At 35.0% G+C, this 66476-nt stretch overlaps 9 protein-coding genes across 11 annotated transcripts; 7 read left to right on the plus strand and 2 right to left on the minus strand.

The window, feature by feature from the left end:
- Positions 1-198: 198 nt before the first annotated feature.
- LOC136785165 (putative nuclease HARBI1) lies at positions 199-1667 on the plus strand (the record flags this gene model as incomplete). Its single annotated transcript, XM_066746180.1, has 4 exons — positions 199-447; positions 659-945; positions 1023-1569; positions 1658-1667. Coding segments are annotated over 4 exons (1093 nt in total), but the record flags the coding sequence as incomplete, so codon positions are not given.
- Positions 1668-2642: 975 nt separating this feature from the next.
- LOC136785173 (uncharacterized) lies at positions 2643-3585 on the minus strand. The gene is made up of 4 exons (XM_066746192.1): positions 3488-3585; positions 3219-3403; positions 2780-3120; positions 2643-2706 (listed from the first exon to the last, which is right to left on the minus strand). The coding sequence occupies exons 1-4, from the start codon at positions 3543-3545 to the stop codon at positions 2691-2693; spliced, it is 600 nt and encodes a 199-aa protein (XP_066602289.1). The 5' UTR covers positions 3546-3585; the 3' UTR covers positions 2643-2690.
- Positions 3586-5502: 1917 nt separating this feature from the next.
- On the plus strand, positions 5503-10319 carry LOC136785166 (protein brambleberry-like). Its single transcript, XM_066746181.1, has 9 exons — positions 5503-5961; positions 6168-6555; positions 6846-7031; positions 7105-7327; positions 7410-7706; positions 7784-7996; positions 8058-8288; positions 8350-8641; positions 8701-10319. Exons 2-9 carry the CDS (start codon positions 6187-6189, stop codon positions 8837-8839), a joined length of 1950 nt encoding a protein of 649 aa, XP_066602278.1. The 5' UTR covers positions 5503-5961; positions 6168-6186; the 3' UTR covers positions 8840-10319.
- A 20681-nt stretch (positions 10320-31000) lies between these two features.
- Positions 31001-36925, plus strand: LOC136785167 (protein twist-like). Of its 3 annotated transcripts, XM_066746184.1 has the most exons (4): positions 31001-31038; positions 31214-31415; positions 33116-34038; positions 35649-36925. In XM_066746184.1, the coding sequence occupies exons 2-4, from the start codon at positions 31372-31374 to the stop codon at positions 35786-35788; spliced, it is 1107 nt and encodes a 368-aa protein (XP_066602281.1). In that variant the 5' UTR covers positions 31001-31038; positions 31214-31371; the 3' UTR covers positions 35789-36925. The 3 variants fall into 3 exon arrangements, with proteins under 3 accessions (XP_066602281.1, XP_066602282.1, XP_066602279.1); XM_066746185.1 differs by lacking the exons at positions 31001-31038; positions 31214-31415 and adding an exon at positions 32626-32842; XM_066746182.1 differs by lacking the exons at positions 31001-31038; positions 31214-31415 and having other exon boundaries at positions 32626-34038.
- A 6887-nt stretch (positions 36926-43812) lies between these two features.
- LOC136785169 (uncharacterized) lies at positions 43813-49091 on the plus strand. The gene is made up of 2 exons (XM_066746187.1): positions 43813-44169; positions 44267-49091. Exon 2 carries the CDS (start codon positions 44342-44344, stop codon positions 45302-45304), a length of 963 nt encoding a protein of 320 aa, XP_066602284.1. The 5' UTR covers positions 43813-44169; positions 44267-44341; the 3' UTR covers positions 45305-49091.
- A 617-nt stretch (positions 49092-49708) lies between these two features.
- LOC136785168 (E3 SUMO-protein ligase ZBED1-like) lies at positions 49709-52339 on the plus strand. Its single transcript, XM_066746186.1, has 4 exons — positions 49709-49808; positions 50047-50228; positions 50299-50491; positions 50741-52339. Exons 2-4 carry the CDS (start codon positions 50151-50153, stop codon positions 52258-52260), a joined length of 1791 nt encoding a protein of 596 aa, XP_066602283.1. The 5' UTR covers positions 49709-49808; positions 50047-50150; the 3' UTR covers positions 52261-52339.
- A 1303-nt stretch (positions 52340-53642) lies between these two features.
- LOC136785170 (ubiquitin-conjugating enzyme E2 J2-like) lies at positions 53643-56426 on the minus strand. The gene is made up of 4 exons (XM_066746188.1): positions 55692-56426; positions 55337-55571; positions 55129-55257; positions 53643-55046 (listed from the first exon to the last, which is right to left on the minus strand). The coding sequence occupies exons 1-4, from the start codon at positions 55814-55816 to the stop codon at positions 54834-54836; spliced, it is 702 nt and encodes a 233-aa protein (XP_066602285.1). The 5' UTR covers positions 55817-56426; the 3' UTR covers positions 53643-54833.
- Positions 56427-57351: 925 nt separating this feature from the next.
- Positions 57352-62032, plus strand: LOC136785171 (nonsense-mediated mRNA decay factor SMG8-like). Its single transcript, XM_066746189.1, has 13 exons — positions 57352-57500; positions 57620-57764; positions 57848-58122; positions 58201-58431; positions 58498-58691; positions 58757-58860; positions 58945-59138; positions 59200-59439; positions 59516-59829; positions 59909-60064; positions 60135-60345; positions 60411-60902; positions 60997-62032. Exons 1-13 carry the CDS (start codon positions 57460-57462, stop codon positions 61115-61117), a joined length of 2718 nt encoding a protein of 905 aa, XP_066602286.1. The 5' UTR covers positions 57352-57459; the 3' UTR covers positions 61118-62032.
- A 1398-nt stretch (positions 62033-63430) lies between these two features.
- LOC136785172 (splicing factor 3A subunit 1-like) lies at positions 63431-66238 on the plus strand (the record flags this gene model as incomplete). Its single annotated transcript, XM_066746190.1, has 8 exons — positions 63431-63678; positions 63836-64166; positions 64241-64400; positions 64477-64758; positions 64846-65125; positions 65212-65895; positions 65963-66024; positions 66131-66238. Coding segments are annotated over exons 1-8 (2025 nt in total), but the record flags the coding sequence as incomplete, so codon positions are not given.
- Between the last annotated feature and the right edge of the window lie 238 nt (positions 66239-66476).

Here is a 66476-nt window from a genome sequence, read left to right on the forward strand (position 1 = left end):
ACAAAAAAAGAGAAATAAAAGATTTAACAATGATTAACATCACCTTTATTTTAGGAATTCCTTTTCTTATTTTTGTATAAATAATCGATCATTTTATTCATTACTCAAAATACCTACGAAAAGTAAGATAGATGAGATAATTTGTCATCTGTTAAACTTTTAATTTTGAAATATAAAGTGTTTCTTATTTTTTTACAGCATGGAGAGCTTTGAAGAAAATGTACGCCAATGGTTGTATCAAGAAAACGATATTTTGCATGAAGTTTTGGAAAATGATGAACGACTTTGTCAAAATAATCATCGGCGACCAAGAGTAATCAGGGAGAGAATAAATTGGTTTGATGTGTACGATGAAGTAGATTTCAAAAAGCGATTTCGACTGACCATGGAACAGACTTCCTTTGTATTAAGAAAAATTGAACATAGATTAATACATGCCACAGAAAAGTAATTATATACGATAGTACTTGTAAAACTAAAAAGATTATTGATTAGTTTAGATATAATTTCTTGTACAGAAACATTAATTATTTTAATGTTAATTATATATAAGTTATTATAAATATTAATTAGGAAATACTAATTTAATATTAGTTATCTTTATTACATTAGTTGATTTCATATACATATTGTCAATCTATAAATATATTATTTTCAGAAATCATGGAATTCCACCTATTATTCAGCTTTTAGTAACACTAAGATTCATAGCAACAGGCTCATTTTTAATCGTTGTAGCTGACTTTTGTGGAATCTCTGAAAGTAGTGCGCATGGAATAATTCACAAAGTTATATTGGCTATTGCTGAACTAAGCGCTGAATTTATAAAGTTTCCATCTGAGCCTGAAGATGTTTTAAGGGTGAAGGCAGAAAACTTTAATCTTGGTGGATTTATTAATGTTATAGGAGCCATTGATGGTTTCCACGTAAGAATTAGATCTTTCGGTAATAAATTAAAATTTGTTCCTGCATATTATCTGATTTAAACATTTATGTAATTCAATATATTTACTTTCTTGAAGGTGGAGAAAATAGTGAAAATTATAGGAACAGAAAAGGATTCTTTTCTATTAATGTACAGGCAATTGTAAACTCTAGAATGCAAATAATGGACTTAGTAGCACGTTGGCCAGGTGCCACTCACGACTCTACTATTTTCGACAATTCTAGAATCAAAAGTCGCTTCGAAAATGGAGAATTCGGCAACAGTATATTATTGGGTGATACGGGCTATCCATGCTTACCTTATTTGCTGACACCTCTAGCTAATCCACAAACACCGGCTGAAGTTCTGTACAACGAATCTCATATACGGACCAGATCGATGATAGAAAGAAGTTTTGGAGTACTCGGAAAAATTTGTCCAGTATTGACAATTGGGTCGCGTTTCTGGACACCTCAAAAAACGTTACCTCTAATTGTTACGTGTGCAGTATTACATAATATAACAAGATTATGCGAGGAAGTAGAAAGTGTTAGTACAGAACAATATAATAATATGAATATGGTGTTGGATGATAACTTACACGAGAACCAACGATTATATTTAATTGACAATTACTTTGAAAAGTATGTTTTTGTTGGATTCCACATTTTATACGACACTGATGAAGTTTTTATACAATAATATACACTAATATTTATATTTTACATGCAGGCTTATATGAATTTATATTAACGCTTATTAATTAAAATGAGATGCGTTTTTCAAGTATACAAAATTTGTGTCATGACATATCTGACATTCAAGCGAATAAAAAAGATTCGTGGCGAAAAAAATAAGATATTTTTTTATCAAATCGTATCTTTACTGAAGATAATACAAAATATATATAAAAAAGTACTAATGAAATATATCTATGTATTTATTGTTTTACATTATGATGCTAGTCTGACAAGTAATACGAAATTCAAATGAAATATATTGAAAAAAGAATACAAGAATTACATGAGCAAGTCTATTCTGGACCGTCGGAATAATATATAATAAATAAGTACTAAATTTTACAAAAACTTAAAAAGACTGATGTTTTATCTCATTCTGCAAATCTTTGAGTTGCGATTTACTAACAGCTGATTTTGTAATTATTGTAAATCCTATAGTAATAAAACCATCTGAAAAATCATCTTCATTTTATTGCAACTTGCCATTTTCATTTTAAATTTGCTTTACAGAATCAGCTGAAGATTATACCCTGTATCAATTATATGCCTTGTTTGGAAAGAACACGAAAATGAGAAACAACAATATATAGTAATATGCGGTATACATTGTAATTTAATTTCTATGAAAATAAAATACATTACGATTTTAAAACGAAAATGACAACATCAAAAGAACATAACTAAAATGGTCTGCTTATAAGTATTATAATTGCAAATAAAGTAACAGAAACCTCATTTTTAGACTGTAACTTATATTACAGTATGACACGTTTCAACTTTTAATAGAATATTACGTAATAAAAAATTAATGACTCTTTAACATAAATTTATGTTATAATGAATATTATAGGAACTTTGATGCGTAAATTTCGTTTATCATTTAAAAATATTTCAAACATAACACATGCTAATCAAATATCACAGTTTAATGTAATAAGTAAATAAAATATCGCAAAGAAATACGTTCCTTTAACAAAGCAATTTCTACATGCTGGACCCTGCAAATATATCTTACGAGGTATCTTCTATGATGTATTCAGGCTAAAAGAATATCCAATTTCATTTGGTGTATAATATTAATTGATTGCAGGACGGAATTCAAAATAGCCCTTACCTGTAATGCTTTATTAGTGCTTCTGATTCTACTAAAATAACATTTAACTCCTCTTTACGTAATTGAGCTTCTAGTATCTTTTTTTCAAGTAGAGCTTTCTCAGACATGTGCTTTTGCATCAAATTTGTTAATTCAATTTTGCTTTGCAGCAAATTTTCTTCGAGTATTGTAGCACGTTTCTTCTTTTTTGCACCTGCAAATTTGTCTTTTGCATTACTGGATGAAGATGAGCTTTGTATCCCACCTCCAATGGCCCTGACTAAAGGTTCGCTTAAAGGTGATTTCAATTTTCGAGGATTCCACTTACTCCATGGTTCTATTTCCTCATTATCAACTAGGTACTATAATAAATTCAAAACGAAGCTATATATTTAATTATCACTACCAGCATTCATTAATTGTAAACTATACATTATTATACAGATTTTAAACTACTTACCTGAAATACCGGGTCATCTGGATCAACAATCTCTGGGTCTATATTCTCATCACACTCTTCTATTATATTTTCTCCCCTAATACAATCTGAATCTAATGGATTTTGAAGCCCATCAACAGATAATTCTATAATTTCATGTACTTTATCATATAGAATATTTGGCTTAACATTGCAAGTTCCACCACCTACAAAAATTGTCAATTTATTTGCATGAAATTGTTTATTATTCATAACAAATGAATAATAATTTGTGTATTATATGAAATTACCTGTTGCATAAGTTTCCTTCTTCAATTTTGCAAAATGCTTCCTTGTAGAACTTTTCATGTTGTTCCATAGATTCTTCAAACTGGTTTCGTTTCTATCGCTATGTGGAAAATATTTATTGAAATCTTTGGTAAGTTCACCCCAAGCTTTGCATTTTTCCTTCTGACTTATACCATCAGTCTTCTTCGACTCTATAATATTCGCATATTTTGTCAATGTTTCAACAAATAATATTTTTTCATTATTGGTAAAATTACCAAGCCTTCTAAATGAACTCATTTCTGAAAAGTAGTATATTCATTTTAATAATGTATGTTAAGAAACTTTGCAAAGCTTTCTATTTATTCACATCTAACCAACCTTAATTTTTCATATGTCTTTTGTAAGTAATGACAAGAAAAGGAATTCCTAATAAAGGTGATGTTAATCATTCTTAAATCTTTTATTTCTCTTTTTTTGTTGAAATATAACAACTTACCGGCTTAATTTTGTAAAATCTTTGTCCTCTTCCCGCTTTTAACTTCAATCCAATGGATTTATTTTATATTTCCTCTAGAGATATCTCCCACCAATCATTGTTACGCTGAGCTACATGAAGTTAAAGTCAAACCTTCTATCGTTGCCAACATTATATTGAGCTTATATGGATGGATGGTAGCACTACTTAATCATAATTAGTTTAATAGAGGTTGGTTAAAGTCACCCTAAGTCTTAATTATTATGTGATATATCTACTATTATCTACCTACAAGTACATACAACTATGGGCATTGGGCAGCAGTCAGCAGCTGTGCTGCCTGTGCTCAGTGCTGGTCAGTGCTGGTGCTGTTGGGTGCTGTGCTGAGTGTGCTGCACTGCTGCAGTGTGCTGCGGCTGTGGGCTCAAGCTCTTTTCTCCCACTTTACTTTGGCTGCGTTTCAAAACTTTAGCGCTACGATAGCGCTAGGTAAAATACGTGTCATGATCGGTCAAATTGATTCAACTGACCAATCATGATATAGCGCTACCTTAGCGCTTAAAATTTGAAACGCAACCTTCGACTTCGCTTTCTGTGCTTTGCATTCGTATGTAGCTTGAAAATTAAAGGTGCCTTCTCATGGTGACTATATTGGTGTTTGATTGGTGTTTGATTGGTGGCGGGTGCGTTCACGGAGACGCTATAACGCGCTACTTTTCAGCGTCAAAAATGTGACGTGACATTGGCCATGTTCCAGAATTCACTACCAGTAGTATACTGCGGAAATCGTTATATCTTTGGCCGTGTTCCGTTATTAAGACCGTTATTGACTGTGAGTACTGAAAATCTATAGTTTATGTCACGCAAACTATAGATTACTAGTACTCACAGTCAATAACGGAACACGGCCTTTGTCAAGAATGAAGCATTGAAAGAAGACAGAAGGATATTCCGCAGTACTGCGGTGCCGTCTGCCAGTGAATTTTGAAATACGATCATTATTGGATAGAAAAGGATATGAATTAAGGTGACTGATGGGTTGACTAAATACTAATATAAGAAAAAAGGAGATATCGCCAAATGAAATAACCATCGATCCGGCGTCAACGTTGAAAGTTGAAATAATCCAACTTTATATGCGAAACGCTAGCATCAAAAACGACCCAATGGTTGCATTCAGTAGAGACAACAGTTGCGGAACTGTTGAGTAATTCTTTTTAAACTTCTACTTCTATTGGAAAAAATTATAGGATCTAAGAGTAATAGCCAATAACATACAACGCTCCCTCAACATTTGTCTCTACTGAGTCTACTGAATGCAACCAATGCTACTTGAAATTGAACTTTGAAGCTTTTCAGAAATGTACAGTTTACGTGACATATATTGTTGTTTTCGCTTGTTTGTATACAAAGTGATGCGAGGCTTGAAATGGCGCTGTAAACACGCTTCTGCGATTGGCTGTGATTCATAATTTCAAATATAACGATATTGCGCTTCGAAATAGGTAATTTTGATTGGTGAATTTGAACGGGTAGCCAGTATGGCTGCTATTTTTCATATAAGCCGATTTCCTTGTATGATGAAATTTTTTTAATAATTCTAAATATTTATCACAATTTTGCTAATAAATTTTTTTGAAGAATCAAATTTCAATATATGCTTCATTTATTCATTTACAAAATTAGAGATTAAAACCTTATAAATCTATAAACTCATCGGCCATTGATAAGTTTGTCACGTGGGGACACCGTTGCGTAAAGCCAAATAATAAAAATACACATTTGTCATCGTATTTAAACTAGAAAACTTGTAAAGTACCACTAAAATGGTCTTACCATGAAAATTTTAAAGGTTTTTCTAGATTAGACCAAACTTGATGTAGCTTGTTATATTATTGGAGTACAAAAGTTTTAATAAGCAACATTTAAAGAGGAAATAGAATATTTTGTTGTATGGTAATATACTGAAATCGTTGTATAGTGGAGCAGAAAATACACTTAATATATTCTATTCTTAATGTAAGTTTCTTATTAACTTTATATATAGTAATGCTAACAACATAGAGCAACATGAAAATATTTGGCATCTTTGACTGTTTCTAATATACAGCTTATGAAAATTTTAATATCTTTTTGCTAAATGGTTTATTGACATATAAAATTTTGAATTAAATTTTAAGTGAAAACAATGCAGTAATAGGTTTTATTCTTTTTTATTATTTCAGTTTCATTTATCATATAAATATGGAACTGGCATTTGTTGTATTATTATTTACTATTAACATTAGCCAATCTCAATCAGCAACTGTATTAAATTGGATATGGGGAAAATCAGAGGATGATAACACTGCTGTGGTGGCTGATGGAGTTCCATTAATAAATATTCCTTACGAAACAATGACAGAAGATGAAAAGTTTTTACAAGAAGCAGCAAAATTTACAGATATCCAAGTGTCCTCGCCTTTGGAAACATGCCAACATAAGGTTGTTATGAAAATTAAAACCTCTTGCAGTGACATGACTGAAGAAGAGCTAGCAAAGCTAAGTGTTAATTTGTTAAATTGTCAATCAGCAGTAGAAGGGAGAAAAATGTTTCCATGTACAGAAGAAATGGTAAGTATTACATTGAACAGCACATATAAAATTGAAAAGGTGTTGAATATGTTTAGTTTTGGTAGGGGTAGTTTTGAGCATGTTCAGACTTGCATATCCCCTCCATAAGTCAGGCAGTAGTGGGGTAACTATTTTATACAGCGTCTCTAAAATCTGTGTAGTGTAAAATATCTATTTACTCTGAAATATTCCCTTACATTTCTATTATTATTTAAAAGATAGTATAAAAATTTTATGGTTTTAAAATGGATCTTTTAAAATTTTATTATATAAATGTAATGTTTTTTCAGTCACTTAAGCAATGTACCACAGACATGGATGCAGATATGTGGAATGCCTATCATTTGATGAGTAATAGGGCAAGAGCTGTGTGCTATGCAGCTAGAAGTACACAATTCAGAGCCTTAACAGAATTAACAGTTAATAAATTAATGCAAAGTGCTCATTCTCAAATAAAGACTCTTGACTCATTAAAGGTAATTTAAATTAAACTTCTGTCTCTAAATCATTCTTTGAAAGATTGTTTTTAAAAGAATATAATAAATACAGGAGGGACAGGAACGTCTTGAACTACAAACTATTGAGGCATTACATTCATTGTCCGAAGGAAACCAGGTTTTAATGCAACAACAAACATATTTGAAGGATGCTCAAATTTCAGCACACAATTTGGTAACAACAAATCTGAGAGAACTAAACAACGAAAAGGCCCTAATTCGAGCTGGGCATGCACAACTTGTAGTTATGACTGAAGATATTAAAAAGAAATTAGGTAGTAGATGAGTAAACGTTTATATAGTAGTATAAATTAATTGAACTGTAATTTGTATATACATTCATTTATTTAATTGTAGAAAAAGCAAATGAAGAACTTTTGGAGCAAGCACAAGAACGTGGTGCCAATCATAAAGAAGTATTGGAGGATTTAATGAGTATTCAAGAACAAGCTCTTACAATTTGGGATAAAATAGAGGCTAGTACTGACCGGATCCTTGAACAGCATGAAACAGCAGCTCAACAATACGAACAAACTTTAAAGAAATTGACCCAAATCAATGAAACAATACAATATATCTTGGATGCTACAACTAATATGCGTTCCGAAATCGACGAGAAATTAGGATGGATCACTGATTATATTGGAGATACAGGTTTAAATTATTTATTTTCTTTTTAATGTTATATTAGAGTATTGTATAAATTTAAAATATTTAAAAAATTTTTTTAGGAGAGCAACTACAAAGAGTTTATCGTATCTTCTTGCATGTCTTGTATCTGATGGTAGCTATGGTGGTTGCAGCTTTTTTAAATGCTCCAATTATAACAAGAATTACTCTGCTAGGATTGATACCATTAAATCTAGCAACCTATTTAAAACATGGATTGGATGGCTGTTTAGATTTTCCTTCTATCACAGTACTAATATTTTTAATTACTGGAAGTGAGTGTAACCAAATAAATTCTTCTTTATGATATTCATTTTTAAATACCTATATTTTCAGTGCACTTTGTAATGTCTGGAATTCAATATTTCTGTGGGCCAAAAACTTTGAAGACTTTAAGTAAAAATGAACAAAATGTAATGTCTCAAAATGGAACTTTAAGTGACAAAAATCATCAACATACATCTTCTTCTTACAATTATATTCCTAAGAAGAGCTTATATGTCCGAATAAAAAACACATTTAACAGTTTTTTTAATGGGATCGTCTATCAATTAAATCATGCAACAGGTAAACAAAAATAGCCAATAATTAATTAAAAATATTAATTTGTTCATGTTTTCATTTTTAGAAATAATTGGATCCTTTGTTGAAGCTGCAACTTTATGGAGTAAACGGAGTTTAACTTCCCATGAAGAGCTTTCTTGCTCGTATGTACCATCTAAGAAATCTCGAGCTGATTTATTATATGATTATGGGAAGGAATATTTATCAGACGACGCCACTGAAGCAGAAATCTCTGATAAACTAGAAAGCTATAATAGTTTCGATAACTTGGTGGATGCTAGTGAATTACGAAGACGTTTTTTAATGGATGCGGCTAAATATAATTCTCGCAAAATTCCTACACCAACAACAAGAAGGTACTAAAGTTTGCACATTTTTTTCATTTGTATATGATATACAGTCTTTTTATTCTCAGTCCTAGTCCATCTTATTCGTCACCACGTACACCCTGTGTTGCTTTTACAAGGAATGGAAAACGATGTAGATTATATGCCACAATTGGAAGTAATTATTGTTCAAGACATAATATTGGCTCTTCTGTTATGGGAGACTAAGGTTTTTTCAGTACTATCTTCTATAATAAATGTAAATATTAATAATTTATTGAATGTTTTACATTTTGAAGCATAATAATAACTGTATAGTATGACTATTAATTAGTAAATTTACGGATATGATGAATAGAAATATACATTTATTTAGGTTTAAAAAAACAATGTCTTTTAAAAGAAGCACAAAAGTATAATTATTCTAGAATACTAGACATGCGACAAAAGAAATATTCTACTAGATAAATAGTTTCATCATTTTTAGTACTATACCTAATATTAATTACTAGACTCTTAAGACCAACTTTTCACATTCCTTAGATTTATTTATAATAAAATATAGTGCTTGATGTGAAATTCACTTTAAATATTTTATCTTAATTTCTTCTGGTAGAATTAATATTTATTTTCATGCGTTATTGTGTATAATTAATTTGTATACTTTACTTATTTTTCTTAATAATTAATATTGTGTGACAAAAGATATGAAACAAACATTAAAGTTTATTCATATAAACAAACATTGTTTCTTAATAACGGTATTTCAAAATCTGCGTACCTATAAAGTATAATCTACAAGAAACCATTTCATATTGTGCACAATTTGTATTATTTGTTATTTTGTTATACTTTGCAATTATATTAAAACTTTATGTAGTTATTAATTTTTTTAAATTGTGCAAATATTCTATACATAATTGAAAACCATAGGCCAATCGATGGATTTGGAGATGGTCTAAAATTAACCTTTAGACTGCTTGAGCTCTTTCCAACAGAATTTTTAAATTGATCTACAGAGAACGTGCAGCAAATACAGGTAGTGAAGTGAGAATGTGTATTTGGTGTATGTACATACTATCAGTACAAACGATCGATCAATTTTCGCGCCTTTTAAAGTGTATTTTATATATGTGTGTAAAGAGTTGCAGAATGGCACTTCGCTATCACTGTATTTGCTGCATGTTCCCCTATTATGACCATTTTAACTATCAACAGTATATTTGTGGTAAAAAGTTCTGACAAATATCTTGTGCCACTTAAGTGGCGTCTGACTGAGTCCGGCAGTCTAAAATTTAGATTCTAAAGTATTCTAAACTGTCTAATGAAAGTTTAAGAAAAACAAATAAAAGCGTTTACTCAACTATTATAACAATCGATTTTTGTAATAAACTGTAAAGTACTGTAACCAAGCAGCTATCTTTAGTAGATTTTTAAAAAAGAATTTAAATTTAATCAACGGATCTTTATTGGTAAGAGATGCGTGTTACTTTAGTTATATTGTTTCCGTTGCGTTTCAACTCTTTTAACTTTGAATAATATATCAACATGATAAATAAGATCATATAAATTTTACCGAGTTAAAGAAAATTACTGTATAATGATCAATTTAATTTTTGAAATTATCATTTGAAGAACACTTCGAAATTTCACATTTTAGTCTTTGAATCACAAAAGTGCTTGACTTTTCAAAACTTTTAAGTATATAGTTAAAGAGAACAGTGGAGCAAGGGAGTGCGAGAGAGAGAGAGAGAGAGAGAGAGAGAGAGGGAGATAACACACTTATTTTTAATAATACATAAAATCATGTCTACAGATTTGGAAAAAGTATTTAAAAATAAAGAACACATATTTCTCTCGAATTTCAGTTTTTCCCCTAAGTGTGAAATGTATATTTTATCAGCGGCTCGGTTCACCCGAAGAAAAATATACGAGCTTCTATAAAGCGCAATATTAAGTTTATCTATTTACATATGTTATTTCTAGCGAATTGAAGAGATTCTAGTTAAAAAGCTATGCTGTAATAACTTTTATCTATTATTTAAAAATGATTGTTTTGATATTAACAAATAAAGAAAATTGGAGAGTATAAATATAATATACTATTATACAATACACACAGAATGCGTGTAATAGATAGGGAAATACCAATTTAATTATAGATTAATAAAATAGGATAATTATTAACAATCAGTTTCGAAAATAAGCACTGCATTTCCAGCTGAATGCGCTCTTAGAAATCTTTGCATTTCCCATCGAAACTAGAATCCCTATTGGAGACAATAAAATTTTTTCGAATTACAGATAAATTTGAGCATTGTTTAGTGTATTATAATATTTATAATAATTATAATTTGAAGATGAAAGCTAATTGAGTGAGAAATGTATTAAAAATTATGATATATCTTTTAGTGTGTCGCGTTGTGAAAATGCTGGCACTTATATAAACACGTGTATGAAAAATGCAACCATTTGGTCTTGTCAGCACAAAATATCTTTGTTATTTTAAAGATCTATCAGTATTCTGACGAAAATAGGATGGAAGATTCTCCAATATCTGGCTCGGCGTTTCATTATTCCCTCCGCTGTATAGCGTCGCGCGCGTGTCGCGTTTCTTGACAGTTCTGACACTTCTACGCGATTTGACCATCACCGACTGAACCGACTAAACATCATTCGCGCAAGAAACCAAGAAACAGAGAAAGAAAAACTGTAGCATAGCTTCAGCCTGCTTTATTTTGACGACGGAAAACACACGACTATTTAGCAACTCTACGATTCTCGCGCTTTAATTCACAAGAACTTTTATACTTTATGACACGCGTGTTAACATATATATATATATGAAACAAAAAATGCATGAAAGATATTGAGTACTAAAATACGAATAAGCAAATAATAAATATAATAGTGCTGCGTGACTGATGGAAAAGTATTATGAAATTTGTTAAAGTATAAAACTGACTGGTAATATCGATGAACAGTAGTATACTTTTTGTAATGATGAATGATGTTGAAGAGATAATGGTTGACCTATACGGAACGTCAAAGAACAAGTGTAACATCCGAAGTGTTTTAAATATAGCTCGTTCACAGTTTGTTTCTCGATGGGGACATCGTGCGACAGAAAGACGTGGCTTCTCACGGGTGTAAATTCAATCGTTTCTTCTAGTCGTTTTTCTTCTTTTTTATACAATATACTCGATGACGCGTCCCCGATGAATACTGTCCATCGAGATTCAAACGCGCTATCCCACTAGACTTTTTCTACCTCTCGACCCGATTTCATTTCTCGAATTTAAGAGCGTCTCCAAAGTGTCTTCTCGAGTATATACCCAGCAACCTGTGAACTAAAATCCATTTCCTCAGACCTACCTAAATATATGTGTAATACCATATATACGGATGAAATAATTCCTTCTCTCGCAAATACCATAATGCATGTAGATATCATAAATTTTAATTACGCGTAAATCTGGTTTTATTTTGAAAAATAGACAAAAGAGGAACGCAAATAGATCCAATCGATGAAGAATCTCTGCAACTGCGTCTTTTAAAAAATCGAGTTTGGTATATAAAAGAAGCTTCTTGGGAGTTCGGAGAGACCAGTCTGCAGCATGACTAATTATCTCAAAGGGAGAAAAAATCCTTTTGCGTCGTGAGCTCGAAGATCGCGTCACTGACTGTCAATCTCGCGAGAGTCGAGCATGCATTATGGGTTTCGAATGAGCCTGACTCTTCGGTTTAGAATTTCACAAATAGAAAAATATACGGTATAACCGTTAGAAAAAAAAACTCTTGGTTTAAAGTAATTTTGGGAAAAAGTCACTTTCAATTTTTGCATTGGATTGACCAGAGGCTGAAATATAATTTTTGCTAATTGAGATTCTTGTATCATTATCCTGCAGTTTTCTGAAATATTTTGGATCTTAAAACTAAATTCACTATATACACACACACATATATATATATATATATATATATATATATATATATATATGAAGCAAGTTTGCGTGGCTAATTATTCGAAGCGCGGAAAGTTTAGAGTGCAGATTGAAGAGGTCGAGGGGATTTTTTTTAGCCGGTCTGGGGGTGGTGGAGGGAGTGGTGGTGGTTGAGACTGTCAATCCAGTTAGGGAGTCATGGGTATCGGCACAAAGTGCCGTCTCCTCTCCTTCTCCTCGCCACCTCCAACGAAGAAGCAGATGTCAGCGTGGCTGTCAAGACGGGAGACCAAACGGGGAAGAGACGGAGAGCCACGTTCGCTCGAAGAAGAGGAACGAACAGCAAAGAGAACTAAGTTTACAGAGAGTAATGCAAACAGAGCCAAAACGAGTTGAAATTGGAGAGACGAAGAAAGACACGGGAGGAGTGAAGAAGATAAAGAAAACGAAAGAGAAATCTCCGAGGATTAATTAGGGAGAGAAAGATTGGGAAAATAAATCGATATAAAAAAGCTTCTTTCTTCAATAACAGTGATCGTTGACATTATATATGACGTCGCGACGTCGGTTTGCCTTTTCGTCAACGAATCTCTCGCATCGTCGCGCCGTCCTTTCTTCCGTTTCCTTTTCATCAAGCTTCTTCTTTCCAACGACTCGTTATTCTTGGAAAGCTTCCCGATACCTTCCCGATATTCACGCCAAATAGCCAATCTCTATTTCGCCAATAATATCAACATGAGCCCACGAAAATGAATCATGGGGAAAATTCCTAAACGCAAGATTCTTGCGATTTTTAATTATATTGTAATTATTTTTGCTATTGATTTTAATATTTAACGAGAAGGCGAGAGATAGAAAGAGATATAGAAATCTGGCAGGTATAGGAAGGATAAATAGAAGAAGTACTTCCGCGAATGTGGGTCATCACGGAGGGATGAATGGGAACAGTGTTTTCCTGTTTGCTACTTCGGTTATATGTGTATTATATATATGTATACGCGCGATACGATGCTTTGCGAATCATCCTGTATCTGCTTTGCTCGCTAGACGCATGTGGCACGAGTTTAGAAGACTTCCAGGGACCGTGTCCTTGATCCAACATCGATTCTCGCTCTTCTCGGAAAGCTCGTCGTGTACTCGAACTGTTCACCAATGCCCCACGCGTATTCCTCTTCGGCAAAAAGTGCCTAGAAACGAGAATCGGATTGGATTATTCGTTAGTTAGGCTGTAGAACAACGAGTGCTTTTACGAAAAGAATTTTCATTGCTGAGAAACCAAGAAGAATCTGAAGAAACGAATCAAGAAAAGAAGAAGATAATGATGATGAAGCAAACAAAGAGGAAAAATATGGAGAAGGCGAATGTATATAGCAATGGTGATAGAAAAGAAGATGAAGTAAACGAAGATGGAAGAGTATACGAAGAAGAGAGATTAACGCAGTGACGATGGTGAAGATGAAGTAAATAATAAAGATGGAGGAAGAATAATAAGAAGAAAAGGAAGAAATGGCGGAGGGACAGTCGTGTGAACCGGATTTTGGTCGTTGGCAGCTGTTTGAGTTCCAGTCTGAAGCTAGAGTGCACGACCTTAAAACCTCGACGCCCCCGCTTCGTATCGGCTACGAAGGAAGCGGCAAATAAAAACACTCTTAAACTCGCAAATGCTACCAGCGACCGTAACTGCACCTGCTCAGATAAATCCTCCGAATACACTAACCCTACCTTGTCTCTCTCTCTCTCTCTCTCTCTGTCTCTCTCTTTCTCGTACCAATACTATGATTATATATCCACGATCCTTTCCAGTCCAACTAAAAATTGGAAACATTCCAATCAAACTATATAGCTAATTATTAAACAACCTTTTATATATTATTTTTTCTGTAAACGACTTAAAGTTGTTTTTAGATGCTTGAAATTGAGAATACGAGAGAGAAAGAGAGATTGAATATTTCGTAGGTGTACATAAGAGATTTGAAGGGTTTAAAGAGAGTTGGTGTAAGTGTGGTACGTATGTATAAGAAGCGAATCATTGGCCGTGAAATGTTAGGCTTCGGTGCGCCGCGCGCCGAGCGGTCGGTGTCTCGGTGCTACAGCAGCTAGCTTTGAAGTCACCGGTGAAAATGAAATCTGACATGGATGGAGGAACGGTGGTGGACTGGTGGAGAAGTAGTGGTAGTAAGAGGAAGCAAAATAGGGGAAATTGAAGAAGAAGAGGAGGGAGAGAGGGGAGCTCGCTCCATCCATCGCTTCGTGGTACATACTACACTATATCGAGATTCATAATTCGGACCGCCTGTCGACAGCTAATTTCCTGCTGGGTAGGCGTGTCCCCTGCGCGGAAAATGAAATTTTCCTATGATTTTTAGAACGCCCTCAACTCGACCTCTCAATCCTGTATACCTGCAACTTGCGTGCCCTGTCCAAAATTACCTCGTCTTCGGCCTTATCGTTTATCGCAACTATATATTCTGTTCAACAGTGAACTATGTTTACGTATAAAGATTTGAAACAAAAAAAGGGAAAATTTTGAAAGGAAATATTTCGAAAAAATGTATCTTCAACGGGGTTATGAGAATCGGGATGTCAGGATGCTAATGAAAAAACGAACGAGTTTTCATTGGCTCGCGATGGGCCCGAGAAAAACGGCCGTCGGTTGTATATTAGTGGCCTTCGCAGTATCGCAAAGTGCAGGCCCGGATTTTTCAATGAGTATATAACGAAACTTTGCGATATTTGTCGCGTACACCATTCCTTCTCTCCCTCCTTTTATAGCGACGCAATTATTATGAATTTCCAACGAGAATCGCGAGAAACGGAGAAAAAATAGCTAAATGTGCGCATAAAAATCGTAATTCACTTTTCGTATTAAATATTTTTAAAGCAATATCGAAATGATGGAGAATCTTTTGGTAATTTCCTCGCGAGCTTCCATAACCGCAAATCTTTCTAACGCCTCTACTCCGGTCAATGGGTATATACACATATACATATAGAGCGCGCGCGAGGTCCGTACGAAAGTCAGAGTCGAGACGCGAGAAATGGAGTGGAAATAATAATCGTCAGTGCCACTTCCGCTCGTCGTAAATCATTCATTGCGAACGAACCTGAAAGTCCCACCCGAAAATACACTTTTTCCTTTTCACTGCCATTCGTTAAACGGCCGTTTGTTAACAAAGTAGCGAAATCCTGCGAATCGCTATATACAAATTCGCTCGCGAGCCAAACTCTGAGATGAGTGCGAGAAATTTACGCTGCGACCTGGTCGTCGCGTGTTTTTCGTCCACCTATCCTTCTCGCTCGTAAATCTTCGGTTAACCATCGTGACTTCTTTTAATGCATGTGTCAGCTGAGCTTCCAACTAAAGCGCCTTGTACCTATTGTTGCATGGGTAAATTTATCCGACGAAAGAGTTGGGAGAAACGCGAAGGTTTACATTCCTCTTCTCTGTTAGGATGATGGAAATATGGACGACAGTTTTCCGAATCACGGAAGTTTCTCGTTTCCAACTGAAATTATTCTATAGCTTGATGATTTATACGATTCGGATATCCGTAGATCTTTCTGGGGAATGGTTAAAACGCAAACTATACATATATATATATATATATTAATGCTAAAACTTTTAAAAAGTTTGTTATCTACAGTTTTTCATTTTGTAGTAATAGGTAGAAATATACGAGAACAGTTTCGAGAATAGTGATTGATTAAATTTGGACATCAATATATATTTGAGAAGGATTTGAAATGTAAAATATTTTTGTTAATGCGTTCAAATTTGTAAAAGGCTCATTGTGTTTTGATTTCCATTTATTTATAAATGACAATGACGACATCAGTTTTTTAAATCACCAAAAATTATTCTATTTATCCAGTTTATTATCCTAGTATCGTTTATATAATCTGAAACTTTGTAAATCTGAAGAAGTAACAGGAATCAGAGTATTTTTAAAAAATATTAATAAATGGCCCTTATTATAATTTTTCGTGTGGTTCTTGGATGAAAATATGAGCGACGGTTTGCCGAATCGAGGAAGTTGTTCGTTTCCGTCGAAAATGATCCGACTTTGATGATTTATTAAATTTAGGGCTTTCGGTAGATCTAGGGAAGGGTTGAAACTGAGAGTATAGCTTTTTTTCTTTAGAAAAAAAAGGTTCGAGTTTTTAGACGGCTCGTCGTATAATCGATGGCAGCTTCAGGGACCACGGGAGATGGGAGACGGGGACCGTCGTCTTCGTCGTCGTCGTCGTCGTCGGATTCACAGCGTACTTCCGGTTAGGTCGCGGCGTATCATTTTTCAGAATATCCCCAGGCCCCTCGCCGACACCCGTCGTAAATTATCCTCCGAGACCGGCGAAACCTCGCGTGGACTCTTCCCAATTTATCTCCACTCGAATTCGGCTCGGTTTCGTGCTCAAATTTTAATTAAGACTGTACTACGCGGCCACACGGCCAATCATAGCTCGCGTTATCGCTCCCTTATAACCACAGCCACTACTTATTCTTTCTTCCCTAAAACTTTCAACTTTTTAATTGGTAGGCGCCACACCCGCTTCATTTATTTTCCTTCAAAGTAACGCTTGTAAATCCTGAAAGTGCCGCCACTCTGCCACGAGAATTAACCATAATTAGCCGGCATCATCGTTAACGGGACTAAACTTTTGCTTATTCGTTACAAAAATACCCCTAACTATCACCCGGCTCTACAGTAGCTTATCACCTGGTCATACGCTTGATGGTCGTAGTAAAACAAGCAATACTAGCAATTTTATTCTCTATTGTTAAAGAACTAAAAAAATTCAATTTCGTTTATTTTTAAAACATTCTACCTGATTATAATACAACAATTTACACGGAAACTTGATTTATTGTATTTTTTAATATTCTATAATGAAACTAAATACACTAAAAGTATATATATATATAAATAAGCTTTCCTCGTATTTAAAAATTCTAATCTAATTATACACATATGCATATATATGAGCAAAAATAATACAAAATTGGATAAAGATCCTTTATTTTAAATGTTTGGACAGCTATTTTTACACGAAGGAGTTATATCGCATAGTTTGTAATATATATGAATGAATAAATTTTTCCCTTACTACTATATGTATAGCACCACCGAGTAGCATGGTAAAAATGAATCTCTTAAAAGAACACAACGCCAGTGTGATGTACAAACGCGTGACTCAGTATATGTATAACCATCCCTGAGCAAACGTGTGTTAATAAAAAAGAGGGTCACAACGTAACTAGAAGATTCAATAACTTTTCGCGTTACACACGTGAGTATACATCAAAGGCACTTCCCTGGAATAATTACTGGGAAGAAGCTCCTTGTCTACGATAACAAGAAAAATCGTAAATCATTCAATGTTTTTTCCCCCTAATAATCCATTTAATTGCTATAATAACCAGTCGAACAAAAAACTTACACGGCCACCAAATTTATGAGCCTGACGGGAGAAGAGAGTAGTTTTAATCCTTCTGGTTATTAATAATATGAATCATTGGATAAACAATTTTACAGCGAGTTACCTTATTTTGGGCTTGGGAAGATATATTTTTTTTTGTTTTTTTTTTTCGTTTAGAGTAACTCTGAGCTTTGTCAGAAGCGTCCATCGCTATTTTCCATTGGTTCACGATGACAAAGGAAGCCGAAAACCTACGGCGAGAAGAAAGAGAGCGAAAAAGAGGAGTGGGGGGAGAGAGAGAAGAGGATTGGTTCCGAGAATCTTCATTGACGAGTACCGAATTGACTCAAGAGGGCGGATACCTGCTCTTCGGTTGGTTTCCGTTTTCACCAGAGCTTCACGAATATAACACAAAGAGGGCATACCTGTAGAGTATACATATACATATATTAGTATCCCAAAATTCTTGGGTTTCCTCTTGTGTCCCTCGCTCCTACGAGAATCAACAAATGGAATAGAGTTTTACGTATAGTATTGAAATAATAACAAAAAAACTGAATCCTATAAGCAATTAATTTTTGTATTTCACCTGAAACTCTAGGTTCGACCTCTATCTAATCTTTTTTACATGGATCAATAAATGGAATACAATTTTATTGCAAATTCAATCCTGAAAAATTAATTTATTAGTCCTACACTATCTTTGTACGTACTCTTAAAAATTTGAATTTTTGTTGTTGTATTATATTATCGTATTATAATTATTATTACAGTATTAAAATAATTAGAAAATACAATAATAGAAAAATGTGGTATTGAATGATTTTTTGTGGGGGTTAATGAATCGATTGAGACATTTAAGGGGGGGTTAGAGAAAGAGAAAAAGATTTGAAGAGAGACAAGGAAAGGGAGGGAAAGATGGGAGACACGGTTGATTATGCGAGGTTTTTGTCGCGCTGGCGCCAGCCGAATCTTTTCCTCCTTCACGGTGAAACTGCCCGAATCCTCCCCCATGCGCCAATTTCAAAGCGAGCCGAGGTCGACAAAAAATCGAACCGATCCGCTTCTCGCCTTACACGAGAGCTCGCGTCTCCCGAGTCTTCCGATGCCGCAGGCTGTGTAGCTCGAGGACCACGAAGAAAAACCGACTCCCCAAACGAGGAAACACTGAATCGCCGTGTCTGAAAAACGGAAAATGGGCGCGCGTTTGGGTGAACGCATCTCCGGATGGGCGTGTATTCCTGTATAATGGATATTTGTGAGGAGCAACGAAATATTTAACGCTTGATCCTCTTAGTCCTCTCTCTCTTTTTACTTTTTCTCTTTTATCTCTCCGGGGGACGAACCACTTATTGCTTGTCGCCTCATGCTCTCGATTAACATTATTATTTATCGTCATCCTTGAACATCAGTCTGGAAGCTTTTGTAGAACGGTCGATCTTGACGAAAATTTGGAAATTTATAGGTTTTGTTAGTATTTCAATTATTGCAGTTGTTTTCCAGTCGAGCGCGTTTATAATAATAGTTGGGACGTTGTGACGCGGCGACAGCTGCTGCGGTATCGAAACGAAACACTGCAGCAGCCGGACGGACGAGTAGCGGCTGTGGCCTGTGCTGTCTTGCGATACATCCATACAGCACTACAATGTAGCATAGTATAGTATGTGTGTGCAATGCTAGTCACGACTGTGGCGTGGCATGTGTATCGCAAACCAACGAAAAAGCAACACCAGCGAGAAGAAAGCAAGTGCCGCCACTTTCGGACCGCTGGCAACACCTGGCCATACGTTTTATGTATCTATACATACACACATCCATGTATATTTTAAACGTGTGTGCGCGCAGCCTGCGTAACAAGATCCCATATTTTGATCGCTCCGCTTCTTAATTCTTCACGCCTCTCTTCCTCCACCAGAAACACTCCATCTTGCGACATTTGCAAAAAATAAAACATTTCCAACAAAATCACCGCTTTAACGCTCGATATCCTGGAAAATTATAGAAGCTTTTCTTTATTTCCGGTGAAGTATACGAGCTTCGATGAAAGATGATAGTGCAAGATTGTATATAGGACCGCCACTTAAATGCCACATAGAATATAGGTGCAAGAAGGCGGATATCTCTGTAATTATTAGAGTTATTACAATTTTGTACAAGACATATCTGAATACAAATAGTGAGAGCTTTCGAAAAGATTTGTTAAAAAATGTAATATCTCTTATATTTACGGAGTTATATGTCTGTTTGTAACAAAGCTCTGGGGCGTTTGAACTGGTAGGTCTATACTATATATACATATAGATATCGGGCCTTACCTCCATTTTGCACTCGAAGCGAAGATCTCACCTGGGCCGCCTGGGCGGAGACCACATTTTATTTACCTGCCACGAGGGGCACCAATCGGAACACCTGGATGAGCAGAACCTGGAGACTCTTCGTTCGTTCTTTGCGATTGGTCCTCGTGGCTCGATGGTGATCCAGGATTGTTCCGATTAAAAAAAATGAAGAGTATATCACTCGATTCTCTCTCTCTCTCTTCTCTTCCTTATTGAATTTTTCATTATTATATTACCCATTGACGAAATTTATTCCTTTAAACCTTACTTTTTATGCTGCACCTGCAGCTCGATGAAATCTCTGCGTAAGCGAGGTCTTGATCGAAATTCTGGTAGTAACTCTAGTAAGACGATGGTTTGTTTTCAGTGTAGAATCTTGACGAGTGTGGAACATTTGCTTGACATAGAAATAGGCACACTTATTCGAGTCCCTGTTGGAATCTCAGTGGTTTTCCAGTAGCTTGTAGGAGGTCCCCTGAAAAAGCAACGATTAATCTGTCGTCGTGATATCCACGATGCGACGAAAATCCGCGGGGTTCCAGAAGAGACTTGGGATGACGTATGGAAAGGGAAAAGGAAAGAAAGTGACATAGAGAGAAAAACGAGAGAAAGGGCACGCTTCCTCTGGCCAGCAGCGGGTCGGGAAGTGTCGCGTGTCCTGAAATCGTCCCTATTCCTAGAATCAGGATAATTTAGCTCTGGAGGAGTCGAACCCTGCCGATAAATTTCACCCTTCTATTCGAAAACTTGAAGAGCCTTAAGGACATTGGAAATAATGATGAATGATTTTGAAATTACAGTCTTTCAGGTTGAAAAACATATTGTGGTAGTTTTTGATGAAATCAATATTTAATTTCATTAAAGAATTGTAATAGTAAACCCTTCTTATAGGCAGAATGTGAGGAATATATAGTGTGAATGCTTTTAATATAATGAAATTTAATTGTTTTCATAATAAAATGTTAGAAGAGATTATTTATAGATATAATAGATATACATATTATATAAGAAAGATATTAATAACAGGTAAGGAGAGGTATATAAATGTATTCAAAGTTCCTGACATGAGCTTGAGAGGGGGCCACGAAGCAGTCTCAAAGACGTGAAGAAAATGAAGAGAGATTGTAGAACGTGAAAGTTTTTTAGGCAATATGTGTGTGTGTGTGTGAGGAAGATAATGTAAATATTATTAACATAAAATGAACATTTTGATTTCCTTCAGTGCGGGTGTGACAGTAAAGTCTTAGAGGAGGTATACTTATGTAAGAGAGAAAGAGATATAGGGGAAGCTACATGAATGTATGAAGATTCAAGGGCCCTGACATGAGCTTAGGAGAGGGTCAGAGAAAAAAGGGCCTCATGGACAGCCAAAGGCTCAAGATTCTCCCTCGGGTCTACTCAGTGGGGGTCTCTCACGAACGTGCGTTATATCATTTTTCCTTCGACACTACAAAAAACATTGTCCTTGCTACTCTAATTGTCCTGGAGACCCCGAACAAAAAGCTTCGCCATTATAAAATATATCCTTTCGAAATGTTTTATAAAAAAAACTCAGACTTGCCATTTTTTAAGGTAAAACCCCGTTTTCTCTTTCTCCCAATAATTGTGTTCACGCGATAATTCCTTGAACATGCATTAATTTTATTTTCATGATAAATATCGATAGTCCAAAAGCCTTGTTCCTTTGCAAGATACCAGGTGACCAATTAACCTTATAAGACTACTATTACTGTTATCTATATGTTTGTAGATATGCTTAAAGCAGCTTAGCATTAGCTAGCAAAATATTGAAACTTGAGTGAGATCTGATTGTAGAAAACTGCCTCTTCAGGTTTGTGAACAGGTAAGAGTATCATATCTAGAGACGTTATACTTGTTTACACTGATAATACTTCCAATCTCTTAATCACTTACTCGTCGACCGTTTTGCTTTCAGATATCCCAGAAAGGTTTGGCTTATTGGAAACATGCGAGGGATCTAATTTAATTATGGTACACGAAACGGATATTAGTCTGGTAGTAATTTTCACTTTGTTAATGCCCAAAGTGTTTTACGCGCCATTCCATAATGGGACATCCGGGGATTTGACTTGGGTGTAAGAAACGAATATTTGGCGAAGCTGAAATATGGTGGAATTAGCAGGTTCGAGGTTAGCCGGTGCGTTGCCGCCAATGTCACATGGCAAAAGGGCGTAGACTTTTTCTTAATGGATAAAATCCAACGGGACATGTGTTCGCCAGACGACGTCTCCCGAAGGTGCATGGGAATGAATTACATTTCACTCCTCCACCCCTCTGTCTCTCCCAACATAGCGAACCGGTTACAAAATCATTCGAGAATATTCCAAAAGCTCCGGGTATATCCAATCGGAATCCAACGAATGTTACAGCTGTTCATTTACCAGATATAGCTGTATATTCCCCCCGATCCTCCTACCCTGCTTAGAAGACGTATATACCAAGAATTTCATAACGATTTAATGATATTAAGAGTATGGGTGATTTTCTTCAAACAGCCTGTATAAACGAAGACAAAGGGGAAGCCACTGTAGACGGGGCAAATGTTCATATGTGTGTATAGGGTTACTGATAAGATAGAGGAAGGGATTAAAGGCCGAAGACACACGGTGTCCTTGGAGCAGGTAAATCTGCAAACGATGACATGGGGATGGAGTAAACATTTCTGGAAGAAACCGGTGGCGCACACGTGTGTCGCAAGGGTCATTTTCGTAAACTTACGTGCTGGACCTTCCACACTGACCATTGCTAAATGCACCGACGCTAATCGTGGAGGTAATTTTTCCACCGTTAAGACTTCCGGTGCGCTCCAGGCAAATGGCAAAAATACAATAACGGTCTCCGTCAGACTACACCCGAAGACCCTTTTTTCCACCCTCGCATCTGACCTTTCTCAACGCAACTTTAAGAAACCTCTCTTCTTCAAACGCTTCGAATTGCACAAGAATTTCTCTTGTTTTTTCTTTCCATTCGTTTTTAAATAATTCTTCGGTTCAACACCAACGAAGAAACGATTAGTCATTTTTTTATGGAAAGTGCTATTACATCCGTGTCGTTTTGCGATGTGTATAAAATAGCGTGTAACATAAAAAAGATGAGATGGTTTGGATTTGAATCGCAAAATCAACTTTAGCGCCGTGGTAATATGGTTGCGTAACATTGCATGGAAGTCGATTATTCTGTTCATAAAAGATTTCTGTTTATTGTGAGAGTGGTGTTTACCCTCGAGTTACCAAGTATTTTAATCTAAACAATACAGGGGAGATTTTCGGTACTTTGAACAATCCCACGAAACCGATGCCACATGGCAATAAACAATAGACGATCGTGGACGGAAGTCTAGAAGAAACACCACGTTCGCCGCGTGTTTGTTTGATTTTCGTTTTCAGTGTGTGGATGCTTCGCTCTCTGGCTGACTCGTCTACACGGTTTTCCTTGTATGCAGAGTAGACATTCGATGTGTACACACGCCACGCTACGTCGTTGCGTCAGATCCAACGTCAGTCCCATGGACCACCCTGCTAGTCGCGGATTCTCCTCCATTTTAGTTTCGCTTCATTCCATTTTCTTCTTAAAGCATTGCACGAATCAACTCTTACAATTATTTCTACACTTATTTTATATTTTATCGTTTACGTAATATTTGTATAGATATATCATTGTTGAATACACGAATCAATTACAATTATTTATACGTTTTTTTAACATTATATTTTTCTCAATATTCTTGTAGATTTAGGTTATTGGAATATGATAGCTGAGGATATTTTTATACAATGAGAGAAGTGGAATATTTTCAGTATTAATGGAGGTTTGTCAAGGTGATAAAAGTATACTGTTGTTTTGCTGGTGGCGCTTTTGTTCGGTACCCAGGAGGTTGCTGGTCCTTCGTTGTTGTAACCATAAACATGCACCTTCATTTTCTTCTTCTCTCCTGTCTCTAATCCCAAGGCAGGTTATTAATAACTGCAGTTATCCAACAGCAAGTTCGTATATAGTAATTGGTATACAGTATTTTCTTCCACATGTCGACAGCTTAAAAAGTTCTTCTTAAAATTTCGCAATAAATATTTTATTATTCAACGTACCAGGCAAAAATATACAAATATCTTAACGAATTTACGAAGTTGTAGAGATCCATTCTTAAAATATTCTAATAAATTCTCATCAATTGTAACTGAACTCATATTTGGTAAAAAAATTGAAATTAATTGAAATTCAACAAATGGTGCTACGTTAGTGATAAAGTTTGACTGTTCGGAAACAAGGAAGCTGGAATTATAGCAGTGGTATAGCGAAATTAGGTGGACCATCGCTGAAACGTGCAGAAAATAATAGCGACTGGTACATTTGACGCATACGACTGGAAGGTTCGTGTAGCCTGTTCTAGGTGCTTTCGGATTAACAGGCCAATAAACTCTCATAATCCATCCTTCGACCAAACTTGCACTAACTGCAATGAGCTTGGAAAAATTACCAGTGCATCAGGTAGCAAGTCTTCCTACCTTCTCTTGGTTTTTCCCAACAACGGGGAAAACCAAGGAGTCCCTTGCTTCCAATTATATGGAAATTCTTTTATAAATCTACACGCTGATTCTTCGTTTATAAAAACTATCCCTCCCTAAAAAAGAAAAATCTCTAAAAATTTCAGGAAAAAACTTATAAAGGTATGAAAAGGACAAGGGTGATTTGACCTTCACCTGTGACATGGGTCTCGCTACGCATGTGTTTGAGCAAGTGAAATTGGGTACACGTGGGTGCAAAAGTATAATAATATATATTGGTCCCTGCAATCTGGAGAACATACTAGGGAGGCTCTATCATTGACGTGACCGGAATCTCATTATAGGTGCACACGGTGGGACTGGAATGGTGCACGCGTCCAATGAACACATGGTCGCCAAATTTTTCAAATTTATACGACCGGTCAAAGCCCTGACATGTGTTGACCAGTAAATTGCCAAAGGTCAGGACATCGAAGAGGTAAACTTGCACGCAGGTACAACGTGCTAGTCTCGAGAATCTCTCTCTCTCTCTCTCTCTCTCTCTCTCTTTGCACCTCCTCATCCTCTTCATATCCCCTCTCCCACCTATACCTTACCTTCCTTTCCTCCTGCATTTTCTCTCTTCTGTTTTTCACTCCCTCCACACCTTACATTTACCATCTGCTCTGGGCTCCAACTCGCATCCCTATTGCCAAACTATTTCGTTCATCTCTATCCTACTGCCACTTGATCACTCGACAACCTTCTTTTCTTTCATTATATTCATCAATGATTAATTAACTACTACTGTATTGTCCAGAGAATTACAACATTTTTGAAACTTCTCATTTATATATAGTATAATTTATTTTGTTAAAATAATTTACTCATATAGTTCAATATCTAGTATATATTGTTTAAGAATAAACGTATAGGTATAATTTTTGAGCATATTACTGTTCGTATACAGTTTCTATAGCTAACGATTTAATTTCTCTCTCTCTCTCTCTCTCTCTCTCTCTCTCTCTCTCTCTCTCTTATATTCAACAACCGATCTAGTTTCTTCGGTTATTTTCACCTTTTTCTTTGGAATCGATTATCGGTACCGATTTACAAACTTCCACAATCACATTTACATAATTTACGCAAATTTTTTCATAAAAACTATTTCATCGATTAACCAGTGTGGAGCAGCTGTAACTTTTACGAGAAACATTTATCAGAAGTGGATTACACCGCTGTTTCAACATTTTGGAAAAGTTTTGCAAACTGTACTTACCGTATAATCCCGGATAAAGGAAGTCAATGCGCTATTCGGATTAAGGACACAGAGAAAATATTTATCTTGAAAACAATAGGCAGATTAACGACTACTGATTTAACAGTGGCCGTGTCCCGTTACCGCCTAGAGCATCCTGGACATACATTCAGTGTACGTGAAATAAGAATTTCTCAAAAAACAGTTGTTCTCTTGTTGCAATATTATTAAAAGGAATGAAGAAATAATACATTTTAAAAATTAAAAGAAAATCATGCCAAGGTCACTGTTAGATATCAAGTGATAATTTTCAATAGTATTCCAATTTTTTTTATTTAAAATCTCATATACTGAGATTATTTCGTGGTATTGTATTGTGAGTGATGATAGATCAAGTATAATGGGTGATCATCGCTGTTGATGGCACGGTTGAAAAAGTTTACTGACTGTAACGAATTCAGAATTTGGGATAGAAGGAAGGTAAGCACAAAAGGGAACGAGAAGGCACTTGTCGAATATAATGAGGAAGCTTCGAGTCTCGAGGGTAACCATTGTGAAAGGCACTTGTTGCCATTCAACAATCATAAAAGCCATTTGACTCTTAGCCCAAAACCGCCCGCAATGCTAAACGTCCTCTTCACCTTCGGCAACCACCTCATCACTTATTCATTTCCGGTCAAAATCCAGTACCCCTTATCGTTATTTTAACCTCTTCTAACAATCTACCGCACTCTTCTTCGATACTTTTCGGTTTCTTCATTATTATCTCACTTGATGTATCATTCGACACAGGTTAAAGTCTTCATTTTTTATTTACAGTTTTACATAAATATGACAAATGATTCTACCTTTCTCATATGCACATGACAGTTTAATTACAAATAAAATTATTTAAAATCATAAGCAATATATCGTGGTTTTAACCACTGATATCAACCAATCGTTATCTTCGTTCAATTTCTTTCTTATTTTCAACTTTATTTATCATTTGACATACGTTAAGGTCTTCATTACTTATTTTCGATGCTGCAATACCAACCAATTCCATCTTCGTCATACCTAAACTTAGAATTAATTAAAAATTCATTCCGAGCTATATTTTTCACCTCTGCTATACCATTCACAATTCAGATTTATTAGAATTTACTATATTTACCGCTATTCTGAACCAGAACAACAAACTTTACTCGCTTATTCAGGAGAGTTTGATTTAAAAACACGCGTACCATCGAGGTTTTTTTTTACTTCGATTGAACGCAATATTGAGGAGAACTACTGAAAGCGTTACTTCCTAAAAAAAAAAAAAAAAAAAAAAAAACAGTGGAAAAGCAGGATTATTGAATGAGTCGAGTGTCACGTAGGTTGGAAAAACTTTCACCTTTGGAATGGGCAACATGTGTTGCACCGGAGAGCAATTTTGCGCGGGAAAATGTTGGAAACACATGTTGGCAGGGACGCACGCTCATAAATGCAAATTTTTGGCCAAACTGGAAGGGCCGGACGGAACAGCCAGAGTTTAGTTGGGAGTAAACGACACATGGATGAGCAGTGGTAACCAAACCCTCGCGCTAATACAGTGGACCCTCTTGAGAGATACTCCCGTGCAAAAAGCGAGTCAATGGAAAATTCTCGTTTATTTCGAGAGAAAAAAACTCGGATTTCTCGACTAAATAAAAGGAATTAGTATTATATGCAGATTTTAAAAAATTTAAAGAGATAAAAGGGGAAATCATGCGTTCGAGGAGTTTTTCAATGACGAAAATGTAGGGGGGGGGGGGGGTACAGCAAAATTTAGCAAGTTGACAGTATACTTCGGGTATAGGGAGAGAGACCCAGCCGCATGTTGGACACATGGCGAGGGTAAGACGATGAGAAGACATTGACTGGGGGACAAACATTGTACAGAATGTTATCTGTCGGCATGGATCGTAAAGGCAACGTTTATAAGCAGAACGCGCGCTTCTGCCGTGCCGTGCCGTTCTCCCTACCGCTGATCTCCGCTCGTTTTATACAGGGTTCGCGACACTCCGCGAAATCTACCGAGATAAACCGAGAAGAACCGAACTCAATAGCCATTGAGATGATCCACCCCCACTTCATCCCGAAAACCTTATCAACTATAAAACTTTGCATTTGCGCACTTACCACTCACATCGAAACGTCATTCTCGTTTTTCTATAGAATTCCTCTGTGTTTCACGCAGCAGTAAAATATTTATTATTGCTGAAATTTTGTCGAAAGTACGAAAAAACGTTAAAATTCAAAATAAAAATGGCAAGAATTACTATCCAACTAGTTAATTTTGGGTCTTCCTATCGTAAAGAGGACTTGGTATGCAGACTTTATGGTATTTGAAGAAGTATTAGTGGAAGGAAGGTGGAGAAGTTTAGGTACTAATTGCTCTTACTGGTGGCTGGATTCATCGTGTCCACTGGACAGTACGACTTGGCAATGCGTACGATTTCAGGGAGTATATCCAAGGTGAGGATTCATAAATCCTGGAAAAGGGGCCCTCGTGATTCCTCTCCCTCCCCTTTATTGGTCATTTGGGGAATTCCCTCGAGCCCTTTAGCATCCTTAATTCTTCTTTGAGAAATTAACAGTACTATACTCGTTATCTCACACCTAAGAAAAAATGTACACATTCGGGAGTTCCCTAGTTTCTAGGTGCACCAAGACAAATTAATTTTTTTGTACACCAAAAATTACTATTTATTTGTTAATTTTTCCTATATATACATATAGGAAAATTTACAAATATTTAGAAAAATGTATTATATTTATCTTCTAATAATTACTATTCTTAAAAACTCTTATATTTAAATAAAAAATATTCATAAATGTATAGTAAATTTAACCAAGTATGAATAGTAACTAATATTATATTTAGTTTTTACACTTATTTTTTTTAATTCTTAAGAATAAATATTACTATATCGTATATGATTTTCTTCTAAGTTATTTATTATAGAACTATCAATATTTACTATAATCCTTTGTGCGTCTGAAAATGACAATATATATAATTATAGTATTTATTACTCTATTATACATACACACACACACACAGAGTAATCAATACTATTTTCTATTCTCCGTATAGAATCAATAAAATTTGTTGCAAATAAATTTCGTCATGCGTTTTAATATACTTTCCATTAAACATTAGTGGGGAGGGAGTAAAGAGACGAAACGAGGAATATATGTTCGTATTGGTACTTTAGTAGTGGTGGTAGGCGATTAAGCGAGGCGCAACACGCGCAATTAAAGTCGCGTTAATATAGTCAAACGGTCCGTGCACTGCATCGCGAGCCACTTTTTGCAGTGTGCATCGTGCGAAATCACTCGAGACTCGTCCACACCGATCATACTTATCTTTCCCAAATGTCCGAATCAATTTTACTCTTATACTACTTTTTCCCGACAAAGAACTCGAATTCTAAAATTTTAGTTCTTTTTTCCTTCCAATTCCAAACTTTGCTGTCATGCTTTGCTCTCTTAAAATCTGTCTCTATTTTCATAACGTATGAGCAAGCTTTAATAATAATCTCTGTATACAGTATATATATATATATATTACCACAATATACTGTGTGTCTGATGGAAACATCATCAGTCCATAAGAGACGAAACAATTTAATTAGAGAATTCGTCGTTATAGTAAGAGTGGGTTCGGTGATATTTCGAATGGTATATTTCGTTGAGCGACGAGACTTTTGGGAATTAATCACCAATGTGCCATGTACTCGGTGTTGAATAAGTTTGTCAAACGCGCAGGGATATTAGGGAGAGTTGTTGAGTTGACTCGCGTCCGCGTCTACTGGGAGGAGAGGGCCGGATATTCCGAGAATCGAATCTTGTTTCGAAGTTGAAATGCACAGGTTACTTCTCTTCTTCTTCTTCTCTTACTCTTTACTCTGTACCTACAAGTTCGTCGATTTTGGCAAAAGTCCAACCGCAAATCAGATCGCCTATAAGGAGACCGATAAATAACACTACCAAACACCACAAAATAATACTTGACGCCCATCGAACTGGAATAACTATCATAACTTTCCAGAAAAGATTCATAAAACTTTGCAATTAATTTTTTTATTTATTCTGAAATATTTTTTTAAAAAGTTTAATATATTTCTATTATTTTACGTGATCGAATTGACATGCAGCAGATTTTTCTTTGTGGATGTTGTAACATTGATTTTGATCTTGAATATTCGAGGATCGAAGTGTTTTGACCAAGAAGTTTTCTCTATTTTCAATTCGACGAGAAAAATTGATGAAAAGTCAGGGTACATCATACAAGTGCACCTATATATACATTATCAAATAAAAGTCGTAAGCTTTATTCAATACTGTAACTTTGATTCGAAATTGTCAAAAAGGATAATGATAAATTTCACGTCGAATTCAAGAGTGTTACTGAGGAATGGGAAATTGGTCCCTCGAGTTTGGAAAATAAACCATTAAAGATGCGATTTAACGATCCATAAAGTTATAAATATTGGGCGACTATATCATACTCATTTGATGCCTGCCAGATGAAATTCCTTTAAGAGTCACGAAGACCGCGTTCGGCACTTCCTGACTCTTCCATAGATAAATTTTATATCAAGCCTATGAATATTTATTCAGTTTATTACCGTGATCCAATAAGCTTGGACGCATGCTTTGGTATATTCCAAAGATAATCTTTAATTTATTTATACTTATATAAATATATGTATCAGCTGTGAAGAATCGGTATAGACTCTTGTAAATCAAATTTTAGCAGACTTTACAAAAATCCTTAATAATTATACTGTAGTAAGCATAGATGTGGATAATGAACCGGTAAACTCCGGTTAGCGAAAGAGCGGTAGTGGGGATAAAGAGGATCAAGCGCGGCTAAGGTAGAAGTTACTGAAAATCAGTGTATTAATTGTAACTGGCGAAATAAAGTGTGCTTCTCCAAAATTAAGATTTTCTTCTGGTCTGTGCGACCGTTTCTTTTAATTTTTCCCTTCTAGAATGCCATATATAGTTTAATTTTAAATTAGCCCAGAATATTCATCCAATTTATTGGCATGAACTTATATACAACCTGAATATAAAATTTGTCTTCGTGTGTGTAGAAAAAGAATAAAATAATTTATTTCCACATCTAGATTTTCATGGGACAAGTTTGAAAAATCGAATTTTAGAGAATTTAACCAAAAAATCTATATAATCCAGGCATATTTGAATAATGAATTCAGAAACAATGAGGATCTCGGATCTGGCTTTATTTTGGAGAGTTGCTTAGAAAGCTGCGGTATAGTATATAATGGATGGAGCAGGAGGTGGAATGGAATGGTGGAGAGGAAAGTGGTGAGTAAAGGACAAATATAGTAGCTATTTCTTGCATGGGGCGCCTCCCTCGCGAGTAAATATTCCCGTAGGCGTGGTGCTCTCCGTAGTAGAGCGAAAAGGTAAATCACGAGAACGCGTAAAACTCCTATAGGCCTGAAACGCGGAATTTATAGATATACTATACCCACAAACGAGCTTTCCTCAGTCACAACAAACACGTCTCGGCAATCCGCCACTAACATCCATCACTCTACACACATTGTGTACTCCAAAAATTCACGGTTATATTTTCCTCCGTTCATTATACCTATATGTGTATATAACCCTTCTGGAATAAAGGATTTGCTCACACTCGCTTAGAAATTTTCTTGAAGGAAATATTTAAATAATCCAACTGGCATTATTAAAAATTAAGAAATAATTTACGTAGTTTAGACTTCGAATCGTCCATAAAATAGATTATTCGTGAAACGACCTGTAGTCTGATCACGCCCCCTTCTATTCTACTTATACTATTGAATATTTTGCGCGATATAAATATTCAAGATAGGTCGGCTATCCGTGCCGTCTCTCGACGTACAAATACGCTCCCACTTGGCGATTTTTCGTTCAATCTTCGTTCAACCTCGGCTTCGAATTTCAATCTGTCCTTCACGCTCGAAAACGACCTTAGCAGCGAAAATCTCTTCTGCATCTTCTCGCTCTCTCTCCTTCTCCAAATTTCTGCATTTCAAGGAAAACTATGTGTTATACAATTTTTCATACGATTTATCAATCTGTCCATCAGATGCAGTAATAATCGTACAAATTCATTCACTGTATGCCAAAGCGAAGATTCCTGAATCACCATAGTCCGTCCTTTTCTGGGTGGATGCGCTGTTCTTCCGGCGGTTGCTCGGATTGGTTCTTCAGGGTGTCTCTCTCTCTCTCTCTCTCTTCTCGTTGCTTGGGTTTCTCGCCAAGGCTGAAGGAGGGGGTCGAACTAACTAAGAGCTGGCTAGCTAGAGATGGATAAAAGAACGCGTTGAGTTTCGTTTGGTGGGGATGCTGCTTGGTAGGAAGAAGTATCTAGTTTGAGAGAGAGAGAGAGAGAGAGAGAGAGAGACTCGACGGTTTGGAAGAGAGTAGTGGGGATGGTGCAGAAAACGTAGGCGGAGTTCGTCGATGTGACATGAAGGAGCCGAACGACGAACGTTGATTTCTTCGGGCAGAGCCTCACGACTCGTTTGCCACGACAGAACGAAACAGAGTCCTCCTCACCTTTGCACAGTCCTCACGCGTCTTCGGAAGAATCAACGGTCACTCGGGTATCACAAATCACAAATCTGTTACTTTCTATCCCGTGAAATTCCTACAGAAATAACTCTCAACAACCACACATCTCTGGCTCTTCTGCACCAAAAGTGTCTTCAACAAAGACTGCCTTCTTCGCCATTTCAGTGATTGTGAGTGCTGTATTATAAGAAGTTTTGAAAATCGTGCGCGCGATTATTACAGAGAAGAAGTAGATATTTAGTTTTTCGATTAAATACCTAAAGAGAGAGAGAGAGAGAGGGGGGGTGCGTGAGGGAGAAGTTTTCAATGTGCCGACGTTGATAAAAATCATCGTATAAGAGTTAGAAAATGCAAACACACGTGGTACCAGTGGTACTTCAAGGTTCAAGAATCCCTAGTATGTATGTATTAGAGGCAAATGACAGTTCCGGTATTCCACACAGCGCCGGAAGTTCCGCGAGCAATTCGCCGGATCATTATGAGAGATTCACGCCGCCGACTCACCTGATGGATCTGAGCAGTCCTCCGGAGCACAGAAGTTTGCCTGGGTACCATCACAATAACCATCATCATCATCACCAACATCAAGTGATCTACCAGCAACCGGGGTACATCGTATACGATAACCCCGAGGACCAAGCGAAGAGGTACCAGAATCATCAGGACGCCAAGATGCTGAGGACATCCATGGACATCCAGGTGGATTACGACAGAAGGTTAAACGATAATTCGCCAGGATTTCTGTCGGACCACAGCAGGGACCAGGAGCAAAGTTTGTACCTGACGCCATCGCCGCAGATGTACTCTTCCGGTGGGGAGGAAATGTCCGTTGGTCCCCAGCAACCTACGACCTATCAGCACGTCGTTGATCCGGTCGAATATAAACCGGAAGTCATCGAATATAAACCGGAAGTCATCGAGTACAAGCCTACCGTGCTGCAGATGGAGGACGGCTACGACAAACATCTGTCGGACTTTAATCAAATGGCCGATAATGCTTTGTCCTCGTCGACGTCGAAAAGTGGCTTCGACAACGGTACCAGGGGCAAACGGAAGAGAAAGTCTAGTATGGCCGACGTCGAATCGGATGGCGAAACCTCGGCATCCTCCACGAGGATGAAGGTCCGCAGGAAAAGCGGGGCCACTTACGAGGAGATCCAGACGCAGAGGGTCATGGCCAATGTCAGGGAGAGGCAGAGGACCCAGAGCCTCAACGAGGCTTTCGCAGCCCTTAGAAAAATCATCCCGACTCTCCCCAGCGATAAACTCAGCAAGATACAAACTCTCAAGCTTGCCACTAGGTACATCGACTTTCTCTACCAAGTCTTGCACTGCAATTCGGAGAACAGCGAAGTTTTGGAGGATGGTGAGCTTTTTTCGTTTCTCTTTATTTTTTAGGTATAGAAACTTTTTTCGATATTCCAAGAGGTTAATATAGGGAGAAGAAGGGGGGAGGGGATATTACTATTTTGTGCAGTTGTTCGGATGGAGCACTCGAAAGTCGAACGGCTTCTCCGTCGGCACCCCCGATTCAGGCACGTGTGTTTATACGAGCTACCTTCAGCTTCTTTAGCGATTAAACAGAAGTGTAAGGACTCCGAGATCCTCGAGTGTACCATTTACGAGTAGCTTCTCCTCTTCTCCAAAACTAGTTCTTTGGTAAACTTTCCCTCTTCAGCATTGTTTCACGCTACTTCCACAAATCCCTAATGTTTATTCTCCAAGCTGTCCCACTTTAGTCAACGATAGACACTTCTCTTTTGAGAAAAAAAAGAAATGCTCCATGCTACTTAATTTCAACTTCTTATGATTATTCTTGAAAAGGTGTTTATTTGGATTTACATGGTTCAGTAAAGACATATATAGTTTTTTTAATAGTTTTGAGTCGTACAGTGTGTTGGCTAAATCCGAAGATTATCTCTCTTGTAATTTCGCCTCTTTAACTAGAAGTTAATTTTAACTGAGAGTGACGATGATCAACTGTTTTTCTTTTACCGAATAAAACACAACTCATGTATCAGATTTAAATAATTATTAAAAAGTAAAACTATCCATTTGCATTAATCTGATTCGGTAAAGGAGTAGTGTTTTAACAGCTACGACACAAATTAATTTGTTTTAATTTAATTTTTTAAATGGGGACATTAATCATGTCCGAGAGCGACAAAGATAAAAATAATGTTACTGTTATCAAAAATTAAGAGCACTCGTTTGTCAAATTCAAACAATTATTATTAAAGAAAAAGGCTATATCCATTCGTGTTATAAGGCGATTAATTTAAAAGATATTTTTTATAACTACTGCCCAAATGAGTCTTCAGTATATTCGTTTCTTTTTTTTTTTTTTTTTTTTTAATCGGGAAATTAATTCTGCTTGAAAACGGCTAATACTGATCAAATTCATTGTTTTACCGAAACTAAGCAGCACACCGCTCGTAAAATTAAATCAAGTATTAAAAACAAAAAGAAAAGGAAAACGATTCATTTTCTCAAAAAGTTCAGTAGAGGGATAGTTTTCTTGTAATAGTTACCAGTTATACAATGTTAGCTAAACGCGATGATTGTCTCGCAATTTAGTCTCTTTAATCGGGACATTAATTTTGCTTTAGAACGACGTCGACTGGACAATTTTGCTGTTACCGGAAGCAAACAGCACTAGCTCGTACCATTTGCTAGGCGTTTACGACGCTTCCGAAAGCTTCTTGAGTAAGTTTCGATGGCGAATCTCTCGACTAGTTTAAATCTTGCAATATTACGACGCGGATTGCCAGTTTACAGTTTCACTACCGCCAAATTTTCACTCGTCGTAGAAAATGCATTATCGTAAATCTTGAAACTAAAATTGATTTGGAATGAAAAAGGTTCACCGTAAAAAATTCTTTCCTCTTTTATCTATGAAATTTTGTCTCGCTTCAACCGGAATTCATGAATGATAAGGGAGAACCATTGAAAAACAGAATTTTCGTTTGATTTTAGGTGAAAGAAGTCCAAGGAGTGCTATGTTGGCAGCGAGAGAAATCACATCTTCCTCGGCGTGCAATTACGGGGCCCATGAGAAGCTCTCTTATGCCTTTAGACTCTGGAGAATGGAGGGTGACTGGAATTCAAATCTCTAGGGTGCCTGCGAAAGTCGAAGGATCTTGTACTTAAAACAGATAAAAGTCAAATTTTCTTAGAGGTAACCGAGAAATTACCCGGACACACCGGAAACTAATTTTCACGAGATGTTTCAAATACGACAGACATGCTACAATATTTTTTCTAAAATAAATAAAAGATGTTTCTTTTAAGAGGTCGATTCACACTATGAGTTTGCTGATTCCTTAAAAACACAATAAATATAATAAATAAATTACTGTATATTTCATACTATATCATTATCGCTCGGACACTGGTCTCACAATTGGTTTCTTCCTGAAAAATTTTGTATCGATGTAAGAATATATCGATAGCGGATTTATAGTGTGAACGATACTTTAATAAACAGCAGAACTAGGTAAAAGAGGAAGAGAAAAGGCATTTCTGACGTAAAAATATATTTGCGTTTGTTATTTTCGCTGGTCGTAAAGTAACCGAAACTATCTACCCCGTTGCATGTTTTTATCAACTAGTTATGCACAGCTTATCGTCACCGATACTATCTAGAAACAAGAAAATTCCTTCGGAGAACCCCGAAAGCATCTATAACAGCGTCCATTCCCGTTTACCCAAAACTATTTTCGAATTCAAAGAAAATCACACAAGGTTCTGAAACAAGCAAATAAATGAGAAAATCAGAAAAAGTTCAAAAAATCTTTTAAATACGAGTAGAAATATTAATGTACATATAGAGATTTAATAATATATATGTGATATCGACAAACTATATTATGCAATTTTCCAAGTATTTTGTATGCAACAAAAAGAAGGGAGAAGAGTATTAAATCTAGTGTCAGAAACTTATCGCGAGTTACACAGCTGGAGTGATAGATTTTATAATTGCGAATGATCTCAGCGATACTTTATTGCGAATCGTGCGAATAATGATCGAAATTAAGGAACTTGTGCTCTTTCCGGGGACATTGCGGTGGATGGAGTTGAATCGAGGGGTTTTCGGGACGACGAATGTGAACGACTGGGTTTGCTTGGCGCTTGCAATAATGTAAACCGATAATTTACGCCTCGCTCCCCGTTGGTCTATTAACGGTCCGACAGGTTTGGAACACCAGCCAAATATCCACGTAATTTCTGCAAAACGCAAAGTGGACCGTCCACGAAGAGTAACGTATGGGAGGGATGGGGAGGAGGGGGGGGGGGGTTGTCCCCTCTGCCATCTTGTTAGCGAACGACGTTGGGTCGATTAACATCAAAAATCAATCCAAGCGAATCCTACGCAATTTACACGGAATGTCTCTTGGCAATCCTTCCCTTATTCATTCGCCTCGCAGACCCAAATTTATCTCTCAATCCAGCTCCATCGACGAAACGATGATTTTTTATGAAAATGAAGAAATTCGAGCGACTGGAAGTGCAAACAATTTTTATTCGTTTTGAGGAAGAAGCGCGTTATGGAATTTTTACGAGCAGAACCGCTTTTTTTTACGATCGCCTTAGCGAAACATCTCGAGGCGTCGTTAAGCTACCAGCTTGCGCAGTTGGGAAAACAGCCTTAAGAGGCCTAGTCCGGTGGTAGAAACAGAGACTCTCGAGCAAAACGACAACCGGGAAAATTTTAACGATTAATCGTCCGTTTACTCGTATATGCTCTATTACGATCCTATATAGGCTTCCTCCCTATACCCAGGGTAAACTTCATAACTCAACCTTGGAATCTTTTCCATCGATCCAGTAAAAACATTCCACGTTTCTGGCAATAAATCCTCCGGATTAAATTGGCTAAGAAGAGCGAGTCACTTTGCCATGCGCTTTCTCTTCATCACCGAGAGACTCATGATCATCGATCATTCCAACATTTTCACGTTTTGGTGTGATTCTTGTGAGAAAACATTTCTCCTATGGATGTCTCTTTCTTCTTCCTCGGAAATTCGTTGGAAACGTTGTTTTTTCTTTTTTATGCCACAGACACGAAGCAACAGAAATTTCCACGGATCCTCTCTGCCCCCCCCCCCCCCTCTCAGTTATGTTTACGTGTACAGGATGCGATGCTGTATTCGATAGTATATGAAAGCTTCAGTTTTTCCCAGCACATCGCCTTGATTCCTTCTCCGATTTTTCTTCCCTGATGTTGTTCTTTCTTTTTTACGCCACGAAGAGAAAAAAATTCATTAGACCCTTTCCATCTTCTCCTTATCAACGATAGTCTTTTGCTTTCTGTAGTGCATAAAATCTGAAAATTTGCATTTCGCATCCCCTTAATTCTCTCTACAGTTTTTCTCTCCTAACTCACGTAGTCCTCTTTTTTTTCTTTTACGCCACGAACAGTAAGAAGAAGAAATTTCGCCGGATTCTCTCCACCCTCTCCCTTCCTCAGTTGTGTTTATGCCTGGATGCGATACTGTACTGGTTTCAAGTTCCCGTGGCGCGACCGTGTGAATATTTCGGATCGAGTTAGTTATTTTAAACCGGGCAAAGCAAACTTTGGACCGCGTTTGACTCGCTTAACGAAGACACGCCACGTTAAAGCCAGCAGCAGCCTCTTTATTGCGGCAGTGAATCTTAATGAAAAAAATCTCTGACTCTGGTGTACAAGCGAGATACTGCTAAAACTATGCCTTCCAAGACACTTCTCGGATTTATTTATCGAGAGATAAAATTAAAAAGCGAGTCTCGTAAAAATCATTTAAAAAACCGATGCACTCGTATCATTCGCTACTCGCAAACTTCCCACTCGTCTCCATTTAAATCACGAAATCAACCAGATCGTTTTTCAGTTAAACAAATAAGGACATGGGAAGCTTCAGTTTTTAGAAGTGTATTGGGCATTATTTGTGGCTGAATCTCTCTACCCCCACCCTCCTCTATTTTTTTGTCACAATACGACAAGCATAAATCTTTTCGAGTTCAATTAGCCGCGCCATCCATCGCTCGAGTCCCAACCTTTCATAACCCCGGTGTGACGCCGTCCCAGATCCATCCTGTCACCCTACAAAAACAAACCTAATGCATCCTATGCACCAAATGCATATATCCAACCTACACCCAAAACCATTAAAATCATTCCACAGAACCAACTTTGGCTCCCCACCCCTCGACACCCTCCCCTCTCTACCGCTATACTATACAACCGTTTAAACGGACATTGACAAAAAATCTGCCATTCGAGATGATTTTTAAAGAGAAAAACCGATAGAGGCCGTGACTGGCTTTGTGACCGATAATTTCGCATCACGAAAAATCTGAATTTTTCGCTAAATTTTCCCATCGCGTTCTTTTCTGCCCAATACGAATAATTCCATAAGAAAAAAACTTATTAGCATCGTTTAGTACAAGTATATATACATAACAATCGATTCGATAAATCTCATGACGATTGTTAGAACTTCTAAAATCAGAGTTAAAGTTGAAATTAATTTTATATAATTGCGTCTATAATTATAAGAGAAAAACTCGAGTGCCTTGATGCCCGACCATACAGCGAACGTACCAAAAATTCTATATTGTAAATAAACGAAGAAATACTATATTATATTTACGCGTATATATATATATATATAGCTTATTTTAATAATTTAATTAGACTATAGATTTTATTGTGGTATGTGTATATATTTTAGGCGATATAAGAGACTGCGTGTGTATTATAGTATAAGTATAATTATACGAATATGTATATTTTTGCGAGGCTATATTATAGATTTATCAATATAATTCTCTTCCATCTTTGAAATGTGCGAGAAGAAAGTGGCGGCCGGGGAATGCAATAATTTATTATTTTTTAGCGGCTGGTCGTCGTAAAACAAATTTTTCTCTATGTATGTATATACATATGAATAAGCGAAAAGGACGCGGCTCTCTCGCCTTGTAAATAAGTCTCTCAATTGTCTTATCGTAAGCTATGCCTTATAAATGTCCACAGCGAGATTTGGATTTCCATTCCCTTCGTTGCAAGCCATGTACTTTCTCTACTTTTAAAGTACTCGGTAACGCCTTTGATATATGTACAGTATTTTTATACTATATAGTTGCAAAACTTTCAATAAAGAAATTTAATGTATAAAATGCAATTGTATTTATTCCGCACAAATAACCCTCAATTTTTCCATAAAGATAAACCGACATGGAGTACTTGTATATTTTTCCTAGCAAGAATCGGTGTTCCTCGTCAAGATATAATTATTCCATCCTCTTCGATGCAAACCATATACTATATGCACTTACTTTCTCTGCTCCTATAGCACTATATGTATAGGTAACGCATTTGATATATGTATACAGAGTATTTTTATAAGTCTGTATATGTAGTTGCAGAGCTTTCGATAAATTAATTTATGAAATGCAATCGTATATATATTTATTCTATAAGCATGAAATAAATCGAATAGCCTCCAACTTTTCCATAAACAAAAATCAAAATGTTATACATATTTTTCCCATGAAAAATCACTGTTCCTTGGAAAATAACACAAAATAAGATTGTAAAATATAGAATAAAATATGTTTATGTGTGTGTGTGATTTTACGCAAAGTGGTTACGAATTAACAAAGTATTTTTAAGCAAAGTAAGTTTTCGCTGTCGTTGCTCAGTCAGTGATATCGTTTCGCGAGATAATTAATGGGAATAGAATGATTATGAAAATAGGCCAGTGGCGTAGAAGGCGAATTACGTAATTGTGATGTCAGAAGCGTCGTCCTCCTCGCTTCTAGGCGTGTATTCTCAGATCGTAAATCCCGAGGTTTCAGCCGTATGTCGTATAGTGGGGGGTTGAGAAGGGATAAATAAAACGTGACAGAAAGTGTGCGGGAGTGGTTGAGAGAGTCGATAAATAATTTACCAAACGTCATTGGAGTTGGCCGTGTGCTTTAATGGATTAAACGAGCCAGTGCAAATATTATTGCAAGTCGTTCGAGAATATAGAGACGCCCATCTCTTCCCATTGGTCCAAAACGATGTCATATCGTCGTGCAAATGGACCAATGGCAATCTCTCTCTCGTTTTCTCTTAATCTCTACCATCTTTTTCTTCCACCCAGTCTATATGCACTGCAACACCATTCAACCAACCCTACCTCCATATATACATATATATTGTGCTCATTGTCTCGTGTGTCGGCCCTCACTTGTTTACGCGCATCCTAAATGCAATTCTTTCTAAATGGAATTTAAAACCCACATTTTTTCAATGTAAAATCATTTTTTCTAAATAAATTTTAAACTTTCGGAGGAGAGATTGTCTTTTTCTTAATTTATCTATTAGAAAATCAACCTATTTCTGCACTCTAGCTCTCTCTAACTCTGCGCATTCAATGCGCCCTTTCTCTCATTCATTTAAAACAAATACCCCTCTCCTCTATTTACTCAAGAAAACAATGTTTCTTGAGTAAATTCTACAGATATGAAAATTGTTTTTGTCCCAATCAATTGGCAAATCAATCCTAGAAAACCTTTGTACATATATTCCACTCTTTCAGATTCAGTGCATTCGAGACGGTTTCTGTTAATCTTTCCAAATACATTCCCCCGGAAAACCATGAGAACCAATGATTTCCACATAAAATTCTCCTTCTTCGATTAAAATTTAAAATTTAGAAACGTTCGTGCGATCATTGGTAAATTTCAGCACGATGAAGAGTATACATTTGAAAAGATACAGAGTGCATGGTTTGTAGAAAGAGAGGGGGTAGGTATATATGGGAGGATAGAGAGAAATTCCAGAATCTCGGTTGGTTTCTTCGTATTGACGCGTCTGGGATAGGATATCTATAGCGTTTGCCGTATTCGTAAATAAAGTATGGAGAGTCTATGTTTAGTTTAGGTGGTTTCTCGGATTTCTACGAGCACCATGGGACCACGGGCTACAAGGACAGGTCCCCTTCCCCTTTTGCTACCGGAAAACTACTTTATGATACCGCGCTCTCTCGCAGCCAGTTCCAGCAACGATTTACGCGATTGTTTCTCATCTCCTCGCTCCTCTTGCCCTATCCGTTTATCTTTAAACTGACAGCGTTGTCAAGCTTACTCAGTTATCAAGCTTTTAACTAGCGGCGATCTATTGCTCGAGGACAGACACCTGCGATCTATATACACCTATATATATATACATATATATATGATAGTAGATTAATATATGCGCGTATACCACACCTTTTAAACTCTTAATAAACCATTTTTCATCTCGAATCTTGCATCTAAATTATTGGTAACAGCTCCTTTAAATTTCTGATATATCAATTTCAGGTGAAAATAATGAATCTTAAAATTTATTTGATTTTCAGTTTTGCATTTAACTGTTCGCCTTTTTAGTACCGAAGTGGTCAATGTCCGTAGTTAGCTATATGCAAAGAATGATGATATTTAATTTTAGATATTACTAAAAGAAGATATAATAAAATATGGCAGCATTTTTCTCATAAATTGAACAATTATTAGTTTTCGAAAATAACCAGTGTAATTAATAATAATGATAATATTTGTAGACTAGAAGAAAGCGACGATTCTTGAGACACGCGTAACTTTCGTTATTTCGACGATTTTCGCTCGAGCGAGAAAAACAAATTTTGTTGTCCTTCATATATTAATAATATCCCATATAAATATTAGTGCTGAAAGAACGTTATATTGAAATTTTTGCAGAATTAAAGTTTATAAAATAACAACAGGGGTATATAAAATGGTTGTAAAAAATTGGAATTCGATAAGGAGTAATAAAATTGACGGAAAGCTGAGTGACGTGGACGGCAAAGATTGTAAAGTTAACGATAGTACGTATAGAGTTAACATCTGTTCCCTGTCCTTCCGTCTTAAATCAACGTGATTCTCGTCACGATTTTCCCTTTTTACCCCATATGATGAATAGAGGCTCGTTAGTGCCAAGCTGTACGTATTCGCATTTCTCGCGTGCAAAAGCCCACGCGCAAAATCCAAATTCGTGCATGCGGCCACACGTGACACAATTCCAGCGAATCCAGCGACGCGCGGTGCCGGCACTTTGGATTTTACGAGCCCGCTAAATCGCTACGCTCTTTCCATAATAAGTTTCCCCATGAAGATCTAGGATATCTCTCCCAGTGCTTCTCAAACTAAAGATGGTCCGTTCTGCCACGCTTAAATGTGGCGCAACGGTTCGCCTAAAACTTTCAAACATGTAGGTGAAATCGAATCAATGTACGGAGAATATTTTTTAACAAATTGGAATTTCCAAACGTATGGCAACAATGAAATTGTAATAATTGAACCTAAAATGAAACGTTTCTACGACAGAGATTTAATTGTTTGACAAAAAACAACATAGTTTTTTTCTATTAATTCGTTCATTTTTTTTTTGTTTTTATATATTTTAGTAGTCAATGTTCGAGAGCAGTCCGATGATCTATAAGGGTCAGGGCACATGAGAAAACTTAAGCAAAATTTAAACATTAAGGTACAAATAGACCGATCACGCTTCAGATATTGCAGAAATTTCCAACTGCGATAGGTTTGTTCTCATTTTAATACTTAAGTCTTGCTTAACTTTTTCTGTAAGCCATGGCCCTAAGTCTGTTTTCTGTTGTTGCACTCTTCAATTAATGCAATAGTTACAATGAGAAAACGAATGTTTGATTTACCAAAACTTGTTAGCATTATTTTGTGCATCAATTCAACATTTGAACAGTGCATAAGAGATACGGTAGTGTATCGACATCAAAATACATATATTTTTAACATAGAAAACAGACGGCGAGTCTGTATTGTCTGTAATGAAAAAATGGGGAGGGATTCACATTTATTAAAATTTATTGTTTGTAAGCACCGTGTATGCAAACACTGATTGAAAAGTAAGAATGTGTTACTTTATATGTTTGCGGAACGCATAGTGAAAAATACAAAAATTTAACAATAGGCAGCGCTGTTAGCAAGTTTTTCACTGCCTTCTCATATATATATACATATATACAGCAATAAACTCTACTGTCTCACTTCACTGTCATGTCATTGTATTTCGTGCCCGGTGCCTGCATACTGTGTCAGTCAGTCTGTGTGTACTGTGTGTAGTGCCGTGCTAATCGTCTCAGTCTTACTCGCCTTACTCGTGTAACGTGTTAGTCAACACCGTCAGCACTGCGTACCTGAGTAGTTGCTATTGTTGTTACTGTGGATAAAACTAGTGTAAAGAACAGAATGAAAAAATAATCTGCATTATCTGTCCATGCGTTCACAAGTTACAACCGCCAAGCAAACTACCAGCTAATTAAGAACTTTATAGTGGAACAGTAGAAATAAACTTCTGAACTGTTTTGTATTAAAAAGGAAAGAAAATAAAAATATAACAGAGGAATAATACTACAGTTCATGAAAGAAACGACTTTTTCACTAAAATATTACTTTGAAGGCCTTCTTTAATTAGTAATAAAAGAGATAAAACGTAAGCAGTATAAAAGATTCTTAATAATAGTGTAAATATAATAAATTCAATTTCTAAAAAAGATATATGTATAATAAAAGCAGATTTTTTGTTATAGATCATTGGTGCAATTTTAAAGGGAAAAGTAAAAGCTTTAATTACAGAAGATAACATACACTTTTTGTGAAAAAAGATGAATGAACATATAACAGAAGATGAAATAGAAAAATTAGTTATGGATGTGTACAATGGGATTTCAAACCATAGCGATATTTTTGGTGAAGGACCCGATGATCAATTCATGCTTGCAGCAATTCATGGAGTAACTAAGGCTTTTCGGCTACCAAAACCTGTTAAGATGCTACATCTACGTGAAGTCTTCGATCAAGAATTAACCATGTGGTCTTCTTCGCCTGGCTTACCTTGGACTCAATTGGGATATGAAACGAGAGGACAAATACGGTATGCACCTGAAGCAATAAAATGGATTAGAAGATTTTGGCACCGTATTAAGTGTCTGGATGACCTTGTGCCTGATGAAACTACATTAGCGTTTGGGGAAGCAGTATTTGCACTACCTCTTATTAAAGCTTATAGTAAATATGACTGCCCTATAGTTTATTGTCTTAAATGTCAAACTGAGACTGTGCATGGTAACTTCTTTGCTAGTATTGTTTATAAGAATTGTGATACACCTATACCAGAGTGGTTGATCAATGACGCTTTTGGTGTTTTGAGTATCAACTTGAACTTAGCAAAATATCAAAATTATGGTACAACGCAAGAAGAGCGCATGGAAAATATGTGGTTCTTCATTCAAGATAATTTTATTAAAACCTCTTTAAATCTTAGTAAAAGAATAAGGTTCAGGCCAAAAGCTTCTATTGTCAATGGCAGCTACTTCACAACGCTTATCAGTAGTATTGTTAACTGTTTCCTATTGAAATACGTTTCCTATAGAACTATCAATTCTTTGATGAGTATTAAAGTATATGGGAGCGAATCGATATGTGGATTTGACCATCCAATCTCTCCTGCTCAAATTCAGGAAGTGCTAGAACCATTGGGATTCCCTATTGATACCACAAAGACAATGGTTTCTAGTCGTTTATGTGATTTATCTTTCCATGGCCACAAACTTAGATGCACAATGTAGATTAAGCTATAGTATTTTAGCCTTTATAACTTGACTGTGATTGATAAATATTTAATTTACTAAGCTAGAGCTTATATAAGTCTACCGAAATTGATCTTTTCTATTTCTAAGAAGAGTATACGCACGTATTAGGCATATTGCCTCAAAATAGGATAGTGTTTCTTGATATATAAAATAATATTAAGAAAAACTGAGTAAGCTAAGTATTTTCAGCAAAACGTACTAGTTTCACCGTAAATTAATTCAAACTGAATTTCCTTGTCGTTGATCAAGCGTCGTTATGAATTAATATCTCGGAAAGCTATTGATATCATTTCACGTAAATATCACTCGGACTGTATAACAGATGTTTGCGATTCCGCTACATTTTACTAGAAATCTTATTTTAACGTAAATTGCTCGATTTAGTGCACCTGTATACTATTGCAGATTTTTTATGAACCACCAATATTCTTTGAAAAAAAATTGTACTAATTTTCCTCAAGTCCTTGTATACTTTCATTCATTAGCTATAAAACTTTAAAACAGAATAAAATTATACGATTTTAAAAGAAAATTAGTCGGGTTATTTTGCATTAAAATAAGATGTAACAAATTTCTTCTAATTTTTGTATTTATTTCACTATCGATATAATTTTGTTATAGAGTATATAAATAAGTAACGTGTCTCTACAGGAAAAATCTCGTAACTATAAAACCGTTGGAGATGATTAAATATATTTCTAATTTCCTTAAAGTCGGGGAATGATTTGGTGGGCGTGTTTTTTGGGATATTTTCTAGGCTTCGAATATCAACAGGGTCCGATGGGATCTCTGACAGCTCATTAAGGCGCATAATGAACTCGCCCCCCTGTTAATTATCCCAAGATGGTTTTTCTTATCCTGTAGAACACGCCAACTTTGACGGCAAGGAGTATTCTTGCCAGGAATACCCGACATGTTACGCGATTCCTCAAACCAATTCTTGGACCGACGATCATTTCAATCATTTTCCTTGGTAGAGTCAAAATCATCTACATAAATTTTTAATGACAATTATTTTTAATTCTTTTACTGTTTCTTACGTAAGACTTTATTTTATACAAGCAATATTGACCCAAGGTAATGCTTCATCTTTTTTTCCTGAATAGGCACAGCAGTTATATTTTTGGTCTTGTTGTTTTTTTTTTAATTTTTTTTTTAGATTTTAGCTTTATAAATGATTAGCATGCAAACATTTATATTGCAGAAGTTTATCTTAAAATACGTTTCATAAAGTCATAACGTTATTTGCTTATTCGATACTTTCTTTAGAAGCAATTCTAACTCGGGTCAATGTTGTATTTCCATTGGATGAATGGCCTACAGAATTGGTATTCTTGATTTTTTGTAGATAGCTTTTTAGATGGCTAGTATTGAAATAATTTTTTGTAGAAATCAATAATTATTGATACTACTACTACAAGAAAGCAGTCTTACAGTTTTTTTGCTAGCAAAATTTTTAGATATATGATTATTTAAGCTTATTTTAAAAATTGTGCACTTAAAAATACGGCGAAACGTATCTTTTATTATTCAGACTTCGATTTCCGCTATAACTCTTATCATCAGCCGTGAAATAAATTTTGGTATTTATAAAACATACTGATGAATAGAGTCAACGTTTGATTCCAATTTGGCGAATGATTTACCGTACACCGTGGGGCATGATTATCTGTTAAATGCTAAACCACCGTTGAATGCTTCGTTGTCTAAATTCGCTCGGGAGGAAGGATTTATCCTGTGAAACTGCTTTCAATTTCTTACCGCACTCCCTTCATTTTTTTCCGTGAAAAGATCGGATTTAAAATGTGTTTGGACTTTTACGAAAAAAAATTATTAAAAATAATAAGTATAAGTATGGGGGTAAAGAAAAATAAAGCCTTGAATGGCGAAGTTATTCAGAAAGAAAAGGTAGTAAAATATAGTCATTGTGCAATTTTTAATATTTTTGTAATTGAAAAATGTACGCTATATTTATATAAGTATACTGTGTAAGTATAGAAATATAGTCAGTAATATTATTTTATATGGAAAATTACCGTTTTTTTGTAAAAGCTACAAAAACAGAGATGATGTTAGTGTATGTAAATACCGTACAATTTTTAATATAAATAAATTGATATAATTATCCTTTACTTGTTTAAGAATTTAATGACTCGTGTGATTTTTCCTCATTTCTCCTTCCATCTTAGTATCAGAAAATACGGAATGAAAGAAGCAAATAAGTAATTTCATTGATTATACAATAATAAGAAACTTATTATTGGAAATTGATGAAAGAGCAGACGAAAGAAGGGTATAGTTTTTAGGAAAGCTTAACTAGGCTATTGAAGAGGATTCTTATTCTTTCCAATGCCACCACTATTTTTTAGGAACACGCCTTTTTCATAAATATCCCAGATAGCAAAATCCTGTCGTAATGTTGTCATATTGTCCTCAGAATGCAGTATTCCGTGATGACAAAAATAGACACAGATGAGGACTCATTTGTACCTCAGATTGCACTCACGTCATGAGGTATCATTAAATGATAGAAAATGTTGAATTCCGATGTAGGATAATTCTTCAATTTTTAACGCCGGCGTTGCAACATTTTCGCTCTGCATTTAATCAAATTTACTTTCATTTTTGATGTCCAAATGATTTGACCGTACTTTTGCTGATGAAAAATCGTTTTCCCTGGTGGGTCTTGAATGCTGGTCGTTGGAATAATCAGGCTGATACCTTGTCCATTACACTGCCTGACGTTAGTTAGTAGCAAAGTTCCATTTGTCTATATATTTCGACTGGCTGTAATTTTATCGGTCACATTAATTAAAAAAAAATGTACGTGCTGTAGCGCTGATAGCGATATGTAGCTTGCTTCTTGAATACTCGTTATTTGAAAATATTAAATGTATTAATTACCACAATTACATTCAATGTACTCATAATTCACTCATGATGTGTCGACAGCAATCTTCATGTTATTATCATTACATGATCTCATTTTTTTCTTACAATATGACGTGAAATGTAGAACATAGCATGTCCTCACGATACCTCATTAAATGTCACAATGTGAGCTCAGGATCATATTGACATTATAGACCATTAATATTAACATGTTATATTTTAACATAATCTGATCACAAAAATAAAGCATTATGCGGTAATATATACATATCACGTCGTGATTAAACCTGAGGTTTCAGACGTTGCTATCTGGGTATCGTTATGGTAGCAACAGGACAGATCACCTCCCACTGTTCCTGCATCGTTTAAATAAATTCCACGTGGAGCTCAAACAATTATTTGCTTTGTTCCTAGTTTTTCAATTAAGGTTGATACCTCCTTTAAAAAAATTCCTGTTACAACTGATGAAACAGTTTGAAGAGCTGTAGGAAAATAATAAAACGAAACTATTAGCATTTAAAATTCCACTGTTTTCGTAGAGATTTTTGTTAGAAGGATATATCTATATAATTTCTAAACTGGTCAAAAGAAGACTGTTTTTTTAACATTAAAGTTTAATAATCGCATATACACTGTGGTCTGTGCCGCCAAATTAATTCTTGGCCATTTCAACTAAATTCACTCCGTACTTTTCTGGCATATATGGTCTGTAATACCAAAGGCGAGAGGGAAATTGACGCATAGCCGCAGAAGTATGCCAGAGAAGCACGGATCGAAGTTAGCTGAAATGTTCATGAATCAATTTAGTACATACAGTGTATTATGTATTAGGATATACACGGAATTAAAACAATAGCATAGACATTGTATTATCGGACGGAAGACTGAACGGTTGAAACAAGAAGACGTATAGTGATTACGAACACTTATGCATCATTGCGCATAGTCTTTATGGATTTACCTAATTTTTGATGTAATAAATAAAAGAAGGCTATATGTGTTTAGCGCACATTTGTGCGTGTCCGAATTCGTTAATAATTTAATGATAGTACCTTATCTTATGCACATTCATAAAATAGTAGTCTACACAAAGGGTGTTTTGGCCAAAACAGCGCTAAGATAGCGACTGCTGAGTTTAAGCGATAAATGGCGTCTGGAAATCAACGCTAGGCGCTTGGCTGTATGGGGACAGCAATTTCAGTCAATGAGAGCAGCGTGACGGAAAGATTTAAAAATCATCATAGCCATAACTAGCTATAATTATGTATATGGCGTGATAACGTATATTGATCAATGAAATATAAGTTCATTAAAATACGATGATGACGATTTGAATCCAGTTCGAAAAAAAGATGATGCACGGAATGAGGGGCGGTGAAATATTGCTATAGAGTACTAGTGATGTCGATACTGTATCGATATATTGAAATATCGATACTTTTATGTCAATATTTCGATATTTTGTACCGATACTTTGCTCCGCGATATATCGTAATATTAATACTTTTTCGTTTCAATACATGCGGCAAAGTAATTTTAAAAGCTATTTTACTGCATATTTTTTTGCGGGCAATAAAACTCCAAAAAGGTAAGCAATTATGCACAATATTTTAGCATAGTTTTAGCAATTTTGTGCAGAATGGATATTATAAATTTCTTCAGCTGTTAATATAAGCTTTTTTTTCTACAGACATTCCCTTCCCTATACCATCCTATTGGATATACCAGTACGCAATATTTTCCTTTTTACCTTATTTTTCTCATTCCTTGTCATGAAAACTTATTTTTGTTGATATCATTTATTATTTGATATTATTTTATTATAGTGCCAACAAAAAGTAACATTTGGAAATATTTTGTAAAATTAAACACTGGCGGTAAATGCAAAATATGCCAAAAAGAAGTAAAGGGAAGCAATAACACCACAAACATGAGATTCCACTTGGAACGAGCTCATCCCACTTTAAAAATGGGAGTAAATTGTACAAGTGCGAAAAGAAGTGCATTGGTAATATTAATTATGGGACTACACTTATAGTTTATATCATTATAGTCTATTTTTTACTAAAATAAAATAGGTACTCGAAGATGATGACCCATCAAGTAACCCGGATGATCCTGACAGTGCAAATAGTATTGGCACTGCTACTTCCATGTCAACATCTTCTACAACATTATTGTCAGCTTATTATGCATTGGAAGAAACAGAAGGCTCTACAAGTAAACAGCCAAGAATTGATTTAACATTGCGTAATCAAACTTCATTCCAAGGTTAAGTATTTGTTTATTCTGGCTGTATTTTTGGACTCTTATTGTATTGCTTTAGATGTTCATTTACCAGTTGACATTCTATATAATAAAATTAGTCCTTACGATATCAAAATAGCTCAATTTTTTGTCGTTTTGACTTCATTAGAATAAGTTTTATTAATTGGGGTCTTAAAATGTGAAAAATGTTAAATTACAATTTTAAATGGATATAAGTTACTATTTAATAATATCAGTTTAATCTTATTTTAGATGGAGGTAAAAAAGCATTGGAAATAACCAGTAATTTATTGTTCATGATTGCTAAAGATAATATGTCTTTCTCAACGGTGGAAAAGGAAGGTTTTACAACATTTGTAAAAACAATAGCACCTTTGTATAAAATTCCATGCAGAGCAACAATTACTAGATTAATGGAAGAAAAATATCAAGTTTTATCTAGTAATATAAAATCGCTTCTGTCTAATACAAAATATATGTCGTTAACTACTGATATTTGGACAGATCCCCTAAATGTTAAGAGTTTTTTGGGTTTGACAGCTCATTTTATCCATGAAGATAAGCACAAAACTGTGACCATAGGAGTAACAGAACTTTGTGATAGACATAGCTCCAATAATATTCAAATGTGGCTATTAGATGTCACTGAAAAGTGGAAAATTAAACAGGAAAGTGTTGTGACGGTCGTCTGCGATAACGGAGCTAACATAAAAAAGGCTGTCAAGGATGTGTTTGGTGTAAATAAACAGTTGTCTTGTTTTGCACATACTTTAAATTTAATTCCTGCAAAAATCATAGAAAGTGATGATGTGCATGTCATATTTAAGAAAATAAAAGCTATCGTTACATTCTTCAAAAAATCTGTAGCTGCTATGGATAGTTTGAGAGCTGTGTCAAGTTTGAAATTAATACAGTCGATTGATACTCGATGGAACTCTGCACATGACATGATAATTAGATTTATAGAGTTATCAGATAAGATTGCGTCAATTCTTCTAAATTTACCAACAGCTCCAATGATGATAACATCAACAGAATTGCAGACTGCAAAAGAGTTTGTAGACTTATTAAAACCTTTCAAGGATGCAACAAAAATCATTAGTGGAGAATTTTACATGACAGCAAGTAAGTCGTTACCAATAGTGAGTACTTTAAAAGAAACGTTAAGTCAATTAATACCTATTACTGAAGTTGGAAATAAAATGAAGCAATTGTTGTTAGAACAATTTGAATTGAGGTTTCAAAACATTGAAGAAGAAAAAATTTTGGCAATGGCTACAATTCTTGATCCACGGTTTAAATCAATTCATTTCAATAATGAGACAGCATGCTCTAACATTATAAGTGATATAAATATGATATTAAATATTGAAGTTGCAAAAGAAATTGAAAACGTCAATGTGCAAAGTATTAATTTAAATAATACCAGTTTTTGGTCGTATCACGAAGCTTTAATCCATGAAATAAAATCAAAAGAGCGAACTACCTTTAATTCAAGCCAAATGCCTGAAGATTTCAGATTTTACTTAAGCCAGCCTCCTATTGATATTAAGGAATGTCCAATACAATTTTGGAAATCTAATAATTCAAAATTAAGTGAATTAGGACGAAAATATTTGATAGTAGTTGCTTCGTCTGTACCATGTGAACGATTGTTTTCTAAGGCTGGTCGAATTATCACAGAAAGCAGGAATCGTTTAAGCGCAGAACATTTACAACAATTAATATTTTTAGGTTCACTATCTATCCAAGATTGGATGTTTTTGTTGTAATTAAAATATAATTGTCTAAATCACCACTTAATAATTCAGAATCTTTATTTATTGGGTATTTCTGTAGAATAAAAAGAAACAATAAAAGTATTTCTTAATTTTATACAAATTTTCCTTTATTAAATTGCTTGTCACTTATAAATTCATTATTTACAGTTTACTTACAATCAATTAAAATGTATAGACTTCATTACAATAAATATTGTACGTACATACTACATACATAATGGGCGATATTCAAACTATATATGTTACTGTATCGATATATAGAAGTATCGATACTTTTAGTTCGATATATTACCTGTATCAAAATTGTACCTAAAAATACATATCGATACAAAATATCGATACAATTGGATCATATCAGCATCACTATAGAGTACTAACTAAAATTTGCTATAAGTAGTCAGCGCCTGTCGACGATTGTTCTAAGCAAAAATCGTGCAATGTAATTTAGTACCCAGCAATTGCTATAACTTAACACACAGGGTAGGCTAAAACGATTTCATGCATCAACCATATTTGTACCGTGTTTCGTTATTACTACAAGCTAGTACATGTAAGCTGCAAGTACATACAATGCTTGAAACTCTGTGACTTTTATTGCATAAAATATAGATTCTCAGTACTTGCAGTTTAATAGCAACAATTTGAAAAATACGGCCTTGAAGCTTGGATAGGACTCGGTCTTAGCGACTAGCGTTCCACCAATGGAAATATTCAAGGTCGAATTTTAATTTTTTTTTTTGTTAATAGAACGGTGACGGTCGCTGGGCGCTGGGCGCTGACTCTATTAAGTATTAATTCTAACCCGATTTGAAACACTCGATGAAATCTCCTCGCCTCTGCCAGCTGCCTATTATAAGCACCATACGTCAAATACAACGATAGAGAAGTGAAAATGTGTAGCCTTATATGTGTACAGAAATACGGAATGCATAGTGAAAAACTGAAAAAATTTAACGATAGACAGCACTGTTAGCAAGTTTTTCACTTTGCTTTTCGCATGGATGAAATTATTGGTCATCGTACTCTATTCATCATCCACGGATGATAAATGAGATGGAGACGTTACATTTAATGTTATACATATACAAATTATTGTGTAATAATGTTGTTCACAAACTATAATAGAATTGTTTCTTGAAAACTTTGCAGTAATAATTACATTTTGTTTTACGATCTAGAGTTCGAAAGTATAATCGTAATACTATACAGGCATCAAACTTTGTGCTCTTATTAAAAATTATAACTTCCATAGGAATAGTTACAATTTTTGTCTCAATATCTATAACGACTTTTTTCCATTTATAACGCGTCATCATTTAAAGAGGAATAACACATAATAAAGAATTTTTTAAATAAACTTTCTGACACGCAGAGTCGTCGCACCTTTAATTTATTTCATCACTTAACTGCATTTGACACATTTATCGTATTTACATAGTTATGTTAAACCAATATCAATTTATACATTTTTATACATCATGTGATGAGGATAGAAGATGTATACTCTCTTGACTCAATGAAAAATAGCAAAACAAACAGAGATAATTGTATCCTAGAAAAATTGGAAATTTCATAAAGACTGGCCTTAGCAGTATTATTAAAATGTTTAAATTCCTTGTTCTATTGGCACCCGAACAAACCCCTCTTAAAAGAGACAAAAAGATGGAAAAGTATTGTATAAAATGCTTTTAGATTTTTAAACCAACTCAAACTAAGCATTTATATATACATTCATACAACAAAAATTAACATAACAAAAACATATTTGTTTAACTAAAGGAAGTTTAGTTTATACTGGGTTAAGCAGTACAAATTGCTTACTATGCCCTCCATAAGCGAAATGTGGCTTTTAATTACTTATATTTGCATATATACAGAATGAAAATCTTTGTTTAATAGAAAACAATGTCATTAATATCGACTATAGTTGCTGTAAAACTGAGGATAATTAAATTGGCACAGCAGACAGAATAGTCTTATTTAAGTAATACATTTGTGCTCTTCAAGTCTTTATCCATAGGGCAATAAAAAATTAATTATCTTAATTTTAAAAGATAGATACTACTAAATATTTTTAAAAAGCAGAAAATAACTGTAAAATTGAAATAGTCCAGTAGCGGAAGCTCATATGTTCTTCGAAGAAATTATACATTGACCAAAATTGGAACTTGCATAAACATTAGCCAAGATTAGTTTTGCATAGTTTGTAATCCCGAGACAATTACATTTAATTAAAGATGCACTTCAGACTATTATGTCATGAATATTGTACTTAAAGCTCAGGATTACTATACGATTAATATCTTATATTTACTTTTGCTATAAAAATCTATCAAATATTCAATCTTGGAAAGTGTTCCAATTCACACTTAGTAGTGCCATAATCACCACAAAAAACTGATAGATCGACAATTAGGCAAGCTAAGCTGCAGTAGTTTATCTTCATGGAAATTGTTAATTTTTTAACCTTTAACCAACATTTACAGTGTGTCCATCACAGCACTTTGTTTTTAATCTTTCTCTGTATTAAAACAGATTAAAGAGCAATCTATCCTGGAGATATTTTATTCTGTTGCAATACTTCTCAGTACATATTTGACGGTGTAAGCAAATGCTGCAAATCCAATGATAACAATTAGGTTTGTTAGTGCGCTATGCAACGGACTTTGATCTCTCTGTAATTGATCCCGAATCAAAGAAGAAACTTCTGCTGCAGTCGAATGATGCCTAGCTTGTTTTTCAAGCTCTTTTCTACGTTCAAGCTCTGCTTTAATAACCTGTAAAACATAATCTATACATTACTTTGTTTCCTTTATAATGAGACAAACATATAGTAAAATAAATAAAAATTAAATTTACCTCTACAGTTTCTGGAAAAAGTTCACAAAACAGTTTATCTTTTAAATTATATTCTAAGCTTTGTGCAGCAAATTGCTTTTTCTGAAAGTCAGTTGTGTTAATACTACCCAAAGTTGGACTTTTTTCAAGCTAGAAGAAATCATTTTATATAAATTAAATATGTTATAAAAGAAAATGAGAAAAATAATTAATTTTATTTTCAACTTACCATAAAACTAAGAAGCCCTGTCAATATAGTAGATACACTCCATGCTGGATTCCATGTATCAGGATGAAAATCCGAGATAGACAAACAAAGTCTGGTGTTAACTTTAAATCTTCCGTTTGGAGTAATCATGTAAATACTAGGAGGCTGGAAAGGAAACTCTCCTGGAAATACAAGCTTTCCATGATAAAATCCACCTTCGTAAGGAGTCTTTTCTGGACCTTTTACCACATAATGCCTATATAAAAAAAATAACTTTTATACATACTGCTACACAAGTGAAATAAAAATGTTTTCCTAGCTACAAATTTTAACAAATAAGCATTAAGCTCCAAAGCTAATATATACAATAACTCACCATTCCAAAATGTTTGAAGGTGTTGGTTCTGCTAGCACATAAGGAACTGGATCCTTTTTTAAACGTAAATAGTCTTGTTTCAATCTAGGCACTGCACTGTCTGACATTCTGTTTCTTCTTGACATCTTTGTGGTATATTTTTGATAATACTTTAGGAGAATGTACGACTTCTTAGCAATTTAAATTTATTAAATAATTTCCAGCAAAATTTATATTTCAGATTTAAATTTTTACTTGACCAAACTATGTAAGATACAAGAAACATACAAAAATCTTTTTATACTATTGTTGGATGAGTCTCTGATGACTTTACTGGAAGGGGTTGACAAGAGCAGTAAATTGTAGAAAAAATATTCCAAAATGGAGAGAGAGATGGAAGAAATGAAATTTCATATAGTTCCTAATAAAAAGATGTTACCATTTCACGAAATTTGTTGTAATAAAATCTTATAGTTGAAATCTTTTTTATGCGCGGATACAGATTCTCAGACTTACTTCATTAAAAGCAGGTTATACTAGAATGTTTTGTAAAGAGAAGAAAGAAAGGTCAAATAATTGTTATTTAAGAAAAACAATTTTTTTTAAATGATGTCAAATTCAATAAAAATTGAAGAGTTTGACAATGTTGTGATGAGATATGTGTGAATATCGTTAAAACTGACAGCACCGTTTCTGCGACAGAAAACATATGACTGAAATAACCTAGCGCCTAGTATTCATCACATCCACCAGATCACCTTGGGTGCATTCCAATATCACGCATGAAGCGCATAGAAAGTACAGTTTATGTCACATTTATTATAGAATTTAAGTGCTTACTGCGCGCTTGCTATAAAAACAGTTGAACAGGGTGGACAAGCACACGATGTCAAAAGTCCCTATACTATAGTCATGCATGTGTGAGTGAATTTTCACACTGCGCCTGACTGCGCCCGGTGTGCGACGTGCGTTCACTTGGTGCATCGGTGCATGCTAATTGCCGCTGCATACAACCCAGACAACAGTTGCGGAGCTGTTGAGAAATTCTTTTTAAACTTTTACCTTTATTGGATAATATTCTAGGATCTAAGAATAATAGCCGATAACATACATCGCTCCCTCAACAGTTGATTGGGCTGATGTGGGCTGATGCACCCACTGTGCGCTTTCCATTTGGCTTCACATCGACAAATTTTAAAGAGACACCCAGAGACACTGCAACGTTCGCCGTCATTAACACGTTTCATTAAAAGTGCATTTTGTATGATATAATTAAAACCTTGTTCGCGCGTTGCTTGCATTTTTTAATTTCTACCTCAACTCTTAAACCAGGTTGGGATAACCCTTAAAAAATCTATAGTATATGTGACGTATCTTATAGGCTTCAAGATGAATTAGGCTTGTCGTGTCTGTGAATTCCAGCGTTGGAATGGTGACTGTTGATTGGATATCCGCATCGTTATAACCAATCAGCTAACAACGCTCAGGTTAGTCCAGTTCCATCAAGCAATTCAGCACAATTAGCACGTGTGAAAGCAACTGTAATATACAGGGTTTTTCTCTAACTCCGTCATACATATGTATGATATATGTCACATACACTATTACATTATGAGCGTTTTGGGCCTTAATTGGAACGCGCCTAAATTGTGCAGCCGCTTTTAAGGCCATCAGCTGTCAGTGTAATCTCTGACCCTTTTATCTCAGCCCTGCTCAGCCCCAAGTAGCATTTCTCGTAATAAAAAAATTATGTACTTCGCAAATTTGTTAATTTAAAAAAAAAATAAAAATGCGTCCACAAAAATTTAAAATCCCATATGATTCAGGGAAGTAAGTGATACAATGTTCAGTATTTAATGTGCTCCTAACCAATGTCGTGATTACTTTTAGATAGTACAATTTTAATTTCATTGATTAATTTAAAACATTTAAAATGTATTTTTTTCTAGGTTTATAGACACTGATAAGAAAGTAGTTATTGTATCAGTGTTCGGTAAGTCTGAATATCGTGCAAAGGGATGTAAAACAGATATGCTGAGCTCTATTCTTCAAGTAGACCTGCTGGACAATCCAAAGATTGACTATCAGAATATGGTAAATTTAATTCTTGTAGAGTAATTCATCGCGAAATATCCTAAAAGAAATAAATTTTTAGTTTGAATAAATTTTTATTTCAGTGCGAGATTGAGGGCTACTATAATGCTAATGAAAAGACTGTATATTTACACTTAAAAGGATGCTTGGATGCATATTCCCTTATAAACACATATAATAAATTTACTTCAAAGCAAGAATGTAAAGATTTTCTTAGTGTGTGGGCACATATGAAAGATAGATATGCAAGAGCTTTGTTGGTTCTTTTTCATATATCACATGTTATAATACTTACTCATCCAACTCATAATTTTGACTATAATTACATTCATTTATTTTGTGCCATGGATATAGTTCGGTAAAAAAACTTAACATAAGTTTTCTCAATTAGTAATAGTATTATTATAGATTCTTAGATATTATTTTTTCAAGATAGACAAAAAATTTCTGGCCAATTATCAAATGTATTAAATTCTATTGAGGGATTACCTAAAGACTGGATATCAAATGTCCGTCCTTGTTCTCCAAGAGTATTATTTTATTTTGAGACATGTCCTACAATATTTCAAGAAATAGAAGGAGAGGCAAATATTAAGAAATTGGAGCATTCTTTAGAAGATCAAATTTATCATGTATTAAGAAAAAATCGTATTGTCACTAATATAAGGTAAATAAAAGGTAAAAAGTGTTCCTTTATTAAAAAAATTGTATTCTAGCAAATTTTCATTTTCAGTACAAACTCTTTGTTTGCAATACCAGCCAATCAAGAATTTGTATATGTAAATACTGGAAGTACTGAATATAGAGACATGTTTGGATACATGACTAGAAATTTAATCCAAAGTTGTAAAATTAGCTCGGGAGGTGCTACATCAAGAAGTCTTGCAAGCTTAAACTGTTATTTACACAATGATGATATTGATGCTGGTAAAATCTTAAAGAATTCTTGAAAAGGTACAGATTCTTATACCTAATTTGAAAAAAAATTTCAGATGCTAGATCGTTTAAATCATTTCTACAGCAACATATTAATCTTGCCTTTGCCAAAGGCTTTGATGATAATGTTGGTAGACACACAGCACCTGCTTATTTCGAAGTAAGTAAATCAATAGGTTTTGAATAAAGTATTTTAAAACACTAGATCAATTTATAAAAACTAGGGTAAACAAATTTTTTCTAGATACCAACATTATCATTATTTTTTGAAGTAACAAATAAAGTATATGATTACTTTATGCACAGCACTGACAAGGAATTAAACACTTTACATAATTTGCTAGACACTGATGTTAAATTTAGTAAAAGTAGATGTAGCAAAGTACTACCAAGAGCTTTACAAGCTTATCAAGAAAATCTACCACAGCATTATACAAGGTATATTTGTTTTATGAAAAATATTTGAAAGTTATATTATACCAATGTTCTTTGTATTTAGAGCTTACCACGAGTCTAAATTAGCTCATGCAATAATAGTCTTTGAAATGCATGCTCGTGGACCCCTGTTTGAAGAGTTCAGTAAAAAGTTACAAGTTGAATGTGACAAACATTGGAAAGCTGGAAGGCAAATGTGTGAAGTCTTATCTTTAACTGGAAATCCATGTACAAATCCTATTCATAAAGGTGGTAGTGAAGGAGCAGGGGGTGGTGAACAATGTGAAAACAGAAACGATGATAAGTAAGATTTCAAGCACACACACGAATAAGAGAAAAATATTTATTTCCAATAAGTTAAATTGTTTTTTTATTTTTAGTGACCTGCCATTAATGGAACATTGTAGTGGAGTTCGATATATTTGTGCATGTAATTGTGGTAGATGTCAAGGGCCTCGTAAAGATCCCTTTAACTTGAAACAAGCAAACTATGATTATTTTCAAATGCTGGCAAAGCAGTGTGGATGTGTTCAATTAGAAAGTTTGCAATTCCCTGTGTTCCAGCCTAGTACACATAATTTTAGACCAGCTCAATTATTTTCAACGACTAAGCGCAAAGATTCGTTCAGTAGAGACTTGTCTGTACCTCAAGGTCAAACTGAAGCATGCAGTTTGGAGGTTGAATCTCTAAATGGTAAAAAATAAAAATTATTATTTTCTCTTTTTATACAAATATGTTAAGCACAAATAATATATAGAATTTGATTGTAAAGATGACATAACAGCTTATGGCAGTGGTGGTCAATCTCCACCCAACAGTGATACAAATGAAGAAATGCCAATATTAAGTAACAAAGCTAGTCTAACTCCAACCGATGTTGACAAAGTAGTTATTCAAGTATCAGAAAGCGATGCGGACACATCAAAAGGTTTTCAAAATTGACACTTATTAGTTATATATTAGATTTAGACCATAATCATATTAAAATATTATTTTAGAAAAATCATTGATTAGACAGCCATCAACAACAGAATATTTACCAGGTATGTTACACACTGAATCACCAGCAGGATTGCTTCCACAATTTTCTAGTTGGTCCTTGATATGCCTTGGACCAAGCAGCCTTTATTCACATAATGTAGGATTACAACATCAAGCAGGCTTCTTGTCAAATTCCGCATTTCTTTTACCCTGGGACGTCACTGTCAGGTAAAATCTTTTAAGCAAATACATTTTTATAAAATCATAAAATACTGTTTTTAAATATTTTATAGATTAGAGCATCAGAAAGAGCGCGGCTCTCTTTGGCCTATGGTTGGAGATCAAAATATACATAGCTATTGTTCTAGAGGGAAAAATTTTCCAAATTTAAATAACATGCGTGGCAGAAAAGCTAAAAGTGGAAAAGAATTTGTAGTAAAGATATTTGTGGGGGTGGAATATGAGTGTCCTCGTGGACACAGATTTATGGCAGCTGCACCTGATAAAATTTTTAAACTAGCTGGGAATGACATTGTAAAGGATACTGGAAACAAAGTAACATCTAGTACAGCTGACATGCCTTTGTACTTTCCTTGTCCCTGCAGGCAAACTAAACCTTTAATTGCTCAATTAATGAGAATTCACGTAGTAACACCTAAAGCACCAGTTCACGTTACGTTAAATCCTCGTGTTCAACCAGGACCACCTCCATGTCCAATTTTTGTCACTGGCTGTGAAGAACCAATTAAACTGTCCCAAAGTGCATATTGGATTCTAAGATTACCGTATCCTTTGAATTTTAAATTATTGAGTTTTCTGTCATTTTATCACTTGCAATAATAATCATAATGTTATCTATATTTCTTAATATAAATTTAGATATGTATATATGGGGGATAAAGGCCCCTATTTACCACCAAAAGAACCTGTACCTGCATCTCATGGACGTTTACTAGCAGGAATGTATGGTATCAGTGAAGTTGTACCAGAGAAAAAGTAAAGAAAAACATTCTGTAGTAAAAGACTTAATTCAATTTAACTATTTCAATGACCAACTGTATAGAATTTTATCTCAGCTATTTAACAAAAGGAAAATGATATTAAAAAATGTTTTTACTACAATTTATACCTTTCACAAGTGAATTATGGAATTTACTACATTTTTCTTAGAGTTTATAATTCTATATGTAAATAAAGCAATATGTAAGTACATACTTTGTATAATAGCGTATCCTCACAAAAGTCACTTGAAAAAAAACGGCAAGTAATTAATAAGCTAGTAATCTTTAGCAATAAAATTGCTTTAACTGGAATCAGATAATTTCGACTAGTAATTGATTTTATTGTTATAAGAAATATTTAACAAATAGAGAAAAGTAAGTAAAATACAAATACGCTTGCTTTAATAAAGAAATATCTCAAATTTCTCATTTAGAAGAAAAAGCAATCAAAACTAAAAGCTTCTAGCCGTGTCTATACTTTATAAGATTAAATAAATTATCCAAATATTAATTTACAGACTATAATATGTTATATATGAAATATAGCTGAAATCACATTTTTCATTATATATCAAGCGTGAGTTGCAATTTTTACGTATACCTTTAGATATTAATGATAAACAGTCAATTTATCGATCATTTTTCTTGCAAGCTTTCCTTTACCACCGAATTTTTATTCTTTTTTTTACATTTCCTTAGTCGGCTGCCCATTCGTTTCTGCACATGATCGACGCATTCTTTTTTATTTATTGTAGTTTCCGTATAAGGAGCTACAGTTATAATGCCTTTGTATGTTTTAGAATCTCCATCACCAATATAGTTAAAACACTTAAACATTATGTTTTTCTTGCGAGCGTTTGAAGATTTCAACAATTCCATCAACTTTCATTTTCTCTGCAAATCCTTCATGACTTGCTGAAAATAAAATTTTATTTTTGTTGTACCATTCTTTATACATCTCAGTATTCATTTTAGATTATTTCCAAAATTCACATTGTTTGCACTAACTGCTGTTATCTTGAACTCTCTTAAAAATTGTTGTTTATATAAATTAATAAGAAATTTTATAAGATGAAGGAAACACAAAAGAACTGATACAAAATCATTTATTTTAAGAATTTATTAAATTAATAATTATTGATCGCTTCTTTTCTGCTTCTATAAATACATCTTCGCATTTAATACTAGTATTCAGATGAATTTAGATTAAAAGATTCATCCTCATAACCGATGCACATATTATGCAAAATGCAGCATGATAATATTAACAGAAGTACCGATTTAGTACCGTTTAGTTATTATACATATAAATAAAGCATAATTTTCTGAATAGATCTTTTAAAAGGCCAAAAGCTATTTCAATTACTATTCTCCCCGGTAGCAAAATTGGTCCAAATGACGTCATTATGACCGGAAAGCCAGTCTTGTTTACGTCACATTTGGGCCAATTTTGCTACCGGGGCTGGTACTTGAATTTTTTTATTATAAGCTGTGTTTTATTTTGCTACACTTTTAACACTTTCTACACTTTCCGTATTTCTGTCTTTGTCCATTTTGAGCGAATCAAACACTCATTCAAGTTTATCTTCCAAACTATTAGGAATATGAACTTTTTTGTAGAGATTAAATTTACTCTTTTGGCTGTACTGAAGCGCGCTACAAACTCGGTTTCTCAAAATTATAAAAAAAAATTTGCATAAAAATTATAAATATTTGTAATTTTGTTGGTCATAATAATATTGAAAATTAGGCGTTGTAGCGCGCTAAAGAAAAGTTCTATGACTAATTTGAGACCAAGAAGAAACAAATATGTATACCTAAAAATGTGGAAGATTTTTTTGAAAAACTAAATTAGGTATTGAAAGACAAGTTTTAAACTGTTTTACCGACGGAGAAGTTTCACAGTGCGTTAGAACCATTAACTTATTGGACTCAATAATAAATAAAAAAAATGCATTTGTTAACAGATTAATATAAAAACATTGAGTTTTTTTACCTTATCTCATTTGTTATAATAAGAACGCATTTTTTGTATTTATTACCAAATCTAATTAATTAATGGCTATATACATTTGAGCATTTTATAAAAATTAAAAACCAATTTAGGAAAAGGATTTTGATTTTATTTATTCACTTATACCATAAGTACCTCAGCTGTCAGACAGATCAAAGCTGTCACTTACTCCTTATTTCTTTATTACACTTTATTTTTCAGTATACACTATACATAGTACATACATATGTATACATGTATACAACTAACATTTGTCTTCGTTCACGCCACTGCAGTCACTGCACGCCACGCCGTTCACGGTAGCTGGGTGACTTAGGTGACTGTAGGTGACTATTCGAGACAAGACAATTCGAGTGTTTACTGTTAATTGTTTGTTCAATCTTCGCCGCATTCGCCGCCGTTTTGCAAGCCATCATATACTTTTAACAATGCCTGCACAAGAAATTGTGGTTTCCCAACCACCGGCGACTGAAGATTTGGAGGATAATACTGCACCTTCTTCTCAGCCTATTGTGGGAATTATTTATCCTCCTCCAGAGGTTAGAAGTATCCTTTTGAAGAATCAAAATAATAATTTACCCAAGTGCTTTTAAGCATCCTTTATTAAAAATAGTTTTTTTTAAACAGTGAACGATTTTTTTAAATATTTGATGCTTTTTTTACATAAAACTACTATCTTGCTTCTCCTTATAAAGAAATGCAGATATTGTTGATAAGACTGCAAGCTTCGTTGCTAGAAATGGACCAGAATTCGAGTCCAGAATCAGACAAAATGAATTGGGCAATCCAAAGTTTAATTTCTTGAATTTTGGTGATCCATATCATGCATATTATCAGCATAAAGTAAAAGAATTTAAAGAGGGCAAGGCTCAAGAGCCTAGCGTGGGAACTGCTATTCCTAAGGGTGTTGCTCTCAGTGCACACCAGAAGCAGCAAGAAATCTTAAAACAGGTTGAACAGCCTTTCATCCCCAAAGATCCACCAGTAGAATTTGAATTTATTGCAGATCCACCTTCTATATCTGCTTTGGATTTGTAAGCTTTCAAATTCATTCCTTGTAAATTTGAAAAATATTTGTTTATTAAATATGTATTTTAACTCCTTTCAGGGATATAGTTAAATTAACTGCTCAATTTGTAGCTCGTAATGGACGTCAATTCTTAACAAACCTGATGAATCGTGAACAAAGGAACTTTCAATTTGATTTCTTACGTCCACAGCATTCGCTATTTCAATATTTTACAAAGTTACTTGAGCAGTACACAAAGGTATATTTTTTTATTGTATAAATATTTTGTTAAATCCTACTGATGAAGACATATCAAATATTTATTTTTAATTCAGGTTTTAATCCCACCAAAAGACTTATTACCCCGCCTTCGTGATGAGTCCATAAATATGGATAAAATTTTGGAGCAAGTAAAGTATCGTGCTGAATGGCTCAAGTACCAAGAAGCACAAAGACGAAAAGAAGAAGAGGAACTAGAGCGCGAGCGAGTAGCATACGCTCAAATAGATTGGCATGATTTTGTTGTTGTAGAAACAGTCGATTATCAGCAATTTGAAGTAGGAAATTTCCCGGCTCCAACCACACCGGACGAAGTAGGAGCAAGAGTTTTAATGCAGGTATAAGTTAATTATATTGTTTATGACAAAGTATATTAATAATTTCTATTTATTTATTATAAAAATGTAATTAATGATCGTTTGCAGGAGCGCATTGAAGAAGGAGAAGATGTAGAGATGCAAATAGATAGTGATGGAGATGATGAAATGCAGAATCGTACAGAAATTGAAAAAGATCGTGCAAAGGATAATAATCAGGTTCAAGATATGGAAGAAGATTCTAGCGACGAAGATGATGTATCGCCACCAGGCGAATCACAGAAATCAAAAGATAATAGAGGACGGGAAGCAAGTATGCAGCCACCGCCATTGCCCCCTACACCAGGAAATGTGGTGGTTAAGAAAGGATACGATCCTAAACAACATGGTACTCATAGATTGAAACCCTATTAGGTTTTTTTTATTTATAAAATTAAGATTAGCTTCAAATTATCTTTAATTTATTATTTGCAGCAACTAAAGTTACTCGTCCTGCTGCTCCTGATGAATATCTCATTTCTCCGATTACTGGAGAACGTATTCCTGCCAGCAAGGTACAAGAACACATAAGGATCGGTTTACTGGATCCACGATGGGTAGAGCAAAGAGACAAGCATCTTGATAAGCTGGCACAGGAAACTGTATTTGCTCCGGGTACTGCGATTGAAGCTAGTTTGAAGCAACTCGCCGAAAGACGTACCGATATTTTCGGTGTCGGTGATGAGGAAACTGCCATTGGTAAGAAGATTGGAGAGGAAGATAAGAAAAAAGATGATAAAGTCACTTGGGATGGGCACACTTCAAGCGTGGAAGCTGCCACGAGAGCTGCTAGAGCAAATATTACTCTAGAAGAGCAGATTCATCAGATTCATAAAGTCAAAGGACTTTTGCCTGATGAAGAGAAAGAGAAGATTGGTCCGAAACCTGTTAGTCGAGCGGCGGAATTAACACATATGGCAGCTGCTGCTTCTAAGCCACAAGCCACACTGAAAGCTCCACCAAAACCACCAGCACCAAAACCCATACCTGTACCAACTCAGCCTCCTCCACCATCAACTATGACTATGCCTGCTATGGGTATGCCACAGCCAATGATGCCACAGCCTCCGATGATGATGATGGCACCCATGCCACAAATCAGACCTCCTCCTCTCATGAGTAAGTTGATCACAATTCCTTTCATTTGACTTTTTTCCATTAAATAACATTCACGAGTTTATTTTAGCACCTGCGATGTCGCCATTCATGCCTACACCCCCACCTATGCAGCCTCCAATGGGACCGGCTGTGAGTATCTATAAAATTTGAAGATAGATTGTCATCTTTCATATTCTAAGGAAAAATGTGCGATTGGGTCAATTGTTTTCAATTATTTTTATGCTTGTATTTGTAGATCGGCATGAAACATCCTGCAGAAGTTATGGAAGAAGAGCCACTAGCTAAAAAATTGCGTACCGAAGATTCACTGATACCAGAGGCTCAATTCTTAGCCAGGAACAAGGTGAAGAATCTTGGATGCTTAGTACACATGCGTACAGAGCTCTCAAAGAGTTTTAGAATCTTAAATAATTTTTTATACAAAAGTTGTAAGATTTGAATTGATCTATCTACTAGTCTGATAAGCTTGTCCTTGTTTTCTCGTCAAGGATATGTGAGGTTTCTTTAGAGTTTTGTTTTTAGTTTTCTTTTTTTTTTACATGGCATGATGTATTTTTTTTTGCATATTCCTGTAACCTATC

The sequence above is a fragment of the Prorops nasuta genome, unplaced genomic scaffold (genome assembly GCF_024137725.1).
Source record: "Prorops nasuta isolate Cenicafe-Biocafe unplaced genomic scaffold, Cenicafe_Pnas_1.2 PNAS00181, whole genome shotgun sequence".
NCBI lineage: Eukaryota > Metazoa > Arthropoda > Insecta > Hymenoptera > Bethylidae > Prorops > Prorops nasuta.

What these genes read in the sequence shown, in the direction of transcription:
- LOC136785173 (XM_066746192.1), bottom strand. Translation starts at nt 3,545, where the DNA reads ATGAAAAGTTCTACAAGGAAGCATTTTGCAAAATTGAAGAAGGAAACT. An exon ending in GAAGGAAACTTATGCAACAG is followed by an intron (nt 3,404 to 3,487) that starts GTAATTTCATAT and finishes CAATTTTTGTAG; the next exon opens with GTGGTGGAACTTGCAATGTT. An exon ending in CAGATGACCCGGTATTTCAG is followed by an intron (nt 3,121 to 3,218) that starts GTAAGTAGTTTA and finishes AATTTATTATAG; the next exon opens with TACCTAGTTGATAATGAGGA.
- LOC136785170 (XM_066746188.1), bottom strand. Translation starts at nt 55,816, where the DNA reads ATGTCAAGAAGAAACAGAATGTCAGACAGTGCAGTGCCTAGATTGAAA. An exon ending in CAGGGCTTCTTAGTTTTATG is followed by an intron (nt 55,258 to 55,336) that starts GTAAGTTGAAAA and finishes GATTTCTTCTAG; the next exon opens with CTTGAAAAAAGTCCAACTTT. An exon ending in TTTTTCCAGAAACTGTAGAG is followed by an intron (nt 55,047 to 55,128) that starts GTAAATTTAATT and finishes TATGTTTTACAG; the next exon opens with GTTATTAAAGCAGAGCTTGA.
- LOC136785167 (XM_066746182.1), top strand. Translation starts at nt 33,021, where the DNA reads ATGCAAACACACGTGGTACCAGTGGTACTTCAAGGTTCAAGAATCCCT. An exon ending in CAGCGAAGTTTTGGAGGATG is followed by an intron (nt 34,039 to 35,648) that starts GTGAGCTTTTTT and finishes GTTTGATTTTAG; the next exon opens with GTGAAAGAAGTCCAAGGAGT.
- LOC136785169 (XM_066746187.1), top strand. Translation starts at nt 44,342, where the DNA reads ATGAATGAACATATAACAGAAGATGAAATAGAAAAATTAGTTATGGAT.
- LOC136785168 (XM_066746186.1), top strand. Translation starts at nt 50,151, where the DNA reads ATGAGATTCCACTTGGAACGAGCTCATCCCACTTTAAAAATGGGAGTA. An exon ending in GTGCGAAAAGAAGTGCATTG is followed by an intron (nt 50,229 to 50,298) that starts GTAATATTAATT and finishes AAAATAAAATAG; the next exon opens with GTACTCGAAGATGATGACCC. An exon ending in TAATCAAACTTCATTCCAAG is followed by an intron (nt 50,492 to 50,740) that starts GTTAAGTATTTG and finishes ATCTTATTTTAG; the next exon opens with ATGGAGGTAAAAAAGCATTG.
- LOC136785166 (XM_066746181.1), top strand. Translation starts at nt 6,187, where the DNA reads ATGGAACTGGCATTTGTTGTATTATTATTTACTATTAACATTAGCCAA. An exon ending in AGATATTAAAAAGAAATTAG is followed by an intron (nt 7,328 to 7,409) that starts GTAGTAGATGAG and finishes ATTTAATTGTAG; the next exon opens with AAAAAGCAAATGAAGAACTT. An exon ending in TGATTATATTGGAGATACAG is followed by an intron (nt 7,707 to 7,783) that starts GTTTAAATTATT and finishes AAATTTTTTTAG; the next exon opens with GAGAGCAACTACAAAGAGTT.
- LOC136785171 (XM_066746189.1), top strand. Translation starts at nt 57,460, where the DNA reads ATGCGTCCACAAAAATTTAAAATCCCATATGATTCAGGGAA. An exon ending in CGTATTGTCACTAATATAAG is followed by an intron (nt 58,432 to 58,497) that starts GTAAATAAAAGG and finishes TTTCATTTTCAG; the next exon opens with TACAAACTCTTTGTTTGCAA. An exon ending in CCCTGGGACGTCACTGTCAG is followed by an intron (nt 60,346 to 60,410) that starts GTAAAATCTTTT and finishes AATATTTTATAG; the next exon opens with ATTAGAGCATCAGAAAGAGC.